Source organism: Strigops habroptila, chromosome 3 (genome assembly GCF_004027225.2).
Source record: "Strigops habroptila isolate Jane chromosome 3, bStrHab1.2.pri, whole genome shotgun sequence".
NCBI classification, from domain to species: domain Eukaryota; kingdom Metazoa; phylum Chordata; class Aves; order Psittaciformes; family Psittacidae; genus Strigops; species Strigops habroptila.
In genome coordinates, this window is record NC_044279.2 from 67,824,866 (window position 1) to 67,896,954 (window position 72,089).

General features: G+C 38.2%; 1 long non-coding RNA gene across 1 annotated transcript; it reads left to right on the top strand.

Moving 5' to 3' along the window:
• Positions 1 to 3,004: 3,004 nt before the first annotated feature.
• On the top strand, positions 3,005 to 41,292 carry LOC115605425. Its single transcript, XR_003990593.1, has 4 exons — positions 3,005 to 3,140; positions 34,908 to 34,967; positions 39,379 to 39,514; positions 41,224 to 41,292. It is a non-coding gene; the product is annotated as an uncharacterized LOC115605425 (long non-coding RNA).
• The last annotated feature ends 30,797 nt before the right edge of the window (positions 41,293 to 72,089 follow it).

Below are 72,089 nucleotides of genomic sequence, written 5' to 3' on the forward strand. Positions count from 1 at the left end.
GCAGCCTTCATTGAATAATTTTTAAATTCATTAACCACCCTTGCTGAAAAGGGTCGATTTTTAGTTGTACACGAAAGCTGTACATGAAAGTACTGCTGTCTGAGCTAAGTGTTATACAAGCACACAGGATGTATTTATTATACTGGTGGAGATTGCGGCAGCCCTGGAAAGCTCATGTGCATTTGGAAGGATGAACCTAAATGGACTTCTTGTCTTGCAGGCTGTTCCGAAGCAGGAAATTAAACTTACAAAGGGGGGAGCTTAACTGTCTAGGGGACTCAGGAAACAGGGAGAAGATTAAATTAAATCTTAATAAAGACAGGTGGCAGCAGCCTCCTCATCAAACTACAAGCTGTGCTCAGTCCTTCCCACAGGACAGGACACTAGACTTTGAATGGCTCATTCTGGCAACCCTGACTCAGGCACTTCATTTTCAGTGCAGGGCCATTTATTTGAACATTCTCCAACGCTTTTCATTTCCTTCACCAGCAAACCTCCAGAGAAGTTTGAATCCAGCAAACATGTTTTGACTTACCCCTTGAGGGCACTTCAGGACTCCATCAGAGTTATGGGTTTTGAAGAATGGGTTGTACTGCTGTTGTCTCCAGACGTTTCCCCCTTTCTTTTTTACATATTGCAGTGATCGCTATTTGCTTGCAGGTGTTCTCAGTGCAGCCATGTAGTACAGTAAATAGAATTCATATCCATAGCTGGTACCCACCTGAATGAGTCCTTGGCTGAGTAAAAAGGTATTTGTGAAAGAAATAGCAATATCTGATTGTGCAAGTTTTTGCAGATCACAGTTGCAAGTTCATGAACACCATTGCTGACCACAGTGGCCAAACATGATGCCCTCATCTTCTGTAATACTAGGCAGTTTAAGAACAGTCAACAAACATCTTTCCTCCAGCTGACAGTAACATCAGTGTCATCACACTAATCCAAATGATGAGGGATGCTACATATTCCCTGCTATCCTGAGTCACATATTTCACCAGAATGATTGTGGATTACTGGGTGACCTAGCTGGATACCGTTTCTCTGCCAGGTAGTGGTGGCATAAGGAGATACTGAGCTAACTGCAAGATGTTCTCCTTTAAGGGATTGACTTGATATCAGTATTTCAAATGCAGTATGGATTATCACAGCTTTCTGAGTCTTTCTGAAACTCAGGAGCCATCAGGGAGCTTATTCACCTACACCAGGTATAACAGTATGGAGATCATCCAGAACATGCTTTTGTAATCTGAGACAGACTCAGACCGTAGGCCCAGCTCAAGTGAAGAAAGAGGGTCTGGAAGGTACCTGTTACTGTAGAACGTGACGGTTGTATCTGTCCTATCAATATACCCAAATACTTGCGCCAGCGTGGCCATAAACATCTTCCTCAGCTGCATAAAGTATTGCCTTGCCTGCCCCATCTCTTGGTAATCTGGTCTGCTCCTCTGTCTGCTGGGACTTTAACTGACAGCACCACTGAAACAGACTGAGATTGGTGCCAAAACCATTCCTTAAGGAGTCCTTTTTTATTTGCTTTCTACACAGTTATAGTCAGTGTTTCTGTAGCATGGCCTGCCAACATGAGACCCTGTTCTTAGAACTATCTCCATCAAGAAATTCTTTCTAGTCCTTAGTGCAATACCGTGCAACTCTGCTCCCAACAGGAGCACTGGGGGACTCTAGGTCTCCTCAAGTGTTCCCACAGAAAGAAAAAGACAATTTCCTTAGGGCTTCTTAGTACATGCATACACTACGCAATGCAAAAAAAGTCTATGTGATGAAAGACATCGGGATCTCAAGTCTCAAGCTGCTTTGATTTAGATGTCATCCAGTATTTTTGTGGCTTTATTTTGTGTGAAATCTTACAGAGGGTAATGAAATCTGTGCTCTTTTGCTTAATCTGGGTATTCTGAGTCCTAAGTGAATCCTCACAGTAGCGGAAGTATTGGCCAAAATGCAAAGGGTTGTTTTTCTCACATGATGGGGTAGCAAAAAACATTTGGGAGGGTAAGTCCATATTATCGCTATTGTTACTAGTACTACTACTATTACCAATAATAATATTATAACACCAATTATTATTGTAATAACACCCATAACAAAAACAATAGTATGACTTTAGAAAATACTTCTTTCATGTTTTCTTTGAAAGGATATTTCTCAGGAAAAAATAAATTGAAAAGGAAATGTCTCTCAGAATCTATGAACAGGTTGAAAAATGCTTTCTGTGGTGATAATCCTATCATAACTTTAACTCTTGCAGACTCAAAATGCCTACTTTTTTATTCTATGTATACAAACACCATGTATAGAAGTATGATCCTTTGGAAAGTTTACACACTTGCAGACATCTGTGGACTTTAATGGGGTCACAATTCCTTTCCTGTTGAAATGCACTAACATGAAATAATCTTTGAAGGGATTACTTAAAATGTCTCACTGGAGCAGGCAACCCTAAAGGAGAAAGTCTAATAACTGATAAATGATACGTGAAATGTCACATTATTTTTTTTGACATTTTAAAGTTATTATTCTTTTTATACATTCCAGGAAACTTTGGGATACATAGACCATTTAAGACAAAGCAGTAAAGAAGCACCAGATCCAAAATAATGAAATTGTTCCAGATGTTTTGGCTGGATGGTAATGTGGATTGTGGAGAGCAGAGGTCTATGTGGCAGTACACAGAACACCTTAGAAAAGAAGCTGTGGGACAGAGATAAGGGTGGAGCCATCACAGGGCAGAAACTGGAGAATAAAAATATGAAGATGCTTATGAGTTATCTTTAGAAAGGCCCTAGTTAATACATAAATACAGACCTAAGTCCACTGTTCTACTAATGAAAGCAATGCTATTGTTCCCAGAGCTAGCTTGGACATCCTTGGCTCTAAGCATGAGTGAAACAGGAGCACCACAGCTTGCCTCTGTCTCACTCTGACATGCTTAGCTTATTTTTATGGAAATGTGTGCTGTGGGTTTGAGCCGAAACACCCGTTGTGTAAGAGCCTGTGAGTTGCTGTAGAGCTCACAGCTACTTCCCTGCATTCCCTACAGAATAAGGAGTGAATGGTTTTCGTCCTCAGAGCACTCAGAGTTCCTGAGAATGAAGCAGATCTCCACCTTAACAAGGAACAGTCTGGTAAATACTCTGTCTAAGAAGCTTTCTTCTCTGAATTTTTAGCATATGTTATTTCTGCATCAAGGATGGGGAGAAAGTGGTTCAAAGAGGTTGAGTGTCCTGGCAGAGATTATAAGGCAGATTGGTGCTGGAATGTGGATGATCATGCTGATTCCTGTAAACTGTTTCAGCCACTATCTCACAAGCCTTTTAAAGATTTAATGCAGTCTTTCAGAAGCCGTCTAAATATTGAAAGTGAAAAAGGTGCTGCTACATATTTTATGAGATTTTTTTCAACTACAGTGATAAAATTTTAAATGCTATTTCATCTTTTCTTTTCCTAGAACCACTGACACAATAATTGTTTTACAGCAATCTTAGACTCAGGATCCATTTAATAATGTAGGGAAGAGAATATAACATATGAGGGAGGCAGCAACTGAATACTGCTGTTTTCTTGGAAATTTTCCAGGAGCTCTGTTCATAGAAAAGGGTTTTTAACCCTTTATATTTTTGCTTGTTAAACTCCAGTCAGAAATTTAACAGTATATGCTTAAACCATATACATTAGACAATAATATCTGAGCACACACTAAGACCTGTTATTTTTACTGCTCCATTGTTTCCATTTCATTCTTTAAAGATTGAATAATTCAGAAATATTTTAGCCAAGTGCTTGTACCTTCCTCAGTTGAAAGTGATGGTGAGAGATACATTAAAATAGCAATTCTTTTTTTTTTTGGGGGGGGCAAAATCTAATAGACAGTTTTGCAGAATACCTTTGATTAAGTCATCTTTCTCTAACTCTGTTTATTATTATTCATTATTCCTGCTGCCTTCTCCTTACCTCTTCACTTCCACTCTGCAAGGTAACCTCCCACGCTTCCTTAATAGTAAAGACTGAGTAAACCTTTTCCATATCCCTCCGTTCTCACCTAAGCTCAGATGTGTTATATTTATAGCAAACTAAGAATCTGAATGAGATCGTTTGTTTTATAGTCTTAGATTTGCTATTAACAGGCATGTGCTATTTGTTATCCCTTAATTTGTTTTCTAACACTTTCCATAATGTTAGGAGAGACCCTAAAATGAGTTAGTAAGTCAGCGGACCAATCAGCAATGCTCCTGAAAGGGACAGGTTTATTACAAACAAACAACAACAGGGTCTGCTTGAAACAGAAATACTTAAGGGCTCAATTTCTATCTCAAAATCAAACAATTTCTATTGTATTTTGAATAGATCATTAGGAAAACTGAGCTGTTATGCTTTTAAAAATGGAAGAGAATGACTGCTACTGAAACAGAAATCATTATTTCTTGGTTTCAACTGAAATAAATTATGTTATTAGCAGATTCGTGCACTGACTGCGTTCATCACTCAGATGAATTGACAACATGAGCTTCTTCCATAATATATAGGTGGTTTTGAAAATGTGAATGGCCGATGTGAGAAAAACCCACATGATTATTTAGACATCTGAAAAAAATTTTATTAGTAACTGAATAAAGATCAACACAGTGAAGCCAGTTAATATAGAAAATTCTTCTTTCCAGATATTTGATTTGTTGATTTGAATTTTTAATACAGGAATGTGCTAATAACTGTATAGATCATCCAACTTATGTAACTGCAACATAATTGGTTCCAAAATTATAACAAAACCAAAGCAAAACTGCTCCCCTTGTATTTCCCATTTTATTTTGTGGAATCATATTTTCAATACTGATTAGCCTGATAAAATTCTTAGTCTAACTTTTGAAAAAAATGTGTTCACTTGCAGAGGTGTTTGTAAAGCAGAGGCTTAAGCACAGACAGGTTCTAATTTTGTATCCTGTTTCATAACAATAACTATAACTGAAATTTAAGCTTTTCTGTGTGCACTCTATAGCTAACCACAAGTAAAATTTAGTCTGTGTATCATCACTGTATCTGTCTCTCAAAAACTAAATACACGTGAAATGATTAAAATAAAACCCAAATGCAACACAAATCAGAAGTTATCAAAGGAATATAAACTTGCTGCTCTGAAATACTAACCTATCTCTGATTAACAGTGTTTTAGTTATTGTTGAGAAGCGCTTACGGAGCTTCAAGGCTGTTTCTGCTCTTCACGCTGTCCTCCCAGTGAGCAGGCACAAGAACTTGGTTGTCTACTGTGGTTAAACCATGACAAGGAGCATTGACTTAGCTACATTGGGATGTTCTAGAACTTTTGAAGCTGATGCAAAATCTAAGAGCAGTAAAGGGGTTAAGCGAAGTGGCTCGTTATAGTCAATTTTATATAGTGTCAGTGAAAAGTAATGGAATCATCTTATAACAAATTTAAGCAAAAGTAGTACAATTCAGGTCAATTGAATTTGTGGAAAACTGATCTCATGTGACTTAATTAACTTTTTGTCTTTTATGATTTTCATAGAAATGATTGTGTCTGTGTCCCACATCTGGACCTCTGCAGGGCTGTTTGACCTAGTTAGATCAAGGAACATGAATAATACGAAAATCAGTATAGCGCATATCAAGTGATTGCCCAAGTCAGAGATACCAAACTGTAATTGTAAATGGAGAATATTATCTTATGGACAGCTCCTGTGAGTCTTTGGAAAGACAAGTTTTCGAAGGAAATCAGAAAACGTTGTTGCTTTAGTCTTTGGCAATAAAAAATTCCAGGGAGTCCTTTAAAAATATAGCAGATAACTCTCTGATACAAAGCAATTTCAGCCACTTAATAATCTGAGTCCATTCAACAACACAGTCATACATAAAGCTACATGTTCTGATACTAAGAAAATAGTTTACATTTGCAGAAGAAGTATTAAAGGCTAAAATGCAATCTAGATGCCTAATTCCCTTGGCCAGCACCCTGTTAACAGAGGAACACTGATGATCTGTTCAATCCAAAATATTTTGATTTTCTTTCCAGTTTGGTTATGATGAATGCCAACAGTGATGAGGTACTTTGTAGTGTTACCTGTGGACCTGGACCTTTCTAGTGTGGTGTTATGAGTACTGTGTACAGAATGGAGATTTGTGCTCTAATAACAATTTCTAAAAACAGACTTTTTGGCTCTGTCCCATTATTTATCTGGCAGTAGGAGGAAACATTCTGGGATCTCAGATTCTTATTTCAGCTTAAATAGAAATAAAATGCATGTGGGTGGGTGTGAAGAGCCCATAATGTGTATGCTGCTTACTAGCAGTACACTGATTTATGAGGAAAGAAATACTTTAGTAGCTGTGATTTATTTCCCATTTCAGATATTTATATGCCTGGTGCAGAAGTTAACTGGATGTATTCATTAAACACCTTTGTTTCAAAAGGGCCTCAGCCTAAGGCTATGCACCTAGTATTTACGGATCCAGTGACTGCACACACAAATCATGTATCTCTGCTGAATCTAGATTTAATCTGTTTAACATTTTTCTAACTTGCTTTCTCACTCAGATTCAATTCATTCAAGGGACCCTATGCAGAATACCCTGAAGCCCTCTAGATTTGTGGCTGCAGGAACTTGTTCACCTGGAGCAAAATGTAGGGATGCAGACTATGGGGCAACATCCATGATAAATCAGTGGAAGTTCTGGACATTTCAAGGTGCCTAAGACTTCTAAAAAGATTAGGTGTCTGCCCAACTCTGACATTTGTGGGTCATTGCATTTGTGTATGCGTTTCTATTTGTGTCCCTCTTTATATGACAGAGTGGTCAGAGTGGTTAAGAATGGGATGGAAATTTTAGTATCTATCATATCAAATAATCCCCAAGAAAGACTTTATGATCACTGGAAAGAAATAGATACTTCCACTCATTCCTAGGTACATGTGTAAAATGAGGCACTTGAGTCATTGTCTAGACATTCCTGGTTTTTTCTGCTGACTATAATGGACATCAATAAAAAAGAAGACCTAAGCCTTGGTGATGGCTGAAGTTAGGAAGATGAAACCTACATTGGGTGGCGATTTCCTAGCAAAGTACAGCCAGCATTCAGGTACACTAGAGAGCCATGGTCAAAATCCCTGAAGGCCCAGGCTGTCTGGTACATTAAAATATTGGGCTTCCTACAGAGTATGACTGTAACTGCTTAGAAAACAGTAACAGAAAGAAAAGAATAACCTCAGCATTTATGACAGATAAGAGGAAGACCTGCTACAGTGAAAGAGCTCACGGTGTGCTTGGTTTTAAACAGATGAATAATTAGATTCCTCTTCAGCAATGTACTGAAGCACACATTTAGCAGTAACGTCAGCATTGGCCAATGCACTTTAAGACAATTTGCATGAAGTTAGGTAAGTGGCTTAAGTACTTTGCTAAATCATGACCACAGGGCAAGAGACAATTCCCACTTTACATACTGTGCAGCTAATAGCTTTTCTGGTCTCTGTAATGGAGTTCTACAGACACAAAAGACAAATTAAAAAAAAAAAAAACACCACCATAATGACAAAGCACTTAGTGCTGCAGTATTATATCTTCCCATGATGGAATTCCTGTAAAAGGGCAGCTAATCAGTTCATCTACTTCCAGGAAAAAAAAATCTCTTCAGAAGAAAACCAAAACTCAACTGCACAAAAAACCCAATGACTATTTTGTCTGTTTGCTATTCTGAAGTAAGTGAGTAGCTTACAGTTGGACAAAGTAAGGCACTACTGTCACACTCACTTCTTAAATGGTGGTACAGTTATAGAAGAGATGTTATTAAATGGCTACCAAAGCATAAGGAGCTGGTTAAACAGATGAAAATCTGTTTCTTGTCCCATTAACACTAGGTTAACCATTCATCATAAGGTGAAAAAGATACCTTAACCCTGCTGAAGCCTATTGGCAGATTGCCATTGATTGCCACAGCCTAAAATTGTATCTCATTAATATTTCTGAGCAAAAAATATCAAAAGGATTAATGAAAGCCTCTGTCAGAGACTGAGTAGATTTCTATCTTCGTTATTGTACTCAAATCCTAGTCTCTGTAAATGTAAATGTTGTCAGAAAAGCATGAGGATAACTTTTAATTAACTGAAAGGTATACTATTATGTCAATTTTATTATAAAGCTGTTATTTTTGACCCTTTTAATATTACCATTGGTATTAACATTGAAGGGGTACCCTAAACATAAATTTGTAAATAAGGTCATAAAAGTGTGCCTGAGCTAAGCTGAGTTTTCTCTCAGTGTAAGAGAATACAGTGAACACTGTTAAAACCAGCCAGTGCCACACAAATAAACCAAACCCATTGCTTTATACACAATACACTCCAACAAGTGTGTAAAATCATTTAAAACTAGCCTGATGATATTTACTGAAGTGTAAAGGTGGGTGTGTTCTTCCTGGTTCTTGCCTTAGTTTTAATTACTTTCAGTGCTGGATCAATTTTTTTCCAATGACACCATAAAGCTGGAGAGCAACCTCAGTGCCTCCAGGAGCTTGTCCTCCTGGGCAGCCAGGTTAGCAGTCAGTCAGTGAAGCTTTTTGTATCTTTCCTTTTCTTGCAGTTCCCTGTGCCTGGGCCCACTGCAGATACTGATCAAAACTTTGGCCTTGTGCCACTACCAGGGAAAGGAAAATACTCTTGGTAAGCTAGTGAGAGGTTAAATAACCACCAAAGCAAAATCCATATTCTGGCGTTTATTTTTCAAGGCTTTTCACTAGAGTTTGTTTTTGTGTTCACCATCCAGAAAATACATTTTTAGAACAAACAAAAATCGTCTCCCTGCTGTAACCAGCCCAAATGGGAGAGGATGTTCTTAAATTTTATTTTTAATCCAGCTTGCTCTTTCCTTTAAAAGCTCACTTTAAACAGTCAAATAACACAAACGGCTCGTTATCCGTTTTATGATTGTGCCTCTCATCTGTCACTGCTGCTAACATCATATGGCAGTGTCCTGTTGCAGTTTAACTCGCCTGTGTATGGATGGTTTCATTACTAGTGAGGAATATAAAATCAGGGAACCCAAACCAGTTATATTACTGAATCATGGGTTTACTACCTAATGCATGTTTTTCAAGTAAAGCTTTTTTTTTAAGAGTACTATCAATCATCTTCATAGTAAAGACATCTTTTCCATTGGTCTCCCCGCTAGAGTTGTGCAGGTACCATAGAGCATGAAATAGGTTTTTAAGGTGTTTGGGAACTCCCTGGAGGAGCTGATCTTTCTGTACTTACTTGATGTCATACCTTAAAACTGTTTAACTGTTTTAGAAAGTTTATCTGGAGGTTAGATGTTATTTTGAAGCAGTTTCTAAAAGCTGTTCAGGGGCTGCAGTGCTAGAAATCATCTGTATGAAGCTGTATTAATGGGCTGAGCACAGGTGAGACATTCAAAGTTGCAATGTACCAAAAATCATCATCAGAGCTTTGGCTGTGCATAGAGTAATATGTCTGCACAGCTAATCTGACTTTCAAGACTTGTAGATTTAATCTTCAATTCTAGTTTATATTTAAAACGTCAGCTGAATTTTACCAGTATGCTGGAAATGTTTAATCTCACTTTTTTATCACTGAGAACACATTGCTGGTAATTTAGGGCTTAGTTAGCTTCCAAGAATTGCTTTATGTCACTGAAGATTATTGGATATATTCAGTCAGCATAAATTCCACCTTAGCCTCTAGGCTAAGAGTTTTTGACAGGCTGGATCTTGAAAGCTCCTAATTCAGTGCCTTCCACCCTGTGAATTGTTTTGTCCTCCTATATAGGTGCAATTTAGGGCTTCAAAATATTGCCCTTTCTTCTTTCAAACCAAAGAGAGAAAAATATGGTCTTTATAAAGAGGTGTTTCTTGTAATCTGTGCATCCACCATGAATAATTGTTTCTGTGTAATAGTCAAAGTTTCCACTTGTAAATCTTCATAAGAAGTTTCTCCAAGAGGACTGAGAAGGCTAAGACAGATGAAAGTAGAAGAAAAAAAAGTCTTTCTGTTCCAGAATTTCAAAGATTACCAAGAAAAGGTGATGACAGGTAGTTTCTCAGTCTGGTATGGAGTGAAATAAGTTTCTGCTAATACAGATCTCCTAAAGCAGGTTTTCTAGGGAATTGTGGCTCATCGCAGCTGATCAGTAGTGTAGAGTTGGTTTGGAAGTTGCTACTCAGGGGAGTTTGTGTGCATGAAGGGGACAAAGGCAGCATCAGATGTACTGGGTGGCTTTTAGTGTGGTGTGGCTCACAGAGATATTGTCTGCTCCTGGAAATAGAACCAGGATTTCACAGTGGTACCAAGATACCTGAAATGAAAAAATTTTGTTTACATTAAGAAGCATGGTATAGACAGGATTTCAGTTTTCCAGATCATTTGCATAGCACCATGTAAAGTAAATTCAGTTGCAGGCTAAATTTCTTAGCAGTGCTAAAAATCACGTGGGCAGCCCCTTGCTCCTAATTTTCTAAGTTGTTCTTTTTTTTTAATGAGCTTGTGTCAGTAATGGTGGGAGGCTTTTTGTGGGTTTTTTTGTTAAAGAATATTTCATCTTGCATAGATAAGTCTGGAAAAAACACAAGGAAGCAGGCTGCTAGGTTTCAGATGAGGAGAAAAAGAATGTGGCTGAGTCATCTACCAGAATTTGTCCTTAGATAACCTCCAAAATGCTCCCAGTTTTCTAAGGAAAGGACTGTGAAGATGTGATTGCTCAATAAGACAACAGTATTTTAACTCCCAAACAAAATAGTTTGTAACTTAAATGAAGAAGTCTGAAAAATGAGAAAAAGAGGACATTTTCATTAACAAGTGTCCAATGATGATCCAATTGAAAATTAGATACACACTGGCAAAACTTCACTCAAGGGGAAAAAAGTCACCTGCTTCATTACAAGAGCTCTTCCACTGCTCTTTTCTTCCCTTAATTTCTTAGTAGGAAATAAACCCCCTGAAAATATATGAACTGGCCCATCAAATTGCAGTATGGGGTAGGGCCAGCAAGTTGTGCTACTGTGTAGGATACCCATGTTCAGAAATGACAGTGAGAGCTTCAGAACTTTGCTTGAAGGACATAGAGCCTTTGTCTAAACCATGGCATAGGCAGTGGACCACAGACTTGGACATTTTCTGGGTGTCTGCTTGACCATCCTTCTACTTTCTTCTCATGAGCTGGTTTAATTGCCAAGGGAAAGCAGGTGGCACTGGAGCTGTGTAACTTCTTCGGGCTTCCTTCTTTCCCAGCCAGCTGGGGTACACTGTAGGAAGAAGAGTGGCAAATTATGTTCCTCTTACTTCATGGGAAACAGTCTAGAGGAGCTTGTGCTAGAAGGAACACTTCCCGCTAATCTCTTGCAGGCTATGGTGGGGGGAAGGTGATAGAAAAGAAAGGATTTTGGCTGAAAAATTACTACAAAAATGGACTTTAGCAGATATTTGAAAGAAACAAGATTTTATGGTTAATGTTTCTTGCTTCTGCTCCTTTTTAGTGGTCAGATTACAGAATTTCATTTTCTTTTGACTACTTTCAGTGTAAGTGCCTAATTGAAGACCTGGCACTGTAACAAATCTGAAAAAGTGAGAAGAATGTACATTTCTTCCTTTTATAACTAGTAAAAGAAGAAATAAAAAAGCAAAGACAAAAATGTAAAAAAATGTGGGGGAACATAAACCAAGTTTTAAATAAAAATAGATTCTGATTTCCAAATATATGAGGAGAATTTGATTCAACAGCTACCTCGATATGTGCCACTTTGTTACACCGGAGTGATTTAAACCAAAATAGATTGATCCAGAACTGCAAGCTTCTAAAGCTGAGTATCACTTTTATAGGGATTTTAATATGTCCAGTATGCAGCAGTAATGACTCGTTTAGAGCCTGGAAGCCATGTCCACTGTCAAAACACTGTGGATAGGACTTGCGTGTGAAAGATATTTTTCATAGTCACTCTTTCCACCATTAGTTAACCCCTTTCACTTTGAATTCCCCTGTGTGGAGGTCAAAAAAAGTATAATTCACAAGTCAATATGTACAGTACAAAAGAATCTAATTAATGAGGAGACAGCAAAAGGAACTACCAGGACTGTACATCCTTTAATAAGTAACTTCTAGTGTACACTTAATGCTGAAATGTGTACAAAAGGATTTTTAATACCTGCTTCTTGCAGGAATTTCAACCACAGTACACAAGGGCCCCACTCTCTTCATTGTGAATTAGAGAGTGCAATATAACATGCTATTCCCTCTTGCTGACTGCTTGCAATTACCTTTATTTATTTGGGATCACTGAAGTAAAGCATTTCATATGAATCATGATTGTTCATTTGTTATACTGCAGTGGGATAAATGAAGACCTATTTATTTTTTCTGGACAGGCAAGGAAAACATATACTTAAAATCCACTGACTTTGCAGGGATGCTGTCCATTGATTCTGGCATATGCTGAACTTAAAAAACTGTGGAAGTTATGAACCCAGTTTGGGAGCTTTTGCAAATCTCCATAGGCATCTGCCTGCATCTTTAAATGTCAGGTACTGTTGTAAATGTGGTCATCAGTGAACTGCCAAAGGCAACATGGGAAAACCATCAGGCACCAAACCTCAGTTCCCTTGTATTGCAGGCTAGTGCTTTAACAACTTCTTTAATATTTGCAGATTTGCAGTACATATATACTGACATAGCCAGGAATTTAAGATGGTTTAAAAAAATCTTGATCTAAGCAGTCCTCACTGTAATTGGACATGGGGTATGGTAGAGTCGTTTGGTGATTACGGCATCATGATACCACGTAATTTTTCAAGCTTGTAAAATTTGTATTGCCTTGGTAACAGGTAGCTCTCAATTGCTTTCAGCCAGTTAAATGACTTCTTAATTTTCAGTTGGTTTCCATTGTTGGGTTGATGCCAATAGTACAATTTAAAATCTGTTTTGTGACTATGCATGTGAATGTGAAAGTAATTGATATCACTTAAATCAGCAAAAAGACATCTATGTATGCCTCTGATTAAATAATTTGAAATGATTTTCCCTTTGGTTGTAATCAGCACATTATGAAATCTGCAGCTAGGTGGTGAGAAGGAAAGAGATGCTGCTGGATGTGGAAATGCATAACGTGCTATGTCTGTATTGCAAGTTTTTTTGAGAATATATTTGAAGGGATATTGCTCATGGGTTGGGGTTTTGTTTTTTTTTTTATTTGAACAGCGAAACAAAATGTTTTACTTGTTAGATCTGCATAACTCTGTGAGAAAGAAGAAATAGCCAGTGGCTAACGTGCAACAAAACAGCGAACGTGAGGCCAGCTAGTTTGCCGCCAGTAGGCTTTGCTCTGTCCAAATGATTCTAAGCATCCAGGTAATGAATGTTACCAGAAGCCTTCGGTAATAGATAAGGGAACAAATCAGCTGCATGCTCAGCTCTGGAGGTTAATGGGCAGATACAGTGGCTGTTCTGCTGTGAACAGGAGATGTTTGCTCCATGCACAGGTGTGGAGTTGTGGAATTTGAGGTTATAAACCAACAGTTGTAAACCGACCTTGGCTAGCTAATCTAGTTGAATTAGTTTCCCTGATGCCATGCTCTTGCCAGTGGAGGGCTGTATGTCAATCCTATCGAGTCCTTTCCTACCCAAAATGATCCTCTCTGAGGAAACGTGTGCAGCCCCTCGTGGTAAGATATTGTGGTAATCAGGAGGGGTAGGAAAGTGGTGGGCATACAAACCATGCATGAGAATGCAACACTCCCCACTGGATATTCTGGAAGGACAGTTGCACAAAAACTGGTAATATTGAGAAGAAAGCAATAGTGATGAACTTTGCCTAGAACTACCATTTGTGGGATTAAACAGTGAGCAGCTGACTCCCAAGACATTTTTGAGAAAAGGAGGTGGGTTGAATTGTAGCAGAAGCATGAAAATCTGAAACATAGGGCACAGACCTTGGTGTGAGAAGTGGTACCAAATCTCCACTCAATTTGAAACCAGGTTTGGCACTGCTGAAGTTGCCCCAGCAGCGCCATGACTTCTCTCTGCGCCTGGTGGACCATCCTCCCTGTTGGAAGCTGTGTGTAACCTGCACCCAACTACTGGATTGATGAAAGGCTGCCCAAGGATTTTGTGAATGCTCCATCGCTGGTAGTATTCAAGGGCAAATTGGACAGAGCCTTGTGCAACCTGGTCTAGTGAGAGGGATCTCTGCCTATGGAAGGAGAGTTGGAACTAGATGATCTTAAGGTCCTTTCCAGTCCAAACCATTCTATGTTCTATGATATGGTGCACCAAGTAGGGACCCGCATTTGGAGCATGCATATGTAACCTTGGGGGGTGTTTTCTTGCTAAAATGAAGATGAGTGGGTTGTAGGGAGCTTAGGCATGTGTAATGCTCAAGCACCCACACTGAAATAAAAGGGCACAGGTATCCATAACCACACATCCTCTGAGGGAGGCTGGCGACCACGTGAGTGCTTAACTGTATGCATGGGTGGGAAGGGGGAAGGATTTTAGAACTTTCTGAGATTAATTCTAGGAGGTTGTTTAGAAAATTAGGGTGCTTACTGGCAGTATTGAAGTGCTTAGTGTTGTGGTTTGTCTGTTGTACTGCTGATAGAAATGTTGAATGTTATAGATTACTCACTGCTGGTTATTTTTATGTTGTCAGCAAATAAAAACTCTTCCATTGAGTCATGTGAGTGGAACAGTTTTTTCCCCGTGACAACTCACCTTCTAAATATGAAGATTCAGAAGTAAAATATAAATAGAAAGTAGAAATTGGTCTAAGATGCATACCAGCTGAATTCCAGTGAAAACCACTAGCACCATTCAGTTAACAATATTCCACAAGAATAAATGAAAAAAACCAACAAGGAAACCACTGCATTCTGTACAACAATGATGGGAAATCACAGTCATATTTAAGATTTGCAACAAACATAAATGGCTAATACATTCAAGTCCAATCCTGAACTTGGAACACAGATCTCTCTCTCTTGCCCACAAGAAAACCTGAATGATTTATTAGTGATAAAAGATAAAACAGAACAGAGTCCTAGCTTTAAATAGTAATTTCTGTTTAAATAAGATTATAGACCACACGGTATGATTGTTGTACAATGTGGTTTCCACAACTTTAAAAGTTACACATATTCAAAATATTTTCTTGGCATTTGAAGAACTTTCTCAGATTTGTTTTAAAACTAAATCCAGTTCCTCTCTGATAAAGCAATTAAGGAAAACTTAAATTCTATTAGCTCTATGTCAGATTAAATTATCACAGCTCCTCCCTAAGTGTACCTTGCAAATTAATTACATTAGAAGACAGTGAATGAGATAATTTCTTACCTTTCTGGGGTTTTTTTCCAGAAGTGTACTTTGGTTTTGGATATATCTATTTTACTTTTTTAAGATCAATAAAATATATATAGTTTTCTTTAAAAATGCTTTGTGATCTGAATTACTTGAAATGGTCATAAACATAAAGGATTAATTGTAGTAAGGCTTCTACCTCTGTTGGCATATGATCTTATTTCCTAACATACAGATACACCTTATATCACCAATATGCCTTAGGAAGCTCTTTTGCTCTTGATTTAGAATTAATTGCCTTAGATCCTTGGGCCAGACTTTGAGAGATATTTAGGTGTTAACACTGGATTCACATCCAGTGGATTTCACAGAAGTGCTTAATTATTTTACTTTCTTAACTTTTCTGTGCATTCTTTAAAAACCTAATGGATACTTCTTTGCAACTTTAAAGATGTAGATATTCATAAGCACACATTTAGCCTTCAGAGCACTCTGGGCTCTAAGTGCATGCATAATAATTGGATCAGAGGATAATGCCTTCAGAAGAAAACTTATAGCATAATCAGCTGAATCAGGAATTAAGGCCAGACCAACTTTTAATGGTTAGATAGCAGCTCTAGTCTCCTATATCTTTCCCATAGACTGCCCCTGTAAAGGTGCTCAGGACAAAACCACCTTATCAGCATTTGTATGCTGGGCCACTGAGATGATTCCAGGGGGCTTTGAGCACATCTGCTTCAAACTTGGGATAACACATCCTTGACCTTGTCATTTATCCCTTATGACATATCTGGCAAAGTGCTTCTAGCTTATGTCTTCTCTTCAACCCGTCTGCCGTACTCAAACAAATGACCCAGCCTAGGACACTGCCTGAGATACACTGTATATTTAGACTGATGAGAGAAAGACTCAAGGAGAAGGAAAGATAAGCCATGGGGACCCTGGTGTTCCCTAGAGGCTGTTTACCCCCAGATCTGGTAAGCCACAGGCACTATCTACTTCTTTGGAGTGTGTAACAGAGGAAGAATCTCCTTAATCCTCAAGGAGACTGCTAGACCTGGGCTTACTGGCAATGCCTGCCATCACTATCCTTCTGAGCAGCCTCTTTCTTACAGGACCTAAGTCAGGCCCGGAATAAATACTGTGTTAAATACCAGGTGGCTAGAAATCATAGAATCATAGAATAGTTAAGGGTTGGAAAAGACCTTAAGGTCAGCTAGTTCCAATCCCCCTGACATGGGCAGGGACAACTCGTACTAAAACATGTTGCCCAAGGCTCTGTCCAGCCTGGCCTTGAACACCTCCAGGGATGGAACATTCACAACCTGCTTGGGCAACCCATTCTAGTGCCTCACCACCCTCACTGTAAAGAACTTCTTCCTTATATCTAATGAGTTCCTTTCAGGGCTTCGTCCATGTTTCAAGACAAGGGAAGGGGCTCACCTCACAAGTACTTTCCCCAAGGCACTGAAAGAGAAGACAATGCAAAAACCACACAGATTATCCATGGCATTTGGCTGGTTGCATGGGAACAAAGTGTCCTGTGGGAGAGCAAGAGCAAAGCTGACAGACCCCAGGGCAGCTTAAACTCGTGAGTGAGGCGTCAAGCTGGATTACATCAATACCACTCCGCTTGGCGACAACAGGGTGGGGGCTAGCCCTGGCTCTGACTGTGGCACCAACAGGGTGAGGACTAGCACTGGCTCTGACTGTGGCACTGCATATGGTCTTTCCTAATCAGAATCTTGGCTGGTGGTCCTTTGTGAGGAGACCACCTCTGAGCTGTCTGCTATAGCATTACACAAGAGGAGACCATGGGAGGTCTGGTGCTGGGGAGTGTTTGTGCTGCCTTGTGGAAGAGGTTTTGGGAGACTGAGGAAGATGAAAGCAGTGGTCCAGGTCTTCTGGAGCATCTGAGGTTGTCCACAAAGGATATCCTAAGGATCCTCTCTTCGTGGGCTTCTCCATTGGTTTCCCAACTCAGATGCTTTTCTAGCACACTGGGCTTGCTTCTGAGGCAGGATAGAAAGGAGAGGTGACTTGAGGGCAGCGCTGCATACTCTGTAAGAGCCTAGATCACTTACAGCCATCCTGCATTTTGTCTCATCTAATTTGTTCATGTGTGTTTATGGTAACAAGTCAGCAAAGAACTTGCATGGATGAGATCTGCTGGAAAAGACTTAACCTTTGGGATGTGACTTCCTGGGACTGTTGTCCTGTCATCAGTAATAGCATGACACCTGAAAAGTGCAGCACCTCAGAAGTGGTCCTTAGCATTTCATAGATGAATATGAAAAGATCCCAGACTTTCAGTCCTCACACACTAATGTATTTAACATTCATTTACACTGTCATTATAGACCTGTTGTCGTCAGATGCTGGAATCTAGAGGGATTAATTTTGTACAGAAGAGGAAACATCTGGTGGCGTCAAGTATCGCGTGCAGCTCTGCACTTTTACAAAGAGCAGACATGGAGTCCTGCTTCCTGCTGTGTTCAGACAAAATTGTTTACATGCTTGTACTTTCAAGACTTTGCCAACAGTTTGGTTCAAAAGCTTTCCCTCTCATATTTTTCTTGTTGTGAATGCAGCCCAGGCTTTCTGGTTGCCTCTCCTCTGTCTCTGTTAGCTCTTGCACTGACTGATGCATACTCTCTGTCCAGATTAACCCTTTGTGAGTCTCTATTTTGGATTTTGGTTCATATTGTTCCAGCTAATTAGAGCAGGCTCAGCACTGTGTGAAAAGTTTTATAGTAGAAAAAAAAAGTGGATTTCAAAAGGAGGAAAAGGAGCAGGAGGGTTAGGAGAAGGAAGAGGACAGTCTGACATCTACAGCCATGATACGCTGATGTTTATTTGTCCTGTTTTGAACTGCGTTTGAGGCTACTCAGTTCTAGAAAAGAAACTTTTTTTTTTCTTTCTTTTTTTTAGCAGTTGAAAGTAAGATTGGCTGTTACACTTGACACTTTATGCTTGAAACTGTTCACAGAATATGAGGTAGCTCGTATTCTAACTTTCAGTGCTGTTTATCTCAAACTGTACCTCATATTCTATGAACACCTTCATCACTGTTTTTTCTTTTGCTCTCATCTCTGCTAATCAACTGCTCCTTATATAATGTATACTGTAATGAAAATACATGACACAGGCTGCTGTAAGAAACAGATCATGAACCCTTTGGGCCACTCATCTTGCACTTGCCAGTCAAGAAGCATTTTGCTTAAATAATGCACATTGTGTTCATTCTGCCTTCAATTAGAGTAACCAGGTAAGGTAATTGGGCACCTAGCAAAGTGGCAGCTGCAGGCAGTAATCATAGCTCCAGCACCTGCTCCCATGGCAACTGATGTGTTTACAATCAGACAAGAACACAACATTTCCTTCCTTCTACACAGGAGAGAAAAGAAAGGTTTTAGAGCTACAGCAAAAGAGAGGGATTTACAAGGATAAATGTTTAAGCAGGGGATTCAGAGAAACAGTTTGTTCTTTGGAGTGAAAACTTAGGGGATAATGGGTTGTTATCAGACAACAATTAAGCATCTTCACCTCTCAAACTCAGCTTGCAGTAGACAGCTCTCAGATCTCATCCCCTTTTAAACTAAACTCCTTGAGAGAAAGAGGAGGCAGGAGGGATTCCAAAAGTTACTGCTCCAGCACTCCTTCTACAGATGTCACTAGTGCAGCTTCAGAAGCACCATGTTTACAGAATGCTTTGAAACAACTATTTTTTTAGAAGTTACAAAATATTCCTTCAAAGATCCTGTGAAAAAAATGTCATTGCTACCAGCTTTGCCTGAGTGGCTGTGTTAGGGCTGAGATGTCTGCAGCATCTAGTCGTGCATTGTCAAGAGGCAGACAGAGGGGTGGGTGCAAGTTTAGGGCCTGATCTATGTATGTACAGGAAAATTACAGGACCTTTTACCTTTCCTCATCTTCTCAAGAACTCAGCATCCTCTGCTTCTCCTGCAGTAGATCCAAGGCAGACAATACATAAGCACTACTTTCTTTTTCTTGCCTGCACATATTTTAGATTTAAACAGAAGAGTGACCTGACTATGCTGGGAGTTAAGGGCAAATGTATGCCTGATCATGACAGTGGATTAGGAAAAACAAGTACAAAACAAATACTGCTGAAATTCTAGGAAAACCAGTCAGATGTAGCAGAGTTAATCTTGCTTAAATTCTCGGATGGAATATGTAGGCATAAGAGAGCTTTAAGCTCTAGAAATATTTCCTTCAAAAAATGATGCAGTGAATGACCATCTCATAAAAACATAAATAAGCATTAAGAAATACCAGTCCTGTAGTTATTAGACTTCTCTTTTCATTCTGGGAGCTATTCATCCTAATGAACTCTTCTTCCTCCGGAGTGTGGCTCTTGGTTGACTCAGAACAGATTCAACTCATTAGACCAGCATACCTTGAACAAATAATTCATAAACACTTCCTCATCCACAAATGTCTGGACTGGTGAAATAAGCAGTTAAGACACTTCCAACACTCTGTAATAGAGCTGTGAATCCTTACAGGAAAAATTGAGACAGTGCAGCTTTAAGTTGAATATATCTTCTCCTCATTATCATGTGTTGCTTGAGATTAGAGAATTATGTATTTGAAAGCTGGACTAAACTTGGCAGTTCTGAACCAGGACAGGTGGCTGAACTAAAGCTCATAGTCTGTTTATAGCTACAGGTTACCTACTCCAAAGTTGCAAAAGATGAAGACCTGTTAGGATTTCAAAGTTCTGGATCCTCACCTGATAAATGAGGAAGAAATGATATGTCTACCTGATAGCAGGATTATGAGTGAATATGCTAAAATGTCTCAGTTTAAGACTGTGATTTATGATTTAAGCCCTGCTATTGTGATTATGTTCCCTCTCTATATATGCAAAATCACTTATGCCGGTGGGTCTGTGCTGGGGCATTGGTCTCTATCTGCAGAGATTTCATTGCCAGACTGGGTTTTAAATTTTCTGATTTGTTTCTTTGGATAAAAAGTTCAGTTATGGCCAAACAAATGGAGTACTTCAATAGGATTAAGCATATCAGGATTATACTCTACAGAAATTACCCCTGGCTCTGCCAGTATTCTTCTAGGTGACCTAGTGTATTCTTTTTTGCTTCTCTGCCTCTTTCTCAGTTTCCCCACTTATGAAATCATAGAATGGTTTGCGTTGGAAGGGACCTTAAATATCACCTAGTTCCAACCCCCTGCCATGGGCAGGGACACTAGACCAGGTTGCTCAAAGCCCCATCCAACTGGCTTGGGACACTGCCAGGGATGGGGCAGCCACAGCTTCTCTGGGCAACCTGTGCCAGTGTCTCACCACTGTAAAGAATTTCTTCCTCATATCTAATCTAAATCTACCCTCTTTCAGTTTAAAGCCATCCCTCCTTGCCCTATTACTACATGCCCTATAAAGAGTCCTTCTCCAGATTTCTTGTAGGCCCCCTTTAGGTACTGAAGGCTGCTCTAAGGTCTCCCCAGAGCCTTCTCCATGCTGAACAAGCCCAAATCTCTCAGCCTGTGTCCATAGGAAAGGTGCTCTACCCCACCGAGCATCTTCATGGCCTCCTCTGGACTTCCTCAAGCAGGTCCATGTCCCTCTTGTGTTGGGGGCCTCAGAGCTGAATGCAGTACTGCAGGTGCAGTCTCAGGAGAGTGGAGTACAGGAGGAGAATCACCTCCGTCAACCTGCTGGCCACACACCTTTTGATACAGCCCAGCATATGGCTGGCTTTCTGGGCTGCAAGTGGACACTCCTGGGTCACATCGAGCTTCTTGTCAACCAACACCACAAGTCCTTCTGCTCATGCTACCAGTCTAGTTAGTATTGTTTAAGAAAACAATGTGCACTGTAAAAGTGCTTGACTTTTTTCCCAAATCATCTGTAATTTTGAGATTATCATGATAAAAATTGAGCTCACTTTCAGATTTAATTTCTGCTATCAGAAGTGCTTTGCTGCAACTCAGAAAAGCTGTGACAGACTTGGCTTAGTGGTTGCTCATAAAACATCAGGTAAATAGAAGTAACATTAAATGAGAATTTTAGAAGTGCTGCAGCATGTAAAAGTAATAGAAGCTGTTAATATATCTATTAAAAGATTTCCTTTATGTTTTAAGCACTTTGTAGAAAGAATATTCTAGTGCAGGGTTTTTTTTAAACAAACATCAACTTTGAACAGGTTGAGTTATTTCTGCTCACTGGAAATACAATATTTCAGTGTAGTGTCCATGGGAATAATGCACAAAGAAGAATGGAAGTGTTTTTTGTCATTAAGGCAAAATGAATCCATTACCTTATTTAGGCAAAGACTTAAGATGGGCCAAAAAGAATTTATTATTATTCCCTGATGCATGGTGGACATTAGAGTAATCTGAAAAAAAGGCCCTAGAAACTACATTATAACAGAATAGTTTTCTCCATCAAAATGTTAGTATCTTGCAAATGGTACGACTTTACCAGTTTCATCCTGGAATGGAAAAATTGTGATAATTTAAAAAAGTCTTCTTACAGCATTTTCTAGAAAAAAATTGTATGTAATTTCATTACAATTTCTTTTCCAAAGCAAAGTATTCTAAAGCAAATAGTCAAAGTAAAAAAAAAAAAAAAAAAGTCAAGAATGGAACATGTTGCTTGAATGTGCATTTTCTTGGTTTGAATTTCAGTTCTGATCAATAATATGTCACATTTTAAAATGTTCTGTGAAAAATACCTTTCTGCTTAAATGATTTATGTTTTTTTCTTCAATTTGTTGGCCACTTAAGGTAGTATAATACACGCTACAGAAATAAAGGATAGTGGGGCCATTTGCTTTTTGATATCCATTTAGAGACAATTTTTATATAAGCTACCAAAATCTGAAGAAGTTTTTGGCAGCAATCAGTCCTGTAAGTGGTATGAGAAGATGATTTTTGTATACCTGTATTTGAGGAGTACAGTCTCTGCCAGACCAGAGGTGCAAGGTGCTGCTGAAGCATGCTGGACAACATAAACTGAAGCATCCACAAGGTACTCAAACAAAGCATGAAGCAGACCAGCAGAAAAAAAATAAAATGTTTATAGCGCAGCTCTTCCATGAGAATTTACTTTACCGAAATTCACACTGGATTTTTGTGACTTTTCGGGATCTCCATTTTCATGATATGAATAATTTGTAAATCTGTGCCAACACAGAGCAGGATTGTGGGAGGGGAGCCCCAGAAGAAAAATCAAAAGCATAAACCCAGTAACACTTGCACAAGTGTCTTGCCAGCTGTATGAACCCAGCTTTTTTCCTTCCAGCCCAAGTTCATTCTAAGGTTACTGTTACTCTATTGAATCAAACAGGACATTTGTGTTGCTCCCGAGCCAGATTAACAAACCAGACTGCTCAACAATTGATGCATGCCTAATTCTGTAGTAATTGAATCATGCATCTATATTCTGTGATACCAGTGCTCGGGATAATCCCAGTCGACATTTAAATGACAGAAGTACAGCTACTAAGAAAGCAATACAATTTCACTATTGTGACTCTGCTCAATATTCTCAGGAACAAGTTCATACTTTAAACAGATCAAGTAAGGAGCAGAACTCTGACCCTGGCAGGCACTGGGATAAGGGCACCGGTCTGCACCTGCTCTGCAGTACCAGCCGAGCCCTCTTTCCCGCAGAGGGCACCCTTGGACCCTCTCGGAAGGTGAAAGGATGGGTTTATTTAAGGTAAAGAGAAAAAAAAAAAAGAAAATTAAATTGTTCTTTCCCCTTTCCTCCAGAAGCTGCAGCCTGAGCAGTTATTTATGCTTGTGTGAGATTCAAACGACTTATCAATAGTTTAGCAATATTACTTCAGGCAGGTTAATGGGATCCAAGTTTAATTAAGGATTGTATTTAATTTGGTTTATTTATTATCACTTAAAAAAACCCCCAAACAACAAACAGCCAAAAATCCAAAACCAACCATCCATCAAACGTGTTCCTGTTGAAAGTGACATTTGCCCTATGTGTAGAAAAGACAAAGGACTTTGCAATCCTGAACTGTGGCTTTATGAATCGCTGCTGGAAATGACCTTTCCAAAGCATTGTATCTCTGTTACATCGTGAAGTTTTTTTCCTTTTCTTACCTTTGAAAGGCTGTTCCACCTCAGGGTAAGTCACCGTATATCTCTGCTACGGTTGTAAACCTCTGGGCCTATTTCATAGCCCAGCTTTTGACCTTTTCCTGTAAGGTTGTCTTTAAGCTCTGCACAGTAAGAAAGACCTCCATAAGGCTCAGGAAACCAGAAGTGAGTGGCAAATATTTTTTAGAGAAACAGGGAGAGATGGCCAGATCATAGCAGCTGTTGCGAGCTTCATCTCTGGTGAAGGACCTCAGCAGACCCTGGATGCAGCTGGGTTACTCTGCCATAGCCCTAATGTACACTGCCTGGGGAACTCCAGGAGAAACCTCTCGGGGCACCATTAGTGAAGTCTTTTTGTCACTTGTTCAGTTATTTGGAATTTGTACTGGGAATATACTGTTTGTCATGGCTGAACATGAGGTAAGGCAATACTGCCATAGCCCATAACTTTCCCAGTAAGTGCCCTAAGCTGGCAAGTGGAGGAAAAGAAGGGGGGATGCCTGCACAGCCACTGGTGATTGTGCCTGGTAGCAGCTGTGTGACAGGGCACACAAGTGCACTAGGAGCATCCAGCTTTGAGGAACATCATCACTCAGCAAATTTGGACCTTAGCTGCTGACTCCTGAGGGCTAGGACACAAAGCTGCATATTTTCCTTCCTGGGGAGTTCCTTTTGCTGTGCAAGGGACTCAGGCAGCTTCTTGCTCATCAGCATGTAGCTTGGCCTTTGGTTATGACTGTGCGTGCAGCAAGGGTGTAGCACGAGTGCCCTTTCTGATGGGGTAGTTAGTTGCTGGCAAGGTCACAAGAAGGCTGGGCTCTGCTGGGGAGTTCCCAAAGGGGCTCATTGTATACCAGGATGCAGCAGGCTGGAATAAACGGCAGAGATGCACCTTTCATTACATTGCTTTATAGAGTATCTGCCTGTGGAGCTGGGTCACTGGTGCTCACCCCAGTGAGGACATGACCCTCTATGGAGCCATCAGGGACATGCTGGACAAACATAGTTGTTCCAGGGCTCTTTTGGTGGTGCTGTAGGTGAAGCTAGTAATATTGGCTTACTTTTGGCTAGTTTAGGGAAATATTGTGAATGTATATATACATTTTCTTGGCATTTGCAGGAGGTGAAATGCACATATCTGCAAGGGGAATTGAAACCGATATCTTCATAAAGAATCAACAAATGTTTTCTGCAGAGAATTCCTGTTCATGGTCCTATACAATATTCCTAAGCTTGTGGGTATCCTGTGCTGTTCAGTTAATATTTGAAACCTGCTTGCTGAGGGAAACTGACTTTACAGTGTACAGTCAATGTTACTGTCATTTGCTGATGCACAGAGGGACCAGCAAAAGCAATTGAGGTTAACTAAACACCTTAGCACTGTGGTCTCTGCTTCACACCACGTGGTTGAAGGATTAAAAAGAGACTGAGATATTGTGCTGAGCATACAAAAGGAACAACCTTTCCTGACAAATCAACATATCTTTTGAGACACTGTAAGTTAAAAGTTTAATGAAATTTCAGGTTAAAGGGGTCTCATGTTGAAATCAGTTAAGAGGTAACTGTGTGCTAGATATTTAAGTTGTTTTTTTGTTTTTCTGTGTGTTTTCTATAAAAATTATATTTATGATCAGACAGCAGTCCTTCAGTGAATGCTTTTTCATGAGCCTGAGCACACACAAAAAGTTTGTTTTAATTTTCTAGCTACTTAAGTATATATTCATAGATTCCAATGTTATTCAGTTACTCAAATAATTTTTGCCATTGTCATAGTCACTGTCTTTAAATAACGTAAAAATTACAGCTGGGTAATCCTCACTGCAAAAATAAAAGTAACTTCTAGGAACTGGTGAGCATTTTAAAGTGTTTACAATGTCAGGGAAAAGAGACAACCCACTTGTAATGATGTGTTCCGTATATTAATGCTGACAGAAAACAATATTTCTGATCATTCTTAACTTCTTATGCCAAATGTAGAAAAATGATTGCAAATTCTAAATACAGTGTTCAAGATACAGTGGAAATACAGTTATGGTTCACTTTGCCATATATAGCATATGAGATTGACAATTAACAGGAATGAAATATTAATTTTCTTTTTTCTTTAAATCTCACAGCACTGCACAGTGGTAGAATAGAGGAACCAGGGGAGGTTCCAGCTAGATATCAGGTAAATTTTTTCACTATGAGGATAGTTAACCACAGGAACAGGTTGCCCAGGGAACTAGTGGGATCTCTGTACTTGAAGGTTTTCAGGACACCACCACAAAAACGTAGCTGATGGCCCTGCTCTAAGATCACTGCGGCTTTCTACAGAAAATTGTTTCTACTTCAGCTTCACTGTTTTGCATTTCCTCTCTGCTTTTTGTATTCCTATTCCAGTTTGTGGTTAGAAATCCTAGCCTGATTGCATTGCTATTAGAGTTGGATTTTGCTTAGTGTTTATAAGAAAACTCTATGATGTATGCACAATTGCAGTCAGATTTATGAGAAACATGAACAAATCTGTCACCAGATTTACACCTTTCTGGATTATTTTTTAATGCCTGGGGAAATATTTTCTATTGTAACAAGCAGAAAGCACTGTGTGAGGGACTGTGTCTTTGTGTGCAATGCCAGTGAAAAGGCTACAAGACTTCTTGTGACTGTCAGAGTGGAAACATTGGGGCTGTTCAGAGCTCCTACAGCACTTACAAAATACTACTACTTGACATCAGAAAAACGTTCCTGTTGCTGGTGCCATGAACAAGGTAGGGCACAAAAGGGGCACTTTGGCACTGACTGAGCATGAAGACTACCTCAGATGTGCTTTTCCTACCTCAGAAAGATACTTCTGATTCTAAGTTGCTCATATTAAGCACAGCAACTTTCCAGTTGGTCCCTTGGCGTTTATTATCCATTACGTTAGCCCTAATAGTTCTTGCCTTCCTTTTATTTTGAGAGACTGCATTGCTTGGATACTAATACTGTATTTCTTTTGACTTTAATCTGCCAAAATGGAATAAAGCTGATTTCTTGAGTACAATTTCTTTCTCAGGCCAAGGACATTAAGCCTTTACAACAAGCTGTATAGGTTACAAACATTTTAGAGATTGTAACACTGTTATGGGGAAGAGACATAAAACAGTCAGGTTTGAAATATTTACAGCTGAAGGGAGTGCAGAATGGGTAATCAGCTTTCTGCCAGTATTGGGTATGAGATCAAATTATAGAGATGTTAATGGGACCCTTCATGGTGCCAGAAAATTTCCTGCCACTTTCAGAAACAGGACTTAGCCTTCCTTTGTGGCAGACTTCTTCCACTTCAGTGTTCTTTCACATTTCCAAAGTGTAAATGACTTATGGATGGTCAAACAAGTTCTGAGTCAAATTACATCCTGTGCTGCACTGAGGAATATTACTCAATGCTTTCTATCTGTCACCTTTAAATTTATAGCAAGTTCTTCTAACCATTTGGGAGCTGAAACTTTCTGGTTTGGGCATGTTTCTTACAGGTTTTCTGAAGAGTTTTATCAAAAAAGATTTGTTTGCTTTAAGAATGAAGTATAAAAAGTAGGTTGTTTTTCCCAATTGCTTTGAACAGAAGTGGTTCTTCAAGTATTTAGATAAGAAATGTGAAGTTTAACAGGGTCAAGCTAAGCGTCTTCATTCATTCTCACTATGCAAATCCATCCAAAGTTGTTGATAATCACCATTTGCAGAGAGACAACACAAATGTGTTACATGTATTTCTTCATCCTGCTTAGTCTATTGCACCATCTTTTAATTCTCTCATCTGAAGAATGACAAAAAGGATTTTTCTTTTACAATGCCTGCTTTTCCTTATCAGAATAATTTTTACCTTAAAGAAGTAGCATTGTGTGGAAGACAAGGAGAAAATGTATTATTTTCACATCATGAATATAACAGTTGTGATATTTAAATTAAGTCAAAATTCTGCAGAATAGTGTATGTGTCCTTACAGTTGGGGTTCAGGTTGAAATGTAATTTGTGCTCAAATGCTTCTGGAAACTAAACATACAGATAAGCCAGACTAGGCAGAACTAGTCCTTGAAAACAACATAGACATCAATTCCCCATGATAAACAAATTTTAGTGATTGAAATAATCTATCATTATTATTGTTCCTAATGAAACACCCAAATTTCATTCAGTCTTCAAAGTAGTCATTTAATATAATACTGTATAGCATTTCATTACTACAAAACAGTTCGGACCTTTAAAGACAACTGGTAGATAATCAGTAAGTATTAGACCAAGAGGAAGATGGCAAACGTTGTTTGGTTTGTTTTTCTGAATTAATTAATGAATCAGGTTAGATTTTGCATGGACAAAAAGTAGCCTTGACCAATAAAACCCATTTAATATCTCTGTTCCTTCTATGCGTTTCACCTATCTGGCATTGATTTATAAGTAGAGCTTGCAGAGAGCTGTTGCTAGGGGACAGAGCTTTTGTAGTTCCCCATTAAAGCAATAGTACTGAAGAAGGAAAGTAATTTACATATTTCAAGTGCTGCCTGCAAAAGATATTTAATCAAGACCCAGTAAGTTACAAAAAGGAACAAACATAATCATCTATATGAGTAACAACCCTTATGCCAAAGACAAAAAAAGGAGCACAGGTCAGACTAGATGCTCTTCTGTACCCTGGCAGACAACCTGATTGTTATTTTTATTTCATTAAGTTCCTCCCACTTTATACCTAATAACCAAGATCAGAACACTTGGAATGATTTTGACCTAGGACATACCTTCATCTACTTTCATTTAACAGAAAAACTTTTATGTTAACCAAACTGCCCAGTCTCCAGGGTAAAAGCCATAGGAGGGAAGAAATCTCTGTCAAGACCATCTTTTCTAGTTCCCCAAGTAGTCAAATGCCTTCTGAGTTGTTGCCATGGGGAGGAGTCTGCCCTACTGAGAACCCAGAACAATCAGCTGTTTAAGCTCTTTAATTCCCCTCCTTTTCTTTTTTTTTTTTCTTTTCCCCCTCTCTTTTAAACTGTTCCATGTATATAAATACATCTTAAACCTGCCTTTTGTATAGCTTTCTGGTATATCAATTTCAAAAATCTGTGGATAGATGGCTGAAAACTTCTCAAATTCTCTTCCCTCTGTTTCTAAAAGCATATTTTTGAAGGAATTAAAGGTTCCTTCCTTCCTCCCTTCCTCCCTTACTCCCTTCTTCCCTTCCTCCCTTCCTTTGACAGTTCGACACTGTCCCGCACGACATCCTTGTCTCTAAATTGGAGAGACATCAATTTGATAGATGGACCACTGAGTGGATAAAGAACTGGCTCGATGGCCACATGCAAAGAGTTGTGGTAAAGGCTCGATTTCCAGTTGGAAACCTGTAACGAGTGGTGTCCCTCAGGGATCGGTGTTGGAACCTGTCCTGTTCAACATCTTTGTTGGCAACATGGACAGTGGGATTGAGTGCGCCCTCAGCAAGTTTGCCGATGACACCAAGTTGTGTGGTTCGGTTGATACGCTGGAGGGAAGGGATGCCATCCACATTGACACGCTTGTGAGGTGGGCCGATGCCAACCTTAGGAAGTTTAACCAAGCCAAGTGTAAGGTCCTACACCTGGGTCAGGGCAATCCCAGGCACTGCTACAGGTTGGGTGGAGAAGAGGTTCAGAGCAGCCCTGCAGAGAAGGACTTGGGGGTGTTGGTTGACGAGAAGCTTAACATGAGCCGGCAGTGTGCGCTTGCAGCCCAGAAAGCCAACCGTATCCTGGGCTGCATCAAAAGCAGCATGACCAGCAGGTCGAAGGAGGTGATCCTGCCCCTCTACTCTGCTCTTGTGAGACCTCACTTGGAGTACTGCATACAGTTCTGGTGTCCTCAACATAAAAGGACATGAAGCTGTTGGAGCAAGTCCAGAGGAGGGCCACGAGGATGATAAGAGGGCTGGAGCACCTCCCGTATGAAGACAGGCTGAGAGAGTTGGGGCTGTTCAGCCTGGAGAAGAGAAGGCTGCGTGGAGACCTCATAGCAGCCTTCCAGTATCTGAAGGGGGTCTACAAGGATGCTGGGGAGGGACTCTTCATTAGGGACTGTAGTGGTAGGACAAGGGGTAATGGATTCAAACTTCAACAGGGGAAGTTTAGATTAGACATAAGGAAGAAGTTCTTTACAGTGAGGGTGGTGAAGCACTGGAATGGGTTGCCCAGGGAGGTTGTGGATGCTCCACCCCTGGTGGTGTTCAAGGCCAGGTTGGACAGAGCCTTGGGCCACATGGTTTAGGGCAAGGTGTCCCTGCCCATGGCAGGGGGGTTGGAACTAGATGATCTTAAGGTCCTTTCCAACCCTTACTATTCTATGATTCCTTCCTTCCTTCCTTCCTTCCTTCCTTCCTTCCTTCCTTCCTTCCTTCCTTCCTTCCTTCCTTCCTTCCTTCCTTCCTTCCTTCCTTCCTTCCTTCCTTCCTTCCTTCCTTCCTTCCTTCCTTCCTTCCTTCCTTCCTTCCTTCCTTCCTTCCTTCCTTCCTTCCTCCCTTCCTCCCTTCCTCCCTTCCTCCCTCCCTCCCTCCCTCCCTCCCTCCCTCCCTCCCTCCCTCCCTCCCTCCCTCCCTCCCTTCATTTCTCCCTTCCTCCCTTCCTTCCTTCCTCCCTCTCTCCCTCCCTCCCTTCATACATTTCATTGATGAGACTGTTTTCCACCAGTGTTGCTCAGAATTTATGGCTTTTGCCAGAATTAGCATCGCATTGAGAACAACCTGTTCTCCTCGGTGAGATGACCATCAAATTGGTGTGAAAATGCTCTCCCTCGATGGGATGAATGTATATGACCACATAAATCATTCCCTGTTTTCTTCAGTGGTTTGAATGAGTATGTGACCAACATTTGTTATGATTCTTTTTCTCTTCTTGTGGTACATAATCAGGTCAGATTAGATTAAGTCAGCTCTGGGAAACCATATTTTCAGCTAACGGTTGGACAAAGCAATGCTAGTGACTTTAGGCAGCTCAGTGTGGCATTCAAATCCCAGGAGAATAAAAAAACTACTGGCAGAGGCTGTGATGAAGTCTGCATTCCATTTATAAAACATAACAAGATCTGTCTCAGCAAAGGTTTTGTAGAGAGCAAGTGAAATTTATCACGGATTATTTGTTGCGTGATACTGCAAGAATAAGTAAAGGCCTCAGATGGTTTGAGGATCCTATTTTCTTATGCTGCCTTGCTATGCCCATGCACAGGCAATTCCCTCCCTGCACAGTCTGAACTATAAAGCAAAAAGAAAAGAGAAAAGAGGAAAGTGATATCTAATAAAACCTACAAACCAGACCTTTAGCAGAGCTAAAAACTGGACCTAACCTTCCTACATCTTAGTTCAATGCCCTAACTATCATCTCCAGAAGAGTGAATATGCACAACTAATTACTGTTAATTCACTTATGACGTGCTGTCTGGCTGTGCTATACAGACATACTCTGTTGGAATCTGCACTGAAACATAAACAATGGCTGTTTGTTCTGCCTATGAAGAAAAGAGAAAAAAAAGGTAATACTGAAAATGAAACATCTTTACCTTCTCAGGGGCTTTTTTGTCAGAACTTTTCCCGTACAAGTTCTAAATTATAAGTTTAAAAGACATTGTTTGGGTTTTTTTCGGACAATCATCTTTATAAGAGCTTCTTGGGTTAGAGTAATTTACAGAAGCTAAGAGAAATGTGAAAATGAAGAAACATGTTTGGGAAAAGGTTATACAGACATCAGTGAAAGACTTAATGTTACTTTTCAGAAAGAGCTGAGTATAATTCTAAATTTCCCTGTTAAGACATAGCGAGCATGATATCGTATATTGTGCATGATTGTTGCCATTTGCCATCAGTAACTTTCAATGTCTAATGCAAATCTTTTCATATCACTTTCAGAAATGGTTTGCCGGAAAAATGGTCTAGTACAAGCCCATATTGTCTGTTTATGGATCAGTGGATTTAGATCAGTATAGTCATAGTAGAGGGAAGCAGTGGGCTCTTTCTAAGTATTACACTCTGGGAAAGAGGAGGAGGGAGAGTTTCTCCCACTGCAGAGCAGACACCAAGCTATTCATCTGAATCAATATCAGTACTTCCAGATTTTATAGATTCCACTATTGCTATTCCTAAAGAAAACAAAATTACAAGAATAATAGTTCATATTTCACAGGTATGTGGCACCTACCTTCCTTTCCCTACTGCCTGAAGTTTCGATGCCTCTTACAACCTAAGGGCAAAAAGCAGTGCCCAGTGAGGACAGCAGGAAGATGTCAGTGTTGATTTCTGTGACCAGGTCATTCCAGCAATAGCCTCTGCTGTGAGAAAACTCTTGTGGAGATGCAAGAAATCGGAAGTGAACAAGTAGGGGGAGAAGAATGAGAACTCAAAAGTCACAACTGAAGTTGTCAGAGGGCATATTGTGGGTGCACAGTAGCTTAAAAGCATGGTACAAGTAAAACATATGCATTGGGCCTCTGATTTCTATTTCCATCATTTCCACCACACTGTCAGGGTGCCCTGCAGCCAGCCTTGCTCCATGAGGCTCTCAGGACATGGAGAAACACGAGGCTCTGCAAATAGCTGCTTCAGAGTAAGAGATTAGTCATGGATGTTTTACCAGCTGCTCTGTTGCCTTATCACCAGAAGTGACATTCTCCCTAGCCTTGTTCATAAGGCTGCTCAAATGTGTATTGCTAGCCAACTGAGTAAGGAAATGCCTGTTATTTAAAATAATAAACCAAGCTGATTTATAAATAAGGATTAATACAAATGAATTACACAAGCATATGGGGATAAAATAAGAAAACTTAAATGCTATATGAGTTCTAAATAACAAGGGACATGACAAGCAACAAAAGTTTCAGTGAATACATTAAAACTAAGAGGGAAAATGAGAAAAGAGATTGAACAAGAGGTTCGACGAAGAAAGCAGAATAATTTGCTTTCATCAGAGAAAGCAGAATTGTTTCTTTTCATCTTTATGGAAAAGGTACATTGTGTTGGATACTTTAACAAATTAATTTTAACAAGGTGTTTGGAATGCAGGCTGGAGTAGAGAATAGAACAGTTCAGACTACTTATGTAAGATTGGTACATTCATGTTCTCAGGGTTTGATGAAATTCCTCCCAAGAAATAAGACAAAGTAGTCTCTGAATGGTTAGTGATTATTTCTGGGAAGCTGCAGGCAGAAGAGATCCTAGAAGAGTAGAGAAAAATAAACCTTTTTTAACTTTATTTTTTTTTTAATTGGAGCTGAGGAATTATAGCTCGAGCAGTCTGGTTGCGTTTCCTCAAAATGATATAGAACAAATTACTGAAGTAATTTGAAGCATCTGCAATATGTATAGGTTATAAAAACAACCAACAAGGAATTGTCAAGAACAGATCAGATCAAATTTATCTGATTACCTTCTTTGAGAATGGTGGCAGCATAGCATAGAAATAAAAAGCAGCAGATACAGACGTAAATTAATTTTTATGAAGTTTGTAGACATTTTTTCAGCATTAGAATCTCATAAGTTGAGGAAATATGGCATGCATGTAATTACCTTCAGGTAGCTGTATAACTATTGGAAAGTTTGACTATCGGTGCAGCCACATCAAATGTGGAGGACACCCTGAGTAAATTCCTGTAAAATCTTGTGTTTTGTCAAATTCTTCTTGGTATCTTCATGAAAAATGTGCAAAATAGAATGGAGATTATACCTTTTAATTTCTGGCTTGTGCGAAGCTGAGAGGAGTTTTAAGTATTTTGGGAAAAGTGCTAAAAATGCTACTGGCAGTCTGGAGAGTTGGTCAGAAACCCAAAAAGTTTTTAAGCATTTATGAACTAAAGCTCTCTACCTAAGAAAATAGAAAGCAAATTGAAATTTGAAATAGAGTACTTTTCCATAAAGGAGAAAAAAAAAAAAAGTAATGCAGTGGAAAAAGATATAGTAGGAAAGCAGGTTTTATTTTAGATTTGTGAAGCAGAAGTCCGCACACAAAACATCTGGTTACATTCCTCACTTAACTCCAGAGAAGCCTTGGAAGGTATATTGTCTCTACTCTGGGAACTGCATTTTTAAGTTGAAGACAAAGTAAAAAGAATCCAATAGTGTGGATGATGAAGGATTTAGATAGCATAACGTATGAGGGAACTGGCTTGCTGAGAGGTGTTTGAGGGTGACATGATCATATGTAGTTTTAATATTGATGATCCAATTGTTTCCCAAGGCCAGAAGAAATCAAATTGGTTTTCAGCGTAGACAATTTTGGGTGAAAAGACTTAGAAAACTTGGTTGGGATAGTGGAGCACAAGATTGGATCACCTGAGGATACTGAGAAACTGCTTTCACCAGAAATTTTGAAGATCAGGCTACAGTAAGATCTGTGAGGGGTGGCCAAGGGCTATGTGATCTTGTTTTGGTGAGGGAGAGTACTTAAGCTGATCTCCGGTGTACTCTTTGAGTCTAACAAGAACATAACAATGTCTGAAAAGAAGTTAGAGAGGATTCATTGCTACTCATCTGGTAGAACCAGTGCTGCAGGAGAGGAAAAAAAGGTCAATCTGAGGACAAGGATATGAGCCTTTGAGATGTATACTCACGATTTTTTATAAAGGAGCAAAATGATCTGGTTTTAATGTAAAACATGGCAACATTCAGAACTTATTTGTTCTTGCATCTTCCTGTCATGTAATTATTTTTTATTCTTTAAAAGCTTACACAGATAGAGGATATTAGGCTTTTATCTTGATTATTTCAAGAATATTTAGGGTTCTCCATTAAAAAGCTCTGAAGGCAGTTAATTTTAGCCTTTTAGTAAGATCTTTTACATAAGATTATGATTTGGTAATTTTCTGGAAGTTGAAATAACTAAATTAATTTCAAGGACTGAGAATTCAGGTTCAGAGGGGCTGGGTGATGGAGAAGGGGGAAGACAATTTACGCTATATTAGAACCTCAAATCATAAGCTATTGTTTTGTCTGGCTACAAACAAAAAGCAGTAATGAGCTCCATGTATTAATTTCTATGATTAAATAATCTTTTGCTGTCAAGTTATATGCTTTGTGAAAGTCTGAATGTGGATTGTCAAATTGTCCAGCTAGGAAGAAAAAAGCCTTTTTTATGGTGGGTTAATGATCAGCTGACAATTTAATTACATAGCAGAAAAATTCTGAGAAGGAAATGGGCAAGCAAGTCTGCTTCTCCATACTGAAGTTTTCTGCTTTGAATTAAATCTGAAGACACAGAGTATGCACACAGATCAGGTGTCTCACTCCACATGCTTTAAATTTTGTTAAAATTTTGTCTTAAACTAAATTAAATAGAGCTTTATTTCTACCTCTGCCACTTAAATCTAAAAATCTTTGGACTTCAGTTGTCCATTTTGATTCTTTCTAAAAACCAGTGTTTTTTATGTGTTTTAATCTTTTTTTCTGCTTTGGTTATGTTAATTTTAAGTTGGTTGGTTAACGTCTCATCATTTCATCTGTATTCCATTTGATTTTTAAACTAGGGTCCTGGACCAGACTTTCAGTGACTGGAACCTTACATGTTTCTCTAGGACATCTGAAGAGTAAGAGGCATCTTCCACTGATCCTCAGGGTAGCTCAGGAGATAATAACACAAGAGATAAGGAAGAACTGTGGTGATCAGCACTGACTAGGAAAGCTTGGCCTTAAACAGTGGGGTAGAAGAATGACAACCTGCAGCCTTGGACTCCCAAGAGGATGTGGAACAATGATAATATGGGCTGGGGAAAAGTAGTAAATCACTTAAATAGGCCATTTAATATAGTTACTGGTATTTCTCTCAGAGAATGGAAATAAACCATCTCTTCTGTCCTAATAGGATTTTGAATCACAAATCAAATAAATACTAGGTAGAATATATGGAGTTTTCTTTCTGAATACAAAGGCATCTGAAAAAAGGAAAAGGAGAAGGTGAAGAAAATTCATTTTGCTTCTCAGTAAAGTCATCTAGTGTGTTTGCCAGTCACAGAGGTAAAACATGTTGATGGCTACTTCTCACTTGCAAACTATTCAGGTATTTTCTCAAACTGCCCAAGGCAAACAGTGATGTCCTTATCCTTATCCCATCTTCAGTTCATAAAGACATCCCAATTTGGGATACCAGTTAATTGCTTTGTGAAGTAGATTTCAAAACTGGAAGTTGAGTTCTAACTTGGATGTGATTGAATCTCCATGTTAAAATTCACTGTTTTACATATATGTTAACAGTCCTTAGAACAGGGACGAGGAAGTTTCTTCTTAAAAGTAAAAATAACTAGAATATTATTCATCAGATTAATCACTTCAAAGCTCCTATTGTTTTTTGCTTTACTGATTGGAATTGAGAAGAGGCAATTGTAATGGAAAACCTTTTTCAACAGGGAATATCACATTTTCTGTGTCTCTGAGCTCAGATAAACTCAGTTCATGAAGGCTACTAAACAATTATCAGTCATGAAATTCTGCTTTACACTAACTTGAACTGGATTTGTGCTAGTGACCTACAAAGGAAAGGCTTGCTAAGCTGCTGCTAGTTTTCCTTTCAGTATTTTGTTCCTTCTTCAAAGAGAGCAAGGAGCTGAAAATATCTCAAATCAAACATTTAACTCAAACATCCTTAGACACAAACACATTTCATTGTGTTTAAAATATACACAGAGCTTTTTGTATGAAGCTCTTCCTTTGCGTTACAGTTTGGGCAGGGAACATAAAACCAGACTGAACATTAAGCCTTCCTCCAAAACGCAATCAGTTTTGGTCATAAGGGACAATACCAAGACTGAAGTCCATTTCTATTAAAAACAGGCACATCTCCATATGTCTTGTTAGTACTGACAATTTCCAGATGGCACTACCAACTCATAGTCTGGCTAGCTAAGCTAGTCTGTCTAGGAATCCACAGCACAAGCTGAAGAAAATGTCTATTAGCACCTGTGGTACAGCTCAGAAAAATACTGGGAACATCAATAAAAAAGATTAGTTCTGCATTGTGTTCTTTTGCTTGAGATTTGTGGTTTTGGCATAGAGCTTCAGATCATATCCAAGCACTCTAACGTTGTCAAAATCCTAACCCTTAGTGTTATCAAAATACAAAAGCCTTCTTTAAATCAATTTGGTTAACATGCATAATAATACTGTAATAAAAATTAAAAACTGCCCAGTGCTGTGTAATCTGAAAAGACAGAAAATTTGTTTAAACTTTTTAATTAGATTGCTTCAAACAAAATAACCATCAAGAAGATATGTATTGCTGACTGAAAAGTCAAATTTGCTTGAGAATGCCATCAGAGAACTCCATGCTGTCTATTTTCTTTGGGCTTCTTAATGAGATGTATTAGATGAATACTTGTACTGCCTTTGTCATCATACTGTTCTTATTGCCTGTACTCATACTGTAGACATTATTAACATTAGGAAAAAGTTGCATTCTTCCTTTAGAAACAGAAGGAGAAATTTGCTTCACGGAAGTTCTGGAAGTTACTTATATAATTTGTTTCCATATTATTTGTTCAAGAAGCTGATATGAGGAAATCTTGCTTGAAAACAAAATCAGAATTCCACGTTTCACAGTTGGTTTTAGTGATCTGGCACACCTGCCTAAACCTTTCCTTTGAGCATATAGTGCTTTTTGAAGAATAAAAGTTTTAAATATTTTATACTTTAATGCCTCAGATCTTATTATTAGTTATGGCCTGAAGAGGGGTATGCCACATACATAGGAAAGAAATTTTTCCAGCTGAATAGAAAGAACTAACTAACAGCTTTGCAAAGTCACTGTTAGTGAAGCGAGAAGTAATGCCACTGGAAAGGTTACAGAGATGGTCAGCAGTAGTTACTAGGTAAGACTTGGGAAAATATATCCGTTCTTTAAATAGTGTTTCAGGCACTGAAGAGATCTGTGCACAAAGATGCTAAATTTAAAAGAATTTTTAAGAGCAATTGAAATGTTGCATCCTTAAATGTAGTCATGTGTTGATGAACAGAACGAAGGCAGACTTTAAAGTGAAAAGGGAGTTGGGATATTTTTCTGCAATTGCAATATGGGTTCCTAATGGGAAAGAATTAAGTTAGAATCCAAGGAGTTTGTTAGCTGCTATACTCGTTGCCTACCTTGCTACTGGTGATAGACAGAGAACTCTGCAACAACAGACCAAGATAAAAGGGAGTATCTTGGATGACAAAGGCCGCATACAACTCTCCTCTGTTTTCACTGAGGAGAGGGAACAGCTGATATCTGGACATCACACTCACCCTTGGCTTGAGGAGATATTAACACTAAAGCACAGTCTGAGGAGTGGAGCCTGTGCAGTAGAAGAAGCACCAAAAGCACTGGGCTCTTCTTGTCCTTGTCCAAGCAGGTGCTACATGCAGTACCTAAAAAATCTATGCAACCCCCATTTGATTCTTGCATCATTTTTAACCAGTGGGTTTACTTTGCCTGCCCTATTTGAGCAAGAACATCAAGTATTTACATGAACCTCGTTTCTGAAGATCCTAACATTAGTCTTCACTGCATGTATCCTAATATGGGGTGTGAAAGCCCAGGCTCCAGCAAATACTGAACAAAGTTATTGGGTAGATTTCAAGTTTTGAAATCATATCTAAGAGGCAAAAATATTATTTTAAAGATTAATTCCTGTTGAAAAGCACTGTGCATCTTGTCAAAAATAGCTCTCATCTGAGAAATGAAATGAACAGCCTCATGAAAATGAACAGCCTTTACCTGTTTTTCATGGAGAGAAATCCTAGGTGTGTGGTTAAGTCACGGCACTTCCTTCTTTTTGTGAGAGCAAGCTGAGTTTTGCCCCTTTTCCAAGCCTGGCCTGGCTTATAGTTTGTGGAGTCTTTACTGGCTACCTCCAGAGTCATATGCTGTTGTTATTTACATCAGATATTGGTACGAAGAATGCTTTCAGTAAAGCGGTGACCTCTGTTCCTAGACTCAACTTCATAACAGAATGAAACAGAAGACAGGAAATGTTCCTCACACTAAAAAAGAAGATAAAATAATTCCCTGTAGGGTTTTGTCCTCTAGTTTGCTCTCCTTGGGTGAAATCAAGTTGACTTAAGTTGGGAGACTTGCCCTCAGCAACTAAGATTCCTGCTGGACTTGCTACCGAAAAAAGCAAGAAACTGAACAGCCTATTTGAAATGTGTCCCCAGTTTTGTGCTGGTTACATTGTGTGCCTTTATCCAAGTAAATTACCCTCCAGTTTTAAGTTCTTCAGAATCTCTTTTCCACTGGAAAAAAGATTTTTTACAAGGAGACAGTAAGTATGAGCAAGTCATTTTAATTAATTGCATTTCTTGATCTGGGAGAGTAATTCTCAGTAAGCATGGCCTGTAATTTATAAGAACAGCTCCATGTGTAGTTGCTTTAGTGACCAATCGGGGGAAAAAAAAAAAAAAAAGCCTCCCTGTCTGATATAGTTTCCAAGTTCAGATTCTTAAAATATGCTGGAAACAATCTTTATTGTGCTCTTGCTGAGCCTCACAAATTGAATTTTATCTGCAAAATGTATTTTTTCCACTAACTTCAGGATAGGTGCATAAATACCATTGCATTTGAATAAAAAGTTTTTCCAGTCACAATCTTTGAGTCATTTGGTTATAAGAAGCTGCATTTTCAAGGTATATGTGTTGCCATGTATAAATACAGTAAAGATATAATATGTTTAAATAGAAAAATGTTAGACACCAGCATGATTCCAAAGCCTGCTTGATCAACTAATCAGATTTGCAAGAAGCCCTAGAAATACCAAAGAATCCCTGTAGCTAATAACCATCAAGCAAGTAAAATAATTGCAATATTTAAAAAATATATTTAGAAGAAGACAATGTCCTGGGAGACATTAGGTTGAAAATGATATTATAGTGGATCATACAGTATATTTTCCTCCCAGTTTTGTGTCAACGGCAAACTTTATGAGGGTATGCTAGGAAAAACAGTAATAGCTATTCTGTACTTCTTTTTAGGATTCATGAGATATAATGATGGAGTGGATAAGACAAGTTTCTTTTAACTGAACCCTCCTCTCAATCAATTTGAAGACTTATTGAGAATCACACAGAAGATTTGTTGCTGTGCACAGCTGAAGTTTGTGAATCAAAGGTGTTTTGAAATAAAGCTAATTATGCAACTTTTTGATGAGTTCTTTTTGAAGATGAAGTGGTGTCTCTTGGGCTAGATGGCCGGCATTTTGTCTTGAGATAGACCTTGCTTATGAGTTTCATGAACAGTTTTTGTTTGCTGGACATGAAATGATGAAAACTCTGATCCAATAAAAAACATGGAATTTTTGTCTATAAATTCCTAGCTCTAGCTTTTGTACAAGCAAGAAAGAACCAGGTTGGAATAACGATCAGTAATTCAATAGCTCTTCTTCTACTTTTTTTAGATCTGTTGATACAAGTTACAGTCTAGATCACAGTCTAGGACTCATCCATACTGGACTAACCACAGCTAAGTGTCATGGCAAATATAGTCGGAATGTTTTGCTAATAACTGTTATGAGGATATAATTGACTGTATTTAAGTATTTCTTACTTTTTCTGATTAAAAAATTCATTTACTATATTAACTTCAATGATATTAGAGTAGGTCTGTTTTCTTCTAGAACTGCAACTGCCAGCTCCAAGCTAAGAATCAAATGTTGCTTCCTAAAGTAAAACTCAAAAGCTTATTTGCTTAATTTTCTTTCACCAGGAAAAAAGAAAATATGTCTAAACACAAACATTTGTCTTCGGATAACTACATAAATATGTTCGTATTCCTTTTCATGTGTTAGACACAATCTTATTGAAAATGTCTTTCTGTCATTCAATATTCCAGTTTAAGACTTGACCAAAAAAAAAAAAATAAAAAGAAAAACATTTTAACTAAAACCCTGAAAATAAGAAAAAACATTGTCAAGGCAAAGTGCATTGTTTGTATTTTGTAAGTTTAGTTCCACTAGATCAAACCTTCTACATTGTGTCAGAATTTTGTTTTGAAATCTTTTTAATGATATTTTTTGACAGCTTCTGGTAAGGAACTGGTTTTCAATTTTGATGAAGTCATATAAAAATCTTCTGCTTTTTATCCAGGAATTTAAAAAGAATGATTCTAAATTGATCTGATTTCATTTTGGTCTTGTCAAACAAGAGGAGTTATGTGAACTAGTAACATTTGCAGTACAGCATTTATGTGAAATTAGCTAGGCCAACAACTCTGAGTTTAGGATGTTTAATCAAAGGGTCTGATTTTGTCAACATGAACTACCAAACTTGTAACTGCACTTTAACAGCAATAATACAGAACAGAAAAGTCATGATATATTGTCAAAGTATTGATCAGGTTTTACACACGATTTTGTAAAATTAGTATTTTATAGCCTTGATTAGAAAAAGGATTTTTCCTCCATTAAACTGATTGATTTACTCATCAATTTCCTCTGGTGTTATTTTGACTCGATTAACGAAAATATTTATCTCTGAAGAGCCAACCATAAACAATCTAAACTCACATTAGAATGCTAAATCTTCTTTTTACCAAAGAGGTTTAGATATTAATCTTATTTAGCTTTATTAGGGAAAATTTTTTAAGTGACCTTGAACAATTAACCATCTGCATTATGAAGTCATTTAGCATATGAATGTGGCTTAAGGCTGCAGATTTGGCAGCAAGCAATTTGAAGTCAGTTATTAAAGAAGGTAGTGGGCCAGATTCTCAACTGATACAGTAAAACTTGCACACTAAAATGCAAAAACACTTTCAAGGCTGGATATAATGTTATGGACTGTTGCTGTTCATAAGTACAAATGTCCTCTTTCTATCCACAGGGCAAGAAGAATAAGAAAATAACTAAGAGAACCTTAGCCACAAAGAAAAATCTGAAGACAATCAAAAGAGTAAGTGATTACCCAGGGTGAGGATGAGAAATACATAACTGACCAGGAAATATCATTTGATAGTTAATTAATTACTCTTGTAAAAACAAAGGGATAACATGAATATATGTACAATTTAGAAATTAAACTTATGACCTGTAATTGAATTAGACCAAACTAACTGGGTGATTTAGAGAGGTCAGTTAAAGGGCTTCCTGGAATTCTTGGCTCTTCCTTCAGTGATATGGGAAAAAAAGACAGATATTGATAAAAATCCTTCTTTTCAAGTTCCTACAGTACCCTGCTTTTCCTCAGATGTGTTCTTAGGATCTTGTTTCTCTTGCTGCCCATCCCATTATACTTCATCATGGGCAATTTTGGTGTAACTATGTTCTTTGAATAATGTGAGAAATCAGCTAAATTGAAATCAGTGTGCTTCACAGTTTGATCAATGTCATATAGTTTGCATTTGTAAATTTCATGACTTTTAAAAGTATTTTCTGCAGTATTTTATCATAACATTATAGGAAATAGATTTAAAAAAATTTTGCTGAAACATCTCTACCTGATAAAAAGTTCAGCATTATATTAAAAAGTACGCAGTTTTTTGAACATAATGTACAGCATGAACTAGAAGACTTAATTAGCAAAGGAAATAAATAGAAGATAAGTTTGGAATTGCAGACAGGAAATATAAAGCATCTTGAAAGTCATGGCAGTAATGGCCATGGAAGCAAGCTATCTTCTCCTATTAAGTAAAAGAGTTGAGAAACTCACCAGATCTGCTCCATAATAAGCAGCCCCATCTTGGACTACAAACCACCTCCTACTTGAGAACTAAGAGCCTTGGTATAAACAGCAATGAATAAGGCTGTACATTTCATAATTTTCCTTGGTAATACTGGAAAAGTGATGAGTGCAAAGCCACAGCGACAAGCTTTGTACTCCACACCAACAGTTGACTTAGTAGTTAGCCTTTACAGCATCCCCAGGTTGCTCACATCACAGTTGCTATTTACCAATAGCAACTATATGCTATAAACTCTTGCTTGTAACCTACTTTTGATTAATGAAAATGGACTTAAACAAGTTATTAATTAAAATAGCCTTTAAACAGTATGCTGCCACTACAGCTCAGATAATCTCTGTGAAGGTGACTATACAGATTAGTTTTGTGTATTCAAAACTTGTGTTGCTATATTTATCCCTTTTCTGGGATGCATTATATCTGCTTCACCTCTTTTGTGAGACAAAGATTCGTGCTACATGAAGTGTAGCAGATACAGAGCAGATTAACGAGCAACTGATGAGAGGTCACCACACTCTGCTGCTTTGCTCACCTCTTCTTCCTGCTGTATCTGGGACAACAACAGATGCTAAACCTGCTGGAACAGCTGGTTTGTTTCCTCCCCAGCTGACGGGCAAAGCAGAAGCCTTCTGGACTAAGGAAACTTCTTCACAAGCCTGTACTAACAACTACTGACATATAACAGCTATGAAGCGGTGTACTGGCTGGGAATTGTATGTACCTGTTAAAGGAGAAGAACCATAGGGCAAGAAGAGGCAAATAAAGGGAATTTGTGAATTCACTGTGTTTCCCAGAATCTGAGGTATCTCTGATGGCCTGATAATGCCCATCCCATCAGGCATCACAGGAAAGTGCACACTCCAGCAGTCTCCATTGATTATCAAACCAAGTAGTATAACCTTCCAAAATGCCAAATGCTTAATGTGGGGAGTAAGATACTCCTGTGTTACAATGATAATTTGGATTGCAGTAGAATACAGCCACTCTATAGAGACAATGTAATCATGAATTGTTAATTCTTCAATGATTAGTTCATACATACACAGGGAAAAGTAAATCTCCTCTGTAAGCAAGACCTATTGACCTCTCTGCATTCAGCTCTGGGGCAACATAAAACGGACGTGGACCTGTTGCAGCAAGACAAGCAAAGGCCACGAGCATGATCAGAGAGCTAGAACACCTCTCCTATGAAGACAGGTTGAGAGGCCTAGGGTTGTTCAGCCTGGGGAAGAGAAGGCCCAGGGGAAACCTTAGAGCAGCTTTCTAGCACCTAAAGGGGGCCTGCAGGAAATCTGTAGAGGGACGTTATACTAGGGCAACTAGTGACAGGACAAGAGGTAATGGCTTTAAATTGAAAGAGGGTAGATTTACGTTAGATATTAGGAAGAAATTCTTCACTATGAGAGTGGTGAGACGCTGGCACAGGTTACCAGAGAAGTTGTGGATGCCCCATCCCTGGCAGTCTTCAAGGCCAGGTTGGATGGGGCTTTGAGCAACCTGGTCTAGTGGAAGGTGTCCCTGCCCATGGCAGGGCAGCTGGAAACAGATCATCTTCAAGGTCCCTTTCAACCCTAATCATTCTATGATTCTATTTTCCTATCTGAGAAAAGGAAAGCTGAGTATGTTGAAGGTCGTCTAGAATTTACCGGAACGATGTATCTGCTAGCAAACATCTGGAAAACTCTTACTACGTGACATGTTGTGTGATGAGTTTTGTCTGTGCATTTTGTTATGTAAGTTGTGTTATCACAACTGTTTTGAAGCACGTAGCTGATCTGTCAACCGCAAAATCTGCTTGCTAGTAGGAATGCAATATTCTGCTTGTGTATTAGCATTTTTATTTGGTTCTGAAAAGTTTAATCCTTCATGTATGGTACTGGAATGGATCTTTAGTATCTGGCTGTTTTGTGAATTTGACATTTATGTAGCCATAATATGCTTTTATTATAAAGCAGAAAGCCAGAAATGGTATGTTTTGTTAATTATATGGAGTTTCGCTGACAACACTTAAAACATTAATCTCCCTTTAGAAAGGTTGTCTAATATTTCTCAGTTTATACATCATTCGTGAGCTGTTTAGCGAAGTTATGACATTGAGTGTCTTGGAATATCAAGAGCCCTATGTGGAACCTTTTATTAAACATTTTTACATGTTTTGCAAATTATCTTGATCTACCACAATGGTGCAAACTACATTCCAATGATCACCTCCACCTCTACAGGCCTGGATCTTTACCAGATTTACTAAATAAGCCTGTTAAGCCTCATGCAGACAAAATAGTCATTACACTGGTAGATTAAACCATCCTTGGAAGTGTTCAAAAACTGTGTAGACAAGGCCCTTAGTGACATGGTTTAGTGGTGGACTTGGCAGGCGTGGGGTAATGGTTGGACTTGATCTTAGAAGTCTTTTCCAAATTAGTTGATTCTATGATATGATTCTATGTTGTCCGTTGCATTATCATCACAAGAATATGAGATGTCCATCAATCAAGATGACAAGCCATCCAGTGTACCACAGCACTGTCAGACCATAAGACAAATAAAACTCCACGAATTACTGTTTGGCTTCTTTGGAGCTGCAGTTCTACAGGACTAAGTTGTATCATTTTCCCATTTGGAGAATGTCGAGAATGTTCCTCCATCCCTTCTTGAGCTTCTACTCAGACGTTTCCCAGTGGCAGAAAGTTTGAACAAGAACACTTTAATGACCATAGTTATTTGAACATAAAGAAAAAATGGAGCAACTTCCCCCTGAAAAGGTTGTTGCTCAGCTAACTAAAGTTGACATACCCTAAGAATGTGAGCCTTTGGTTATACTGAAGATGATACCAAGACTCTGAACTGAAGCCAAGCTTGAAGGAAAGCAGTGCTATAATTTTTTAGGGGCAGACCGTCCTCACTTTAGCATTCAAAATAAACATTTGCATGCCAAATGTTAATTTTATAGATACATTCTTTCTAACAGTGATAAAACAAGCTGTAATGAGACACACTTTGAAATAATAATGCACTTCAGCAGACAGCTTCACATTATAAGGTGCTGAAACTCTATTCTGCAGTTTTGTTGGTGCTACTGTCAACACAGAATTGCAGAACTATTTGTAATTTCATTTTCTTATACTACTGATTATTAAGACTTGGACTTACATGATAGTGCAAAACTTTGGACTGAACACAGAAGGACTTGTGTTTCTCAAAGCCTCAAATCTTTATTTATTTGTTGTTTAATCAGATACACTCAAACTATGAAAAGGAGTTTGTCTTGTAATATTGTCATGCCTTGAAAATACAGCAGTTCATTACAGAAGAGACCACTGTCAGTGAATACGGAGATTTAACTTCTCTGCTAATCCTACCATCCCATTTCTCCTTCTTTCTCCTTATCATTCTTATACATTCTGAAAGTGATGAGTAACTACATTGTTGCATACTCTTAGACTATATTCCTCTAACTCACTGCATAAACTCCTGGTCTGCTATGCAACAATCTCATCTCCTCCTCTGATGCCAGAAGTTTTGTATGCTTAATATTCTCCCCTTTCACCGAGGTGTTCCTCCCATACCTTTATCATTTTTCTCCAAGGCAAACTGGCCTCCAAATTCAATATAACTGAGAAAAGTGGTTTACACACGTTTTGTTTTGTGCAATGTTATCACTCTCTGTGTCAAAACCTACCTTTGTGTCTTCGGTCTCCCAGTGCTATCGTGAAGTATTCTTTTTCCATTCTCTGTAATTGACAATATTTGGGATGTCTGCAGTTTTACATTTTAATAGGAAGTGGAGATGGACTAAGCAGGTATATGAGGGTTTTTTTTACCCTAAAAATTCATGAACTGCACTCCACTACTTTGATCAGAAATTAGAGAGGAGGGTGAAACTAGCTGCTTTTTCATTGCTTTCCTTCTCCTATTTCTCTCTTTAATGTCTGCAACTGTCACAAAAAAATCAGAGTTCTACTTGGTGATGCCATGAAAGCTCTATGAAATTTTCCTAATGGGTCAGCTGCAGCATTCGGCATTTATCACAGTACAAAGAAATGCCAGACAGTTGAATGTGAAACATTACCCCAGTCAGCCAGAAGGATGGACGTTGTTTTGTCCTCTGAAAGTCTTCCATTAAGGTCATTTGTCTTTGGCTAGCCTTACTCTAGGGGAATATTAAAAACATACTTTATGTCTGCAAGGCAGATCACTTTGTATGTAGATGACATATACATTTGTGAAAAATCTAGATTCACCTTCCCTATAACATTTATGATTCTGCTGAATGAATTAAGTTATTTTCAAGTCATATGATTAATGATAACAAACTGCAAGTCATGTGTTGATAAAGGTCTTATCCAGTTTGACCGACATTTGCTAAAACAAATTCAAATGAGCATTTCAAATTTGCTTTATTTATTACATAAATTAGAGGATAGATGATGAGTGCAAAGTAAATAAGGCTTAAAGATTTAACAGATTTATCTATCTAAGTCTTAGCTAGAAGAGTTTCTGTTGGTTACAGCTACTTATATTTAATTAAATAACTGTCACAAATTACTTGTTTATATTTAGCTTCAAATGTGCACTATATACATAAAGGCCTTTTTGTTGGGATATCTACAAATTACAAGAAACAATGTTCAAACTTGCTATTTCCCCAAATAATTGTAACGTTTAATGTCACTCTTCAGTAGCATTTTTTTTTTTTTTTCTCTATTAATGATACATTACTGGTCATAAAACTTGTGGTCAAGGGATGTTATAACAAACAATTTCATTGCAGTAGCTGTGAAAAATAAATGCAGTATTAATGAGCTGCAAACAACTTCATTTGCTAAAGGAAATAGCAGATTTTGTTTGTAACATTTGAAAAATTGCCTTCACATCTCAAACAATGCAAGTTGAACTATTAAAGATTACTGGTTCAACATTTTTCCATTTTTCCATTTTTGTCTTAAATATAGGTCTTTTAATTCTGTGCATTTTTCTCAAATTTGCCTACTTCTTCCATAATAAAAACAGGTAGTGGACACAATTCTTGTATACGCTTTTCTAGGACTATAACATCCATTTTCCCATGCTTTATCACACTTCTGTCAAAAGATTTTAAAGTTTATTCAAGTTTTACACAACTCAGCCAAATTTGTTACATTTTATTAAATATTTTGTAAAGAAAATTTAAAAAGTATCAACTGCTGGACAACACAAAGCAGGAAAGTATTGTTACCATTGTATTAACTGTCACTGTAGGGTTATGTTCATTGCAAATAATATGATTGGCTACAATATTTGCTTCTTAACAGAATTTTTAGTCTTAGAATTTTGAGTGATTCTCAAATTTACCATTTCGTCTGGGGAAAAAAAAAAACCCAAAAATAGATTCTTGTGGATTTGTAAATATCTAGTAACTTTGTTGTGATTAACCCTTTCTAGCAATCTCTGTTCAATGTTAGACAATATCTGATGCCTTTAAGCTATTTATGATAACCCTAACACTTCTATTTAGATATTGGAATCATGTTGGAGCAGGATACTTCTTAACGTGGAACATGTGCCCTTGTCTATCTGCATTCTAAAATTTCCCAAGAACAAGTTTTACAAAATACTTTTAATAAAAAGTCTTAGCCAATATTGCTGAGCCATGCCCACCTTGCAAAAGATTCTTGGTAAGTTAGATAACAGAAAAGAGAAAGCTGGAATGGCAGTGACCTCATTGCCAGATGTTTCCAAGTGAGTGATATCTTTGTTTTAGGCACAACTTAATATGCTAAAAATGCACACAGTTGGATGATTGATTACTTTTTCAATGGCAGCAGTGGGATACTCATATGGGATGTGTTGAGAGCAAGAACTTCATAACACAATTTTAGGTACCAGAAACCAAAGGCGTATCACGTTTTTAGGAAATTTGTTGTGTGGGATGCACAAGATCTATAGATAGGCTTCAGGTGGGCTGTGCAGCTGCATTGAGGCTGCTTTGAGACACAGTCTGTTAGAAGTGAACAGTTACCTGAGACAGCAGAGTATTTGAAATCATCCAGTATTTGAAACCTGTCTGATGAGTAAGATTTTTCTCCAGCAATTTCCCAACCTCATCTACTAAAGCAACTGCAAAATCTCACTTGAATCAATACAGCATTACATTCAAATAATATAAGCTGTATATTTGATTTGTTTAACTTCAAAAGAAGTATCTTTCTAACAACTGAACATCTGTAGGTATGGTCTTGTTACATGTGCCTCATGTTTGGAAGTTAGTAGCAAGATGCAAAGCCTTTCTATTGCTTTTTCTCATTTCAGAAGATCAGGCGGACAGTACAAATGAGTGAAAGTAATTATTTACCTGTTCTGATTCTAGTGCATTTCTCACTAAATCTGGTCATTAGAATGTCGCTTGTGTCTCAGTATTTTGCAGAACTAAGCATTATATAAGGAGCTATTTTTACCAAGAATCTGTTCTGGTTATGTACAGGGCAAATTCTAGGGAGGAGTTACAAATTCAAATTCCTTTTGCTAAGGGCTATTAAATAATTACAAAGCCCCACTTTCAAAATTTGTACTAGTGGAAGGTCCATTTGTAATTGGATTTTGAAAACTGTTTATTTGGTTTTATATATCATTCAGGCTGATCCAGTGACAAAGCAACATGCTACATTTCTTCCCCCAGTTGACGGGTGTTTATACAAGTTTATACTAATTTATATTATACTTGGAAAAAGACACAGCAAAAATAACTCACTCAGTTTGCTAGTACTCTTTTTATTCATCCCAGTTTCTTAATTTGGTTGTTTATGTATCTTCGTCATTGATAATTTAAGAACTAGTTTATGTATCCCAGTATCTTTAGGCTAAGAAAAGATTTTGAAATAGAGGGTTCTGTTTTTTGGAAGATCAGTATTTCAATCTACTTGCTTACATTTAGCAAGTTTTCTTATGAAAAGGTAGTTGCTGTGAATCTTGGAGATGATTGTTTATAAACCTGATTTCAATTACATATACATAAAAGAAAGGCTTCAGAAAGAACTTAATGTGGCCTTTCAATATAGAAAGGTGTCTTATAAGAAAGATGGAGCGAGACCTTTTGTCAAGGCCTGTAGTGATAGGACAAAGGGCAATGGTTCTAAACTGGAAGAGGGTAAATTTAAATTGGACATGAGGAAGAGTTTTTTTGATGAGGGCAATTGCTCAGAGATGTGGCTGCCCCATCCCTGGAAGTGTTCAAGGCCAGGTTGGATGGGGCTTTGAGAAACCTGGACTAGTGGAAGGTGTCCCTGCCCATGGCAGGGGTGTTGGAAGAAGATGATGTTTAAGGTCCCTTCCAACCCAAACCATTCTAGGATTTTATGAGAAAAATACTCAGTTTGGAGGGTGTGTACTTTGCTTAGTTAAAAAGAAACTAAGTTTCAGGAATTTCAAAAGGATTATTGGAGGTTAAACCTGGAAGCTGGACTGAAAACAACAAATTGGAAGCAAGCACTAAATTTCAACAGTAATGTTTTGTAAGCTAATATAAAAATCACTCAGAGGATGAGAAATTTGATCAAGAATTCACAATGGAAGTGACAATATAATCTGGGAGAGACAGTATTTCTAGTCTGTGATCTGTTATTTATAAGGAGAAAATATGATCAGCATGCAGTCCTCAGATTCCTAGTTAGAAACTACAGTTTCCCTGTTCCATATGAAGGACTAAAATGTGTGTTTTCTTCAAACTGTGAACAAGGAGCAGCATGTTCCAAGAATAAACCCAGAAACTTGACTATGGTTTGGGGTTCGTACATTTTTTCCATTTGTTTTTTTTAAATTATGTTAAGAGACTACCTTATTTTCATACATTGTAGAAAACAGAGTGTCTTTCTTGCTGTGCTAAGTGAGTGAAGCTGAAAGGAGAGCAGATGTGGTCTTGTCTCGGTAACTCTAAATTCTCCAAAATTGATCCAATCCTACCCTGTAGGTGTATCCAACTTTTCCAGGGAGGACAGGAGTCCAAAGGATAAACAAGCTTTTTTCTCACAGGACTTTTGAAGTGAAACAAAACAATATTATTACCAGGGGGAAGCATTTTATTATACACAAGGCATTTCTTCTCCCTAAAATATTTTGTATTATATTAGTTGCAAGCAAAATGACATCTCTAATGTCATTTAGAGAAGTATTTTAGTCTCATATTAGTGGCAGTCTATCTCTTCCTATCAGAAACTGCAAGTTGACCAGTTCAGATATCTTTGCTATGCATGACTCCTGTCCAGATTTTTTTACTTTTATATTTAAACAGACAAAAAATCCCTCAGACTTTAACAAAGGCTTTAGCACTTGTTTTCAGATGAACTGTCAATGAGCACCAAGGCAACAATATTGAAATATTTTCAGTATGGAATTTGGTATGGTGGATGCTTCTAGAGTGCAAAATTAGACGTCATATAACAGATGCTAATGTTGAAAGGAAAATCAGATAGAATATGATTAGTGCAAGTTAAAAAGCAGAAAAATTGAAATTTATGTGGAAAAACTTTCCTCTTCAACAAGTGCAAAGAAAAAATCTTTGCGAAGAAATTTTAGATATTTTAACAGGAAATGCTTCACTTTCCAAAAGTTCATGCTTTCAGTTTGTTTCAATGTGTTGTGACCTATAGGGAGAAAACAGTATGAAAGAATAATTTTATCACTAAAAGAAAATGGTATGAGTTAAATAATTATAATGTTCCCAAACAAAAAATTTTTAAAGCTTCATTTTAATTACTGTTATAGTTGGAGCTCTTTAAATCTAGCAGTCTTTTCCCCCTTTTTTCTAGAGAAATTTAATTAAACAAAAAAATACAAATACTTTAAACTTAGATCGAAGCTGAAAAAGGAAGAGAGCGCAGATGTTAATTTAATAGCCTTTCTCCTAGAAACAGCTTGATGCATCCATTAGATTTTATAGCAAATGTAACCCTACACCTAACATTTAACAAAATTTTTCCTATATGCACATAATTTCTTTGCTACCTACCCACTAAATTCTTTTTTCCTTTTCTTCTTCTGTCCTTCCCTGATCTTTCCAAAATCAATATGGTTTTTCAATTCTCTTATCCTTTATAGTTCTTGCATTTGATTTAACTGAATTTTCGTTCTCTAATGTATTTGATTATTTCTACCTTTCTCCTGCAGTGATTCCCTTCCTCTGCTCCAGTTCCATATATAAAGATACTCTATCATCTTGGCAAAGGAAAATAACATTAATGAAGGAGTGTCAGGACATTATACGGACAATAATTCTGCTCACTGACTTTCTGCATTTGGAGAACTCAGGTTGGAAGAAATCGTGGAAAAGAATTGTATATAACATATAAAAAAAATTGCATATTAGAAAGGTACAAATAGCATAACAAACTAAATTCTGAGGGCATATCATAATTATAGGCTTATTAAAGTGACTTTCCTTTGAGCCTAAGGCCATTGATTCAAACACTGTTGTGGGAAGGAAGGCATATTTCCACTGTTAAAACAGCTATTGAAAATACTTTCTCTATTTTTGCTTTACCAACTACAGGGACAAGTCACAAGAGAGACTTGTAAACACTAAAAGAGACTTCAGATTTTAAAATAATGCCAAAATCACCTCTAACTTGGACTGCCCAGTAAGTGGTAGGTAGTGCTGGAAAGATGCAGCAGGGCTGGCAGCTGGTAGCTGAACCTGAATTTGGTTGTAACATCCAGAGAGTAAGGCTTCAAACGAAATTTATTGTAGCAAAACTGAGTCATAGAGAAAAGGCAAGATCACAGGTTTTATTTGTTCAGATGTTCAGCAAGCTGGAGATAAGATGAGGAGACAATAACAAAGAAAATAACTCCATCCTTTATTTTAACAGAGTAAAAAGCAATGTCTGCTAAAACACAGAAATTAGGTACTATGGAAAAAGTACAGCAGATAATCAAGACAACCAGTAAGGGCTGAAGGTACCTGTTTGAATATGAGCATCCTATTCACGGATGCTGGAGAGGGACTCTTCATCAGGGACTGTAGTGATAGGACAAGGGGTAATGGGTTTAAACTTCAACAGGGAAAGTTCAGGTTACTTATAAAGAAGAAGTTCTTTACTGTGAGGGTGGTGAGGCACTGGCACAGGCTGCCCAAAGAAGTGGTGAATGCTCCATCCCTGGCAGTGTTCAAGGCGAGGTTGGACAGAACCTTGGGCGACATGGTCTGCACTGTTCTGTTTAAGAAAACCCGACATTTCTTCTGCGGGATTAAGCCAGCGGTGTATTTTGGTTTTGCAATGAGTCTTTTTTTTTTTTTTTTCTTTTTTGGAGCAACCCCAGCATCAGATCTTGGTCAAATACAGTGATTAACCACAGTATGCATTCACAGAATAGAGCCGGCGCAGGGTGGTCCCAGACAGGAGTATTAAATACATGTGCTTTTGACTGCAGAAAAGTGCAAAAGTAATGAACAAGTGAGAGAATAAAAGGAAGAAATATAGAAAATCCTGCAAAAAAAAAAATCATGAAGGTGACTGTGGTGGTCACTTTGTGACTTTTTATAGACGACAAGAAGACAAGGTCTACTTATGCAGGAACACATGGAGAAGAAAACATACTGCCTGTCTTTGTGGGTTTGTTGAGAATTCAAGCTGGAATAGTATTCTCAGTATTTCAAATAACAAAGATGTATGAAGTCTGAGGAAAAGAACAAAAGCTATTAACATGATGGCAGGATGAATAACCAAGTAACTGCAACCTTGTTTGGCTAAATGACTATCATGATGCCTGTAACATTACAATTGGTCAAGGCCTGAATCTTCACAACTGTGAAGCCTGAAACCCTAAAAAAACAAGGAGGAATGGCAGAGGATGGTACCAGTGATGTAAAAGAAAGTAATCGGAAAATTATAGGGCATCTTTAGACTGAGTTTCCAACTGGAAAATGTTATGCCAGGCAATGGATTCTCAGAGCAGAGGAAATAAAAAAAAACAAAAAACAAAAAACCCACCAAATAGACTTAATGGAACAGATTCTGGTTTTACAGGGAGGCACTCAAATTTTATGTCTTCTCTGGCTTCATTTTAATTATGTGCAAACTTTCAGGAAAGGTAAACCTTAATGAATACTAACCTACATTATATCTTAATACATTCTCCTTCTTTCCTTCACACAAGCTGGATACTGATTTGTATTTCCAGCCAGTGTTTGGTATTTCAAAGCTCTCCCAAGAATGCACACACGATCTAAAGTTTCATGTTTGTTTTTGCATACATTTTGCATACACCTGCACTTCATGCTTAATATCCTGCTTCTGCATATTGTCTCTTGTCCTGTCACACATTCAAAACCAATTTAAGTGGTTCAATTCAAATTCCAGTTTGTTCAACACACTCCTGCATCTACAAGCAGATGTTTAGCAACATCTGTTTTGTGGTGAGAAAGCTTTTTACAATTTCGGTCAGCCAGATGTACTGTGATTTTGTATATCCTTAATTAGTGGTCAGTTTTCTGTCGTATCTGTGATTGATCACTTTTCGAATCTCTAATTGTGCAATCCCAACAAACTCTTTCCGGTTATCTAAGGTATCTGGTGATGCACAGTTAGCTTTCACTCAAGAAGAGTTTAAATCTTCTGTAGATTTACTATTCTCAAACAGAAGTTGCCAATTGAATGCAAATATTTTTGATCATAATCTTTTCGGGTCAGCCCTGCTTTTAGAATTCAGGAGCTCCTACAGTGTATTACTCCAGACAGTAGATCTAGGCTTTATTCTCTCCACACTGGTCCTGCTTCTGCTTCATTGGCTGAACGCTATCTGCTGCCAGACTAGATTGACTCTTCAATATGACTGATTATGGAGGTGAAAAAAACTCTCTGTATTTTTATCAAATTAGTTATTTATGATACAATAAATTTATTTTGAAGTCCAAAAATGAAATACAAGCTGTTCGCTCAGAGAAGCTCATCATGCCAGGTAGATTGGCCAGTTATTCATGTCGGTTGTTAGCAGCATTTATGAAAGTTCAGTAAACCATTTTGTTGGCTTTGGTATTACTGCATATTGTTCCACAGTCAGGTGCAAAATGCTCAGATTTATGACACAGATTTTTTCAGTCCTACCATTTGTTGATGTTTTATTATACAGTACAGTTTTGGCAAGGAGCCTGCAGTAGTTCAAGATGCCATGGGCTGCTGACAGATCTACAAATTCAGAATTATAGAAGACATGTTTATGCAATAGTTCCTGTTAAAGCCTGTTAAAGCCTTAGATACAGTGCTAAACATCTACCATAACAAAATCTGCTAACATAAAATTAAGCTGTCGCTTGTTCATTATATGAAAAGTACATGCATCTTCCAATGAGCATACAAAGCAACATATTTTAAATTATTGAGATTGTGAATTATGAAATTTTATAAATGAAGAAACAATTTTTCCTTGTAAGCTTTAAGCAAATATATTGTCCTTTTGTAGAATGAGAAAACACTGCCTTGTGATGCACTAAGTAGTTAATGATTGCTTCCAAACAATCTTCATAACATTCTTCTAAAGCCTTGAATCTCAGATCTCATTTTCTGTTTGTATGCTCTGCATGCCAAGACGCTGGTGATTTATAAAAAAATACAGCTTCTTTGAATGTGAAGTCAATAGAAGATCACTTCCTAGCTGCCCTACTATGACAGTACAGAAAGGCAGATTTAATTCCTTAGTATAAACTGTTGCTAGAAAAATCCAATACTGCTTGTAATTTCAGACACAGCCATAACAGATTTTGAACTAGAGATATGAACATTGATCTTTCAGAAGATTTATTCTCTGCCCTAGTTTTAACGTTATGTGTAGTCCACTGTGCTAGACTGAGAAATTCAATGACAACTAAGATATTTCTTTCCTTTTCTTACCTGTGGAATAAAAACAACAGGGCTCACAGGGAAAGTCTGTATGCGTGTTTTACAATAAATAGCTGTTTTGGGCCAGTTGGCCACAGGACTGATTGGCAGGGCAAAAAAATGAGAAAACAAGAAGCCAACCTCTTCATCCCCATGTTTCTGTTGTCCAGAGCACTGAAGAGAGAGGTTGAGCTCTGCACTGGCAAAAAGGTCCAAAATGTAGTTTCATACATATGAATATGCTCCATGTAGCATGGAGACATCAACCACAGAGTCTATGCTGCAGTTGTCTCTTGTAGCATATCTGTTGATCAGGAAGATTATCTCTGGTAACATGAATGAAATCTGATGGACCAGGGTGTAAGATTTCTAGTGTGAATTCCTTGAATTCCTGCCTTCCTAAACACAAGGAAATACTGCATTGACTAGAAGCACGTGAATTCCACAGAAGAAACACCTGGATCTAGATAGCAAAGAACACTTGACTTAGTCCTTCTGGTGAGATCTGGGGAAAAAACATCCATATTCACTTTCTTGCTGACAAGTCAGCATGATGTTCAGTGATGCTGCCTTAGGAACTAATGTAGCTTCCTTATGAATTTGGATACTGTCATCTTGGACTACTGTGTGCATTTCTGGTGTCCTCAACATAAAAAGGACATGGACCTGTTGGGGCAAGTCCAGATTGGGGCCACAAGGACAATAAGGGGGCTGGAGCACCTCCCATATGAAGACAGGCTGAGAAAGTTGGGGCTGTTCAGCCTGGAGAAGAGGAGGCTTCGTAGAGACCTCATAGCAGCCTTCTAGTATCTGAAGGGGGCCTACAAGAATGCCGGAGAGGGACTCTTCATCAGGGACTGTAGTGATAGGACAAGGGGTAATGAGTTTAAACTTAAACAGAGGAAGTTCCAGTTAGATATAAGGAAGTTCTTTACTGTGAGGGTGGTGAGGCACTGGAACAGGTTGCCCAAAGAAGTGGTGAATGCTCCATCCCTGGCAGTGTTCAAGGCCAGGCTGGTCAGAGCCTTGGGCAACATGGTCTATGGTGAGGCATCCCTGCCCATGTCAGGGGCCTTGGAACTAGATGATCTTAAGAACCTTTCCAACCCAAACCATTCTGTGATTCTATCTGAGAAGATACTCTCTTCACAGTTTACTTTCTGAAACACTGTTGAAAGAAGAAAATACTGAAGGCCTTATCAAAATGGGAGTAGACAGTGAACAAAGCAGATTTTATGAATGAACTTAACTTTCACTTCACATAACTGAGAATATTTTTTCATGCTGTAATGAATTAAAATGAAGAGCTGGGATTTGCAATGGCAAAAATAAGCAACATATTTTCAAACCTTTGATATACAGTGTGGGAGAAAAAATGAGATTTAGATTAAAACTTAGAGAAGTTTATAGTTTTGCAAAAATAAACCCTAACTAATGAGATGCTACATAGCCTAGGTCAAAATCTATCTGACTGTAACTTTTCCTCAATAAAGCATCATGACTGCCATGTATATATTCTATGGCTTTGGACAATTTAGTTTTTCCATGTATGCTGAGATATATTCAGACCATATAAATAATTGATTTTTATACAAGATCTAATGTTTGTTCTTGTGAAACCTACTAGCAAAAAGGCTTTAAATTGGAAACATTTCCTGCTATAATTTTAAACTAATAAGGAAGTAGCAAGACCCCATTAATATACATTGTTACAGAGAAATTACAAAGGTTATGTGTGAGGGTGAATTTCAATCAACAGTTTCATCAATGTGATGGATATTCTAGTGACAGTCTCATTTTCATCTCACTAGTTTTCCAACAGAAAGAATTTACTGACCTTGCATGCACTTCATTTATATTTTCACCATCAAAGTAGTGGCACGATTAAATTTTAAAATAGAAGGTGAACCAGGTAATTTCTATCAGCAAAGAAAACCTCTAAAAATAAACCATTTGATCAAAAAGAAAGACTGTAAAGATTTCCTTCCTTCCGTCCTTGGAGTCATCTATTTATCTGTATAAAATCCAGTCTGGGCAGTTCTAGTGTTTCTGTAAACTTTTCTAGACAGCTGAACAAATTTACATTAGTGAACTCTAAAGTGCAGGCTTATCATGAGAAGAGGTTGCTTTTGGTTTATGGTAGAAGGCTCACCAACAGCAAATATTTCTAGCATGGAGAATGGAGTTTGGCATATGTGATTTTATGTGTTTGTAGGTGTACATAACAACTGAGAATACTGGTTAACCACATTCAGTTTGCATGGCGATCCTTATACAGCCTTCAACACTAATAACCTATATGCATGTGCATACATATATTATAGGAAGACAAAGCATGTACGGCTGTAGGAAGACATATTGTAGGAAGACAACCCATGTACAACCCAAGCAGGCTGAATGACAGCATCAGCCTGCTTAGGAAATGTGTCAATCTGCCACAAATTTTCTATAAACTAGGTCTATTACCAAATTATATGAACTCACAGGGGGACAGAAGAAATTATCTGCTAACTTTTGATGATGTCAGTGCGCTCTGTATATACACTGCACATAGACATGTCTTGTGGATTAACCATGGCCACTTGAAGTGAGATTCTCATTAGGTTTATAACCTATTTATAAAACCATGACACTGTTCTTGTGATACTTGGAGGCACTCAGAACAAATGGACACAGGAGAGAAAACACACAAAGGGAACAGAAAAAGCAATAGACTTAGGGAGAAGAAGGAGTGAGAGAAAGTTATTTTGTGAAGGTTTCCCAAAATAGAGTTCATCTTTTTAAGTTTACCTCAAAAAACCTGCTACCTGGCAGAACTTTGTAATGGGGTGGCATGTTCAGCGCTTTTATTATTTGATTATTTTCTTCTCTTCTGCATTGAGCATAGCTCAACTCTCTAGATGATTCCAAGTACAAAATGAGCTCTTACATTTTCAAAGTGCTGCCTCTATAGGATATCCAGGCAATCATCACTTAAGGGTAAAGCGAGATTGAAAAATAATATTCAAGACATAAGAAATATGTCATCCCTAGCTAAGGTGGTGGACTTTGTCAAACCCATGCTTACTGATGCAGAGTTATTAAGCTTTCGTGGCTCAAAACTTTCTCCTACATATAGTATTTAGCCTTATAATGGAAGTCCTTAAAAGGGAAAAGCAAAGACTGTTTTGTGTCAGACAATGCTCCAGTGCTCAGTCGCTACAGAAGACAGGAATTTCTCTGACCATCTCACATCACTACACATATTTTTGCATAGTATTTTGTGTCTGGGAATAACCTTACCCTCTGACTTGCCTGCAAGTCTTACCTATAGAAGAGAGTTTTCCTTTGAGTTTGTGCTGACTTTTTCTTCATTTGTGGATCCAGACAAAGGGCCATAAGGCATAACCCCCTGCACAAGAACAGAATCTGAATGCACTCAGCAAGCATCCAGGGTGTCTGCTGCCCAGAGTCTTCTATGTCAGAGCAGAATTTGTTTATAAAATCTTCTCTTTGAAAATAATATTGAATCGTGAAATCACAGCATCATGGAATGGTTTGGATTGGAAGACACCTCAAAGATCATCCAGTTCCAACTCCCCTGTCATGGGCAGGAACACCTTCCACTAGACCAGGTTGCTCCAAGCCCCATCCAGCCTGGCCTTGAACACTTCCAGTGATGGGGTAGCCACAACTCCTCTGGGCAACCTGTGCCGGTGTCTCACCGCTCTCATAGTGAAGAATTTTTTCCTAATGTCTAATCTAAATTTCCCCTCTCTCATCTTACAGCCATTTCCCCTTGTCCTGTCACTAAAGCCCTTCTAGAAAGTCCTTCTCCAGATTTCTTGTAGACTTTATGATTATTTAAATTGTTAGTAACAGCTTCTTCAGTCTTTTTAGAAAAAAAGGAAAGCTAAACAAGTTCATTTTCTCAGTAGTAAAATTGCTGGCACGTAACTACTGTCAAAGTAAAGCATGGTGTGAAGTTATGCATCTTGTCATAATAAATCATCCACTACATAGCTCTAGTTTCATGTTTGGCTGGGCTGAGGTCGAAGCACATGTCTGAATGAGGGGGAAGAAGGGGCATGATGAGCAGTAAAAATAGCTGCAAGACACATCAATGTCATTGCTGTCTGCAGCAGGGAAGCTTTGATCTGCAAACACACACCTCTGTTCACCTGCCTTCATAGGATCCTGTGTGCCATTTTGGGTTCATAAGAAGTCAGCAGGCTCCAGTCTTTCTTCCTCCTGATGTGTTCTTCGACATTTCCACTGCTATTAGGAAAGGATAAACTCCACTGGACTCAGAACAGCAATTTTACATAAAGTAGGGTTTTTGCCTCTTTAGCTGTGTACTTTGGGTTGTTTCCTAGAATGACACAAAGCTGCCAATCAAAAGAGTATTGTCTCTAATAAGCATCTGGAGAGACCCTAAAAATGAAAATTACTGATAGTCCTTTTCAAAGCAGAACATGTTGGACAAAGAAATTTTCCTTTTATCAATTGTATGCTATTTTGTTATTCCAGGTCTGGCCCAATGCGAATTCCTTTTTCAAGGAGTTGGCTTTTGTAGAATGAAACTGTTAAGACTGGCCACCAGATGCTCCGCTATATGTTATTAAATTATTCAATTAATATTAGCATGGACAGATCTAAATTTCCTAGGTTATAAATATAGGTATTAAAAAGATCGCTATCAGGTGAAGTAATAACTTCTATGATTTTTTTGTTTTGAAAATGTTTGTTCTTATGAGTGATGACATAATTGATGAAAGTCAAACTTACAAAGAGATCAAAGTTTCCATGTTGTAATCAGTATTCATTTTCCAGCTCTGATTCTTCTTGTCTACATTTTGGTGTTATTATTTAAGTTTTCTGATAGAAGGAGGTCATGTAAGGGTTTAAATGCTGTAAGAATTCCACATTTTATCTCCTTTTCATTGAACCTTTTTATCTACTTACAAGAGGAATATAACCTACACTACTTTCTTCACACCTATGGTAATATTCTATCTATCTGGGATATCATATCTGCCAAGTTTGTCAACTGTGTGCATCTAACCTGGATACTCAAGGATGATTCCAGTAGCACTATGTTTAGGCAACTGAATGCAGCCCTAGTATTATCCATGAGTGTGATGAGACCAACGTTAAGCAGAAAGCTAGATCCAGAAATACCTGGAAAACAAGTGATGCCAAATCAAAACTATTGGGAAGATTTGACAATTTCTTGAAGAAGGAGGATGTTTCATGCCATATCTGAACAGAAATTGCTTCCAGGTACTGGGAAAACAAAGACAGCTTTGTTTTAAGTAGCCAGAGAGGAAAATCATAGTCTATATGTCACAGTAGAGAAAAGGAGAGAATCAGGAAACTTGCGCTTGTCACTAGCAAAATCCTCATTAAAGTATGCCAACAGCAGAACAGCAAGTGAACAACAGAGGAAAATTAGCTCATACTAAGAAGCAGTTGAAAACTTAATACAGTTGAAATCTGTTAGCTTTTCTAACAACGTCCACCAGCAATTGGTAAAGGTCACCAAGTCTTTGTGCTCAATATTCTAAAAATCCCAATGCCTAAAAAATGCATGTTTTATACTGCAAAATCTATCACACCATCAAACTAATTAATAACCTAATTAATCACACACTGCTAAATGAACTGAATTCTCAAACAGAGTCATTATTTGCAGAAGAACAAGCAGGTTTCAGGACTGGATGAAGCACAAGTGACAGAGCTGAAAACTGAAGTAGTAAGTGAAAAACATATAAAACAGTAAACTGTCTATAAAGACTTTGGGTTTACACAGTGATGAATGTACTTGGCCAAGGCATTGTTCTGACTAACTGAAATTGAACTGAAGCCTATGGACAAGTTCTGCCCTAGACAAAAGACATCTATTTAGGAGTCTGGACATGTTTTGTGATAAACAAAACAGGACCTGACTAGGTTTTCATCTCCTTTAGTTTCTTTTCCAGCAGGAGCTGGCACTGTTTGCAGCTTGACTCTTGCTCTCTTCCCACTGATTGCAGTCACATCTTTCCAGATAACGTCTCCAGGCTATCCTCTCTACAGACTTCTCATCCACTCAGCCAGCAACCTTACCAGCCACAACTTTAAATGAGGAGCTACGTTGAGACTCTTCTACACAGCTTTGCAAAGAACAGGCTTTAACTTCTGCGTGCTTTCTTAAGAATACACATCTAAGACAGAAAGGTGTTATCTCATATAGTAGTGACAGTAGGAAGGATAATGGCACCTTATTCATCAGCTTGGTCCCTTTTCCAGAAAATCAGTGAAGAACATTTTCTCCCCTTCACAGAAACGTGGTCTCACCATAATGCCTGTGCCACAGGGCTGAAAACAAGTGTCAGGAAATGCACTTTATATTCTACTGAATCTGAAAACTAGAAGATGCACATATGACATCTAAACCTCATCAAACAATTTGATTTACAGTATGATTCAGATATTAAATGATTTTTCACTGTTATTAGAATATAGTCTACAAAGAAAGTAGAAAAAAGGGGTTTGTTTTATAGATCTCCTACTATAATCAGAGTTAAATACTCTATTTGTTAAGTGTAATTAGTATGGAGTGGAGTTTTATATGATAGTAAATGGTAATATAATTACAGATGCAAGCTGTCTCCTAACACAAAATTAAGTCAGATTTCCTATGCAGAAGAGCTTGTATTATGATTGATGCATATTCATAAGCAGACACACTTTATGTCATCTTTCTGCTAAAAACTAAAGAAAAACTAACTGTGAATATCCTTTATAATTACTTAAATTTGCCATGAACTCAAATTGCTTATTTGTAGTGTTTTTTCCTGACTAATACAACTATCTAGCCTTAAATTCTGCAATCTAAAATAGGTATCTCTCCATTCTTAAGTGATTTAAGGTTGTTATACATTACAACATAACCAAGTTTAAAAGAATTGGTCGTATGAGGAACATTGCAAGCGGAAATACGTTAAAAGAGAGACTGGTTAAACACTTAGAAGATCCGCTGCAGGGTAGGCTAAATAGATAAGCTACATTAGGGTCAAGAAGTCCCTAAAGCTGTTACTTAGTAGCTGGGAGGGTATTAGGGCCAAATATGCTGGCCCTGCTCCCCAGGTATTGGCTAATGGCTGCTGTTCCCACTGTTTCTGTCCCTGTTGTCTGTTGCTAACAAAAAAAAACCAAACAACTCTCTGCCTCAATTTCTTCCCCAAAAATAAAATAAAAGGGTCAAAGTAAAGAAAAACCAAAACCAAAAACCAAAACCAACAACCAAAATCAACCCAAAACCAGGTTGGCTAGGAGATAACTGATGAAAAAAGAGAGAAGTGTAAGAGGCTAACCACCAATAACAATAATAAAGTATGGACTGAGAACTGAAGAGGGACAGTGAGAATAACCCTCCTGACTGTACCCACTGCTCCCTGAAGGCATCCAAGCATCCCTTGGATGTTGCCTGCTGTTTGCTGTTCCCTGCCTGGTAACATGACAGATGAAAGAACAGAAATACAACTGATGGCTGCCATGACTTTTCTCAATATTTGCGAGCCAAGGTTCCTCCTGCCAGTGGTATTAAAGACTTACCTTGAGCAGGCAAAGACGAATTTGACAAAACAGGTACCATTACCCAGTGAGACCTTGGATGGGAATAGTGTAAGTGAAAATGATAAGATTAGGAGAACTGTTCAGCCAGAACCTCAGGAAAAGGTTTGGGGGCGGGGGAGGGAGGGGGGCTGAAAGAGAAGCAGTCTGGTACCCTCAGTGCCTGAGCATGCAAAGGTCTCCTTCTCATCACAAAAAATGTCACAAGCCTTGTGAATCACACTATGCAAATACACATGCCACTGTCCTGTGTCTGCTTTTATTAGGTTACTGGGCTCAGTAGCTCCTTAGTTCAAACCAGTGTGCCTACTCCTGTAGGTGGGAAATCTTTGGCCTTGGATACATAGGGATGTAAGGTCACCCATGGATGTGTAACCACAGAGTTTTCTAGTAGACTAACTGTTTCTAGAACATTATACAAACAATTTATTTGAGCTGGCGCAAGGGGTGGTGGCGAAAAGGAGCATAACTAATTCTCTTTTGTGTAATTGAGAGAGCATGGTACAACTGGGACTTACCTTGATAAATTTATCCCTGGGCTTTTTGGTGTACATACACAATGTGCATGACCGATATATGACAGACATGTCTACATAACAGTAGGAACAGAGAGAAACCTTGGTTGTACATTGCTTAGGTTTGTAGGACTTCTTTCTTCATGCTTCAAACACACCTTGGCTAGCCTTGTTTTATTCTGTGAGTATTTGAGAGGCTGAATTCCACTACAGCAAATATTTGAAGACTCCTGATTTCATAGCAGAACAGGTGAAGCAATAACAGGCATTGGATTCATATCTGTTTGCCTGTCTGGACCAGAAATGCTTCTGCAGTCATCCAGATAAAGAAGAAAAGCATTAGCAGAAGATTTATCTGCCAACCACAGTTATTCATAACCAAATCAGATCTGTCAAACTCTAGATCAGCTCTGGAAATCTTATTCTTTGAATTGTTTTACTTTAGTTTTTAAGATTACAGATAATCTCATCACACCACTAACTTTGATTGCATGTGATACATATTGCAGGCTGATTTATAGGTTATTTCAAGGAGAGGTGAATAATGCATTGTTCAGTGAATCTAAGCCTGACATCATGTTCTCCGTCTAAGACGCAGATTGAGATCCTTTTTGAAAATAATTTATTTTTTCTTAATGAAATCATGATAGGTAAAATGTAGAAGCAAAATGAAACTTCAGAGATGATAGTTTAAAAACAATAATAGACTTAAAACCAGTAAAAGTATTAAAAGGGGTCTTCACAGATCTCACAAAGAAGGTTGTGAAAATATAGCCATGAAAAGAAGTAAAATTAAACACAAATAATTAAGCTTACTGAAATTAGTACCAGTAACATTGTCACCAGCTTTAAAATGGGATCTTCTATTCTTACTTCAACATTTCTATTACGTCAAGATGTAGCTGCTTCAGCATGGGCTTATATTCCTATCTGTTCATCAGCAGCTCTGTTCTGGGATAGATACTTCATGCTTACATCAAAGTTATAGCTCAGGACTGCGTGACTTGATGCATATGCATACACCATGAAGTCTTTTACTTGGCATCTGGCACGCATAACACATAAAGTTGTAAGAGCCCCAAGAGCTCCCATGACCTCTTCAAATCCTGCTCTAGAGAGCTAAGTGTTCTCATCAGCTGTGAGAACAAGCTTGTAAGACAACTTTAATTAAAAGTGCAACAGAAATCTGTTGTTTCAAACTAGATAATATTTAAGTCCAAAATAATCCGGCTTTCTATTTGTAGATACCATGAGCTAAGGCAAAATTGGTTTAGACCAATGCTCAGCTACCACAGTAGACTACACTTCACTTGTCTGCTGGTATAAGTGCATCACTGTCTGCCTTATGATTAGAAGGCTGCAAATGACTAAAGTCTGTTAGAGTTCTTTGAAGAAGTCTGAAAGTACACAGTGTAAAAGCGGTGCAGGGGAAAGAAGGTAGTCAAAACTCTGAAATAGTTTGGGGGACATTCATGAAAGTCTTTTAGACAACGTAAGCTATAGAGAGACAAGAGGGAGCTTTTTCTCACAGGTAGTATGAATTATCAACAGTTAAAAGTAGGAAACAAAAGCTAGAAAGAATTGTTCAGTTCTCACAATACAAAGAAATTACCATAGGGAGAATTGCTTTTATATTGCTCTTTTTCAGCATCCTCATGAAAAATCTGGAAAAGGGGAGATGCATAAGATAACAAGATTTGCTAATACAAAAATCTTCCAAATTCTCAAAACTAAATTGTCTGCCAAGAGTTGCAGAAGGCTTTTGTACTATTGAGTCATTGGGACATAAAGCAGCTGATGAAATTTCAATTCAATAAATGCAAAGTCACACACAAGGGGAAAACACAGACCTAACTTTATACACAGACAGATTATTATAAGCTTGAAATGATATATTGCCAGTTAGGAGTCACTGCAGATAATTCTCTGAAAACTCAGTAAACAGATAAAGAAAAACTAGTGAAGCCTTTCTGCTGGATCTTAGGGGCAAGGGCCATCCTTCAAGAATTAAGAAATTCTCCTACTAGCAGCCTGTGCTAAACAGGAGCTTAAAAATCCACTTGTAGATTCCTTAATTGATGCTAAACCTAGTAAAGAATCAACTTGAATCACAGAGAGATCCATGCTGGACATATGGTAGGTCAAAAACTGATGGAAGCTTACTTGACTCTGTGCCTCTGACAAGGGATGTCAGCCAAGGACATATGTTAAAGACTGCCCTATCAATTCTGTCACACAGAGGACTACGAATCTAAATATATGACCATTAATAATTCACTTTAGAAAAAGAAGGGCTGTTTTTTTCACCAGCCATCCCCTTTAAAGCTTCATGACACTCCTATATTACAAGCGCAACACACACAACTGCTTGCATTTTGACTGCTCCACTGCAGTGACTCCTTCTCCTACATGCTAGATTCAGTGTAGGGGTGCTCCTGTGCATATGCTTTACCTTTGCTATCCCCCGGACATTAAGCAGAAGGTTGGCATGACTGGTAAACTGCCTCCATTATTCCTTAAATAAATTTAAATTAATAGCAGAACTATACTGAGACTTCTTGAATCTCAGCTCTCATTTGTAGAACTGTTTCACCTACTTCTTCCTGTCAGACAAATTGTTTGCATTCAGGCTAGGATCTAGGTGTTAAATCATAACAGTAATAAACACTTATTATTTATTTAATTTGAATACTAGTCTGTTCTTTTAAACAGCTATTCTTAAACCCAAAAGTGATTTTATCTTGCTTTTAAAAACTACATTCTGGCACAGGACATTCAACATTTTTTCAGAATGAAAACTTTCTTTGTCTCTTTTGAAAAAGGTAATATAGACAAAATGTAAACAAATGAGAACACTCTAAAACTAGAATTAGCTGTAAGAATAAAACAGCTTAAAAAGAAAATAATCATGCAAACCTTAGTGTTAAATAATGTAAAATAAACGGTTCTTTATGGAGAGGCCACAGACATTCAATAGTACAATGATGCATAAGCTTATGTTTTATATTGAGATAAATTATTATACAAAAGGGTTGCATAGGCTTTTCTATCATCCTCTATTACAACATTACAGAAGAGAAAACAAATGTACACAGTTTTTGTCTGAGAGAACTCTGTGGCACTCTGTGCCAATTTGTGGCTCCACAGAAGTCTCTATGCTATCTCAATATAAGAGATTTCCTTGAAGAATAAATTGCAGTAAAGGGGCTGAGATGACAAGAAGAACTAGAGAGCAAGTTCTGTCCAGTAAGCACAAGATTTTGCATATGGAGGAAAGAAGAACAAAAAGAAATTACTCCACAAAAAAACCCCGTAGATTTTGACACTACCAAAGGCTACCAGAGGTGAATGTTTTTGCACTCATACAAATGTCATTTTGGCTAAAAAGAGACTAGCAAAATAGATAGTTGGAACTGATCTCAAAATCTGATATTCATAGTACAACATGATACCATGGAAGAGCAGTCATTTCAGCATAAATCTATCCAGACACATCTTGTGCACAACATAGGCTAACATGCTGAGGACTTTATCTGAAGAGTGATCCCAGATGCATTTCTTTTAGCTAATGAGAAATAGAGGTCGTAGTTACAAGTGGATATGCTGGGCATTATATAAAAGAATAAGTTCAGTCTGATTTTAAGAACATGTGCTTGTTAGGAAGGTGGGACAGAATTTATGTTGTCCTAGGACTGTATTTGACAAAAATCATTCAGGATGCAGAAGAACAGAAATGTACCAATATAGGGCTCCTCTATACTTGGATCTCTTGTGACTACCAAACTAAGGAGCATGTAATTTCTCACTGTGAGCCACTTGTTGGGCCAATAGATTTTAGTATTGATGCCTTCTTGGAGATATCCAATAGAACTTAATGTGATTTTAAACAATGTAGGTGATGTAGGTATTATTTCTATTATGGTTGAGAAAGACTGTTGAACATGAACCCAGCTACAGTATAGGGTATGCTTTATGGGAACTTTCATTCCAGTGAAAAAACTGAACAACCCATGTTCACAGGATGCTTGGGCAGAGCTGGGAAAGATCTGGTGTAAGCCCAAGAAGTTACACAGAAAGTATGACCCATATGTGATGTGCAAGGGTATAATAGTGCTCAGGCACTTCTGTGGGAGTCTAGCCACATTTCTAGGGTTGTATGACTAACTGTGGTTGAATCAAGAATATCAAAGTAGTATTCTCAATTCCCTATTAGCACACCTTCTGTCTTCCTGACTGAGCAAAACAGACTGAGGCTAAATCTGGGGCTTTCTGATTGTCATTTGTCACTTAACAGTGGGCTGTTGATTGGGCAACACAGGAGTTACTCCAGCTGAGGCTGCAGGCAGCCTGCAGTTGTCACAAGAAAGTGAGGGGTAAGTAATTGGAACACTTTCCCTCCTCCAAAAAAAAAACCAAAATTAGAAATAAGTGTGATTTAAGACTCTAAGGAAACAGAAGTGGTTAGGAAAACTTGAGAAAATGTCTTTGAAAGATACAGAGAGGAAGGTAACTGTAAAAGGAGGAAAAGCTGAAAAAAGTTGAGTAGTACCAGCTTCAAACTTGGATACATAGTCAGAACAAAGAGCCTGTGCATCCGTAAAAACTTTGAATTTAAAGATATGGAGATGGCAACAGCCATCTCCACATTGCCAAGACTCCCAGCTTATCTAGCCAACAGATCAGTGAGCTTTTGGGACCAGGCAGTGCATGCTGTTGCTTTGCTGGGGGCACAGCTACATACACACCCGGTAAGGCCAGTTTGTATGAGGGTGAGTCAGAGGCTGATCTGACTGCTTGGTTATGTTCTAACATGGGTGTCATTTTGGGAAAGGAGCCTGCAGCAGTGAAAAAAGAAGGAGGCATTACTGTACAGCATTTCTGGGAGAGATATAGAACTATGCTCAGCAGACAGGAAACCAGCTGGAGATAGACACCAAAATAACACCATTAATGCAGCAAGTGAGCTTTCTGTGCAACTTGTCCATTGCCTTCCTTGTGACCAGCCACAAAACCCCACAGACAGAACTGTCTTGCTGCCTGTTTCCCTTGCCTTCGCTAGGTGGATCTCATGTTGCAGCCTTCATCTAAACCAGGTCTTGAAGCTCTTCATTAGCTAGATGTGCAAGTGGGGAGGGTGGGAATGATATCAAAGTTGAGGGAAATTAAGGAATGTTGAAAAACTGGCTTTTGCTGGGGTTGGCCAATATTTCTAGAAAAGGCAGAGGCAGCTGAATATTGGGCTCAAGCACTTACAGGCACAAGTAACTACAGGAACAGATAGGTACCTACATTATTAAATAAATTATCATTTATTTCTTAAGTTTTGCTTACCATAAATCAGCAGACAACAGGCAAGCCAAAAAGCATCAGTCCAAATACCACTCAGAATAAGCTATAGGCTAAAACAGGCTATCCACTCCAAATATTAATAGAAATGTTATGTCTTGCCTTTACCTTCAGGTAGAAGAGAAAGCATACAAACAAATTCTTGATAGCCTTTGACAGCCTAACCCTATCAAAACCAAACAACACATGCAGCAATTGTACTGCAGTCAGAGTATTTAGGTCTATTGAAACATGTTCAACCCACAGGCCATCAGATGCCAAAGGTCTCTTCTTATTGTGGATCGCAAAGTTTTATTGTCAGACTATGATAATAGCATCCTAACAGCAGTATTTTGCAGTAGTTTTTGCCACACTTCAATATTTATTGACAAAATTTACAGAGGAATGAGAAAAAACAGAATCATATTTTTAGTGCCATAATACCCATTTTGTTGTTTAAGTAAGTAAGTTGCTGGTATTTGGAAACCACTATTTGAATAACACAGTCTGCTAAAGGTTATGAATTATGGCTAGGGAAAAAAATCTGACTACTCCATCCACGTCTGGGGTCTCCAGTACAAGAAAAATGTAGATCTTTTATAGCTGGTCCAGAGGTGTGCCATAGAAATGATCAGAGGGATGGAACACCTCTCCTGTGAAGAAAGGATGAGAGAGTTGCATTTTGTAGCTTGAAGAGGTCTTTGGGGACAACTTATTGTGTCCTTTTAATACTTAAAGAGGGCTTATGAGAAAGATGAACATAGATCTTTAGTGATAGGAGAAGGGGTAACAGTTTTAAACTGAAACTGGATAGATTTAGATCAGATGAAAGGGAAAATTCTTTACTATAAGGGTGGTGAGATACTGAAAGAGGTTGCCCAGAGAAGTTGTGGGTGCCCCTTCCCTTCTATGATTCTGTCTATAAGAGCATGATTCTAAACTATTCCCTGGCAGGGAGAGAGATGTGTGATTTTGAGGGAGATCCAGCAGATGCTAGTAAAATAGCAAGCCTTTTGAGTTCTGTTCTTCATTTTTGGGCAAAGAAAATATAGATACATCTCAGGTGTCAGAAGTGTCAAAAAGCAAACCATATATTGAAAAATTAAGATAACTCATAATATCATAAACTCTTGGTGTTTTGACTTTCAGAGTACAAACCTACCAGTTACTGGAGTTCTCCAATACCAACCATTTCCTTTTAATCAATGTCATTAGAACATTTATAGTCACTACTAAGTTTAAATTGTGTAATTTTGCATTTTCAGTGCTTAAAAATTATCACTTTGTAGATTTTTTTTTTTGCAAAACCAGTTTCCAATTTCTCAAAGAAATAAGAACTTTGTAGTCTAATTAAAAAGCACTTCAAATGCTCTTTAAATGCATATAAAAACTTTTTTCTTTATGGATCTGATGCTAAATACACTGTGAAATTTATGTGGGAAAAATGAGGATTTAAGAACAGTAAATAGAGGTCATAATGTATAACTATTTCAAATGAAGCATGAATATTGTATACGTATTTTTTTCTTGCTGTTGGACAAGATAGAAACTCACTGAGGCTGATTTTGTATTGGAGTTCACAGGCTATTTTATCTGGTTACTGTAGCTCCTCAAAGGACATAAAATAATTTGACAGGGAAAAATCCTCATTTTATTCACACAGACTTCTGGTAAGTGACAGCAATACAAGCATATTGCCCGCAGATTCTTCCTGTCTGCTGATGTGACCACATCTAGATAGCTGGGTCCAGTGCTGGGCTCCTCAGTACAAAAGGGTCATGGACATATTGGAAGAGGTCTTGCCAAGGACAAGCTGGTTTAGGGCTTGGAGCATCTCTCATACAAGGAGAGGTGGGAGAGACTGGAGAAGGCTCAGGAGGATCTTATCCATGTGTACAAATGCCTTATTGTGGGGGAGTAAGGAAGATAGTGACAGACTCTTCTCAGTGGCACCTAGGAACATGGGCAAAATCTGAAATACAGAAAACTGCATTTAAACATAAGAAAACACATTTTTACTAAGAGGCTGGCAAAACACTGGAGCAGGTTTTCCAAAGAGATCTTGGAGCCTCCATGCTTGGAGCTATTCAAAGCCTGACTGCATACGGCCTCAAACAATGTAGTCTAGATGACATTGCTTTGAGGAGGAGGGTTGGGCTGGACGATCTCCAGAGATTCCCAGCAATCATAGTGATTCTGCAGCAATGCAAGCAATTCAGACATGACTTGAACCTCAGTTCACTAAAAGTAGGATATCTCCCTTTCAGTAGGTAAGTGTTCACTGTTATTTTAAATTCAGGAAAATGAACAAGATACTGATGGAGGGGAACTGCACTACGCATCAAAACTGTAGATCAGAACACGTTCACATTCTGAATCGAAATTGTATTGTACAGATTACTGCACAGTCTGTGTATCCTCCACGTATAAACAGGGACCACATGCAGATAGAATCCTTTACAAACCAGAAATTCCTAAAGAGAATTAAATAGAAATAAATACTTCTATCTCAGACCACAGATTCTAGGATTTTTTATTCATTTAAAATATAATGAAATTTCTGCAAATCACAGTGATAAGGGAGGACACGAGAAGGACAGAAAGTTGTGAAAAAAAATCCAACCCCCCAAATAAAACCCAAGATGCCCAGAATTCTGAAATTACTCTGGATGTGTTCCTCTGCCCTATGGAAAGGAGTGTTACAACTTAATTTTCCTTTTGTTTGTGAAACTCCTAGATGTGACAAAGAATACGTTTGAAACTACCAGTATTGTCTTTGCCTCCTCAAGGGGAAAGAAGAACCTGGTAGCACTGAATATAACCTTCAGTTGCTAAAGCTTGCCAGTATTTCCTGGAAGCATTTCTCTCAGCAGTTTGTTTTTAAAGCTATAAAGAGCTCTCCACTCTGGCCACTCAGAAGCTGCTTTCAAGCTTCCCTGCCAGATCCAAGGTCAAAAATGTGAAATAAAATCTTATCATTCTATGGTCCACCATGACCATATGTTTCAATATGGCAGGAGAGTGTTGAAGGCAATTAATTGCCTCCAACACACTGTAATCATACGTGTTTAAGGGGTGCTGTTGTCTCGAGCACTACAACACTGCAGTACTAACTGAATTAAAATACTGAATGATCTTTTCTGTTCACACTTCATGGTGATTGCCTTTGAATAGTAGTGACAGCCATTTTGAAGAGTGGCTGATTAGAACTAATAGTTGAATTCATTCACTAAAATCAGCCTTGTAATTATCAGCCTCCAAACAGAAGAAATTTAAATAAACTTTTACACCTCTATGTGCTAGAAAAAGCTAAGCCTGGCCCTACTTCCGCAAAGCACCAGTGGTACTTTCTTCCCACTATCATTCAACACGCTTGGACTCTGCAGCTGCTTTTACCTCTGTGCTCACCCAGACCAAATCCAGTTTTCTGATATCACTTGAAGTGGAAACTGCTTTTGTTTTGGACCGCTGAGCAGAGCTGAGGTCCTGTAATTTTATCAGTAATACTGACACCAAACTAGGAAAAATTTCCTATTATATTTCTATGATTACTTAACGGGAGTCAGTTTTAGAGCTGGTAGAATTAGCAGGTGTGATCTACTCTGAGCCAAAACTGTCTTTTGAGTGCTATGCACCCACTTTCAGTTCCTAATTCTATGCACACAAGGCTCAGCTTTGTGACAGCTTATGTCTCTGAGCCTGGCTCTGAGTCTGGGCACTGATACTGTA